The 53,890-nt window shown below is 38.9% G+C and overlaps 3 protein-coding genes across 5 annotated transcripts; 1 reads left to right on the top strand and 2 right to left on the bottom strand.

The window, feature by feature from the left end:
• Positions 1-7,481: 7,481 nt before the first annotated feature.
• Positions 7,482-29,304, bottom strand: LOC117405618 (tRNA (cytosine(34)-C(5))-methyltransferase, mitochondrial). The gene is made up of 7 exons (XM_059030319.1): positions 28,668-29,304; positions 25,480-25,555; positions 25,158-25,246; positions 24,197-24,540; positions 23,139-23,293; positions 18,052-18,173; positions 7,482-8,459 (listed from the first exon to the last, which is right to left on the bottom strand). The coding sequence occupies exons 1-7, from the start codon at positions 28,778-28,780 to the stop codon at positions 8,198-8,200; spliced, it is 1,161 nt and encodes a 386-aa protein (XP_058886302.1). The 5' UTR covers positions 28,781-29,304; the 3' UTR covers positions 7,482-8,197.
• A 793-nt stretch (positions 29,305-30,097) lies between these two features.
• LOC117406073 (ADP-ribosylation factor-like protein 13B) lies at positions 30,098-52,318 on the bottom strand. Of its 3 annotated transcripts, XM_034009811.3 has the most exons (10): positions 51,517-52,318; positions 48,591-48,661; positions 46,726-46,975; positions 39,868-39,973; positions 38,919-39,121; positions 38,051-38,165; positions 34,599-34,845; positions 33,678-33,788; positions 33,025-33,093; positions 30,098-32,058 (listed from the first exon to the last, which is right to left on the bottom strand). In XM_034009811.3, the coding sequence occupies exons 1-10, from the start codon at positions 51,573-51,575 to the stop codon at positions 31,982-31,984; spliced, it is 1,308 nt and encodes a 435-aa protein (XP_033865702.2). In that variant the 5' UTR covers positions 51,576-52,318; the 3' UTR covers positions 30,098-31,981. The 3 variants fall into 3 exon arrangements, with proteins under 3 accessions (XP_033865702.2, XP_033865704.2, XP_033865703.2); XM_034009813.3 differs by lacking the exon at positions 33,025-33,093 and having other exon boundaries at positions 33,638-33,788; XM_034009812.3 differs by lacking the exon at positions 33,025-33,093.
• On the top strand, positions 41,106-45,782 carry LOC117406074 (syntaxin-19-like). Its single transcript, XM_034009814.3, has 2 exons — positions 41,106-41,332; positions 44,021-45,782. Exon 2 carries the CDS (start codon positions 44,117-44,119, stop codon positions 44,999-45,001), a length of 885 nt encoding a protein of 294 aa, XP_033865705.1. The 5' UTR covers positions 41,106-41,332; positions 44,021-44,116; the 3' UTR covers positions 45,002-45,782.
• Positions 52,319-53,890: the final 1,572 nt, after the last annotated feature.

The raw sequence follows: 53,890 nt of genomic DNA, 5'->3' as shown, positions 1-53,890 counted from the left end.
GAGTGGAGAAAGTGCTACAATGTACAGATGTGCACTAAGAGAAAACTTGCTCACTGGCAAGTCCTGATCTTACTAACGTGTTCTCAAGGCACAGTCACAGCTGCTGTTTGTTAAGTACTAGCCTCTCCAGCCTTGGATTTAATTCCTTACTGATGCGGAAAAGCGCAGATTTATTATTGAAATAAAATACAGCCGAGCAAACGTGTGTAAAAATATGTATCAACATAATGCTGACCAACCATGCCCTTTTTGATTTAAAAATGTATAAGTGGCATGTTTACAAGCTTTGCATGTTGCTCCTGAATGCCTGCAAGACAGAAGATATTAAATAAGAAGAGACATGTCCCTGGCACTGATAACACATCTGGCAGGATTAACAATCATCAACTTCAATTGTGAGACCATGGGTTTGTTACACCCCCTTAATAAATAAATAAATTACTCTTTGAATACGTTATGATAGGTCTGTAACATCATGGTAACAGCATCACTCTGGGTGGTCCATCAAATGTAATTGACTTTACCCATGGGGCGCGGACAGCTTGTCTGGTTGAACTACAATGTGCATAGATCTATGAATAGCCAGGAGGCAGGTTTCTAGGTTTTCTATGCTGGGTTATAATCAGCAATCTTTCTTGTTTCCCTGTCACTCCAAACTCTTTCACATACAAGTCAGAAGCTTTCATATAAACAAACTTTTATAAAATAATATGTTTATCAGCAGTATGCATGCTGCAAAATCTAAGGGTCCTGGGGGGGGGGGGGGGTTCTTGCTGGGGAGATACCTTGATGATGAAAAGGGGCAGATAGGGGACTCTACTTGACAGCTGAATGGACTAACCACGTTGAAATTGATCCCTCTTGAGGGTACGACCGAATGGTGAAGTAAATCAGAAGCAGAAGAAACTGCGAGTTCTGAACGTAATAATCTACTGCGGAAGAGGACCAGCGGCCCATGGTCTTGATCAGACTGTGGTTGGTGTTGGCTCTCGCAGCGGAGGTAGCTGCACCTATACGAAATGAATGGGGAGAATACAGCTGAGGAAGGAGGCCTGCTCTAGAAAGGAGAGTGGAGAGGTTGGCTGATTAGGAGATCTTCGTCGCTGCAGGGAAGCTTGAAGCTGAGGGAACTGTGAAGTCTGAGCTTCTGAGGAAGCCGAAGGCGGCCGAGAAGCAGATGAGATACCTTGACGTTGAAAATAAGGGGCAGATAGGGGAATCTGCTTGACAGCTGAATTAACTGACGGCGCTGAAATTGATCCGTCTGGAGGTACACAACTGAATGATGGCGTAAATTAGAACTGAATTCTGAGCTCCTAAGGAGACCGAAGAGGGCTCAGATGCAGATGATCTCCATAGGTAGATCCTTGTATGGGGAGAAGCGGCGTTTCAGAAGAGTAGAATGAGCAAACTGAGAATGGTCATTGATGCGGACAGCGGGAAGGTGAGGCAGAAGGGAAGGCTCTTAAGAATCAGCTGTTAGGCAGATGGTCTCCATGAGGAGATCTTCGTAAGGGGACAGATCTTCGTAAGGGGACAAGCAAACTTTCCAAAGAGTAGAGATAAGTGGAGAATGTCTGTTGATATACGCAGGCTGGAAGGTGCAGCAGGGGGGGGGGGGGGGGGGGGAGAACTTTGAAGATTCCGGAAAGAGTCAGACAAACTACTGGTATGGAGAGAATGGTGGGAAGAAAAATCCCTAGCTGGATGATGAAAGCCATGATCTGGTTTGATTTGAAGGAATAGGATGAATCAGATTCTGGCACAGAATGTTTAAAACACTGACCAAGCTGTACAATATGAAGCTGTCGAAGGAGGGAGAGAGCTGCAGATACGAAATGCTGAGCAGATTGAAGGAGGTTACTGAGAGGATGATTCAGTCAAATGACAGCTGGTGAATCCGGGGGGGGGCGGGGGGGGGGGCACGCAGCAGACGGAACTTGAACACTAAAAGTGGAGGCCGAAGGGCAGCTGGAACTGACGAACGTGTGTAAATCGACTGCTGGGGAAGCTCAGCACGCTTTGTGCTCCATTTACTGGAATGGAGGGCAGAGATGAGATGTTGACTATCCTATGTGTCAGTGAATACGGGATCGATCTGTGGTCTGCTACTATCATGTCTGCTTGAAATGGAAAAGGTGAACTCACATTGAGAGACTGGGTTTCACAACTCCAGTTATTCTCCTAGAGTGAAACTCCTTAACTCATAAACAAGACAGATTTCCAGTCTTACCGCGTCTCTCACCATGTATTAATGCTGTAATATTTGAGAGGATGTGTGGACATATAAATAGATTGCTGAGAAAGACAAGCACCTCGTATTTTTGATTAGATGGGGATTAGCATTAGCCTTGACTGCGGAATGCTTCCACGATCTGCGTATTGGAGGAAAGCGGAAGCGTTGGAAGATCTGGAGTGGTGCAAGTCCAGATTTAGACTGAACTAAAGCAACTTGCATGCTAGAACAGTGAGTAGATCTGAAGAGGGAGCAGAGATCTGCTGCAGGGAGGAGCAATTAACAGTAGAGGATGGGATCTGCTGGACGGTGCAGAGATCTGAGGAAGTAAACAAAGAAGTGCTGTCAATAATGAGCGGTGGTCTGCTGTAGAGAGAGATCTGCTGAAGCAGTGATCTGTTATTGTGAATGGTGGACTGCCATTGGTAGAGCGTGGTGGTCTGCTGCAGAACGGTGATATCTGCTGAAGCAGGGATCTGTAATAGTGAATGGTGGATTGCCATCGGTAGTGTGATGATCTGCTGTAGAGCACAGACATCTGCTGAATGCGGTGGATATTGGACTGTGAGTTAAACTGATTTAGATGAAGCCAGAGATGGAGAATACATAGAGCTGAGGCTGCTGTAGAACCTAAGAGGATGAAAAATCCGCTGCTCTGAGGCTGTTGAAATATCTATAGATTTGGTCAGGAGCAGTCCGCCTCAAAGGGGCGGGGGGAGGGGGGTAAGAGTTGAAATTGAAGAATGTCATTTGATATAGATAGACGGAGGATGAGGCAGGAGGGGAACTCCCGAGAATCCATCCGAGAGAGAACTGCGGGAATAGATAGAAAAGCTGTAGTGTCCGAGCTTTGCAGCGAAACCAAACTGGTTTAATGTATAGAGAGAGAGCTTGTGGTATTATACTGCCATCCAGAGGTTATGATTGGAATTACATCATTGACCCGAGTGAATCAGGGTAGAATCTAAGAAGTTATTACGATTAAAATCCTTGTCTATGTAGAACAACATTTGCTTATTCCTTTAGATTTGAATAATAAATATTCTAGACATGTTTAGGACAGATAGTCATGAATAGAAATAAGTTAACGCAATATTTAGATATTATGGTTCGGCGCGTTGAATTCGTCTCTGCCAGTTGTGAAAGTGCAGCAACAGGAAGCCGGAAGATCGCAGTGCTGAGGCGCAGAGCACGCAGAGCCTGATGAAGCTGCCTGGTCACCATGACAATTTACCACTCCCCGCAGTCACTCAATAAGGGCGTTGCCGTGGTAACCATAGTCTGTGAGGCGCCGGTGGAAAAGTTACAGTACAATAGTGTCGTTGGAGAATGTTGTGACCAGTCGAGTCACGAGCCGCCACTAGTTAAAAATTGAGTTTAGAATGGGCTGGATACGTCTTTAAAATGTTGAACGTAGCTGATGGAGGTCCAGGGCAGGATCTTCTGATGAAACGGTAATTGTGCTGGCTCAGTGGGAGCGAGGGGAGGGGCGTCTGATTACAAGCGAGGAGTAAAGAAGGATTAAGCCGACAAAACTTCGTGGTAGAATTAAATAGAGCTAAGGTAAGGCAATCGCAGACAACGGGAATGAGGATGTCATGTTGAAGGAGCTTGGAAGTTTAACGGAGGACCAGACTTTCTGATAAAGTTGCAGACAAGTTGAGTATTTAAGATGCGCTTTGGACGGCTATGATGCCGAGGTGGAGACCGGATGGAACAGGAAAGAGTAACGTTGGAGCTCTTGGAGCCGAAAAGAGAAGCTGACTGAAAAGAAAGATCACCTGAGCAGTTAAGAAAATGATTGATAATATCTTGGCAGCGATGTGCAGAGAAACGACCTGCGTGAGCGAGGCAACGAAGTTTAGATATTAGAGGTGAAGCACAAAACGACGGCGTCTGAGCGTTTGCTAAAAAACGAAACACTAGACAGAAAAGGTGCAGGTGATCAGGTCTTAAATAGTAAATAGAACTAATTAACTGGAGATTAGAAAATTGAAAGATTAGAGATTAGCAGCCCCCCCAGCTTCACGCCCCCCGAACCTCGCAAGCTAACATTTAAAAAAGAATACATAAAAAATGATATGCAAGTAAAAGAAGGCGTGCGTTGTGGAGTACTTAATATGGGGATCTGGCTGGTAAAAACACATGCAGCTCTTTTCAGTAATTCTGCAAAGCTGATGAGATCCTGCTTTTATGCCTCATACAAAATGTATCACCTCTCATTGGGGATTACTGGGAATTGAACACATCTCATTGTGAACCAACCTCAAACAGCAAGTGTGTTTGTAATTATTTTCAGATTCCAGAGGGTTATTTTAACACTGTGTGTGTGTGTGTGTGTTTGGCACTACGACAACACAGTAGAAAAATTATTGTAGAGGAGAATGGAGACTGCCACCTAAACACAATTTAAAAGGATTACTTTGTAAATCTGTGGCAGTTTTATTGCCAAGAACAGTGCTTTATTTGTATGTGTACATTTCCAGAATGTCAGATGTAACTAAAGTAATGACAAACAAAACACAAGCATGCTGCCAGCCTTTTGCAGCTAGAGAGAACCTGATGGCATGAAAAGTTATTAAAAAACAGCAACAAAGGTCTGTATACCGTTAAGAGAGAGATTTAATTAAAAAAAGTTATTTCCATGTTTTTTAATGACATTCTATCCAGACGTGCCATATTACACAAATATGGACTGGGTCTGAGGCGTATAGTGGAACACCATCAACCCCGACAGGCATATAGTGTCTGACAGGGGTTTATATTTCACCAAGCCCAAGGATGAGGGCTGTATTGCCTCCTGGTTCATTTATAAAGATCCAATTTAGAATTCAGTTGAAAACTAACTGCATCGTTGTCATTTTGCTTCGATTGGTTTCACACCAGAAAAGTCTGCCTCCCCAGTGAATTAAAGCGCGCCTTTCTTTCACTACTGTAATGGCACCAGCGTTCGTTTGCTTTCACTTTTTCAAGTGAACCTGACTGTCGGGACATGTGTACGTGATCAGAATGCTGTCTGTCTGGTGATGCACAGACGACTGTTCAATACAGTGAATGTATATACTGTATAGAATAAGCATGGAAGGCTGTGGCTGTGTCTGTGTCAGGCTTGCTGTACTAGCTAGTTTGTGTGATTATGTGCAAGGAGGTGACATTTTCAAAGGCAACAATCGAGGAGGAATACTTTATTCTTTGAATTTATGTTGGCTGTTGATTTGCCACTGGCATCAGTCTGACATCCGTAAGTTGTAGTTTCAGTATGACCGTATTGTAATGATACCCCTTTGACAATGAGTTTCAGACAAAAGTGTGTCGAGAGAGAGAGAGAGAGAGAGAGAGAGAGAGAGCAAGTTTGCACAGCTGCATAGAGAGAGAGATCAACTTATACACAGTGAGAGACCAAGCCATTGATATACCTAACATGTAAAAATAATAATACAAAAATATATATGTAGAAAGACACATATATACCTTCAGACAGGTGTCGGCTCTGTGGGCATTAGAGAATCCCTAACGTTTGTTTATAGGCGCTAAACTCCCCTGGAGATGTGCATCTGTAACATATATATATACATATACATATATATATATACATATATATACAGTACTGTGCAAAAGTTTTAGGCAGGTGTGAAAAAATGCTGTAAAGTAAGAATGCTTTCAAAAATAGACATGTTAATAGTTTATATTTATCAATTAACAAAATGCAAAGTGAGTGAACAGAAGAAAAATCTACATCAAATCAATATTTGGTGTGACCACCCTTTGCTTTCAAAACAGCATCAATTCTTCTAGGTACACTTGCACACAATTTTTGAAGGAACTCGGCAGGTAGGTTGGCCCAAACATCTTGGAGAACTAACCACAGTTCTTCTGTGGATTTAGGCAGCCTCACTTGCTTCTCTCTCTTCATGTAATCCCAGACAGACTCGATGATGTTGAGATCAGGGCTCTGTTGGGGCCGTACCATCACTCCCAGGACTCCTTGTTCTTCTTTACGCTGAAGATAGTTCTTAATGACTTTCGCTGTATGTTTGGGGTTGTTGTCATGCTGCAGAATACATTTGGGGCCAATCAGATGCCTCCCTGATGGTATTGCATGATGGATAAGTATCTGCCTGTACTTCTCAGCATTGAGGAGACCATTAATTCTGACCAAATCCCCAACTCCATTTGCAGAAATGCAGCCCCAAACTTGCAAGGATCCTCCACCATGCTTCACTGTTGCCTGCAGACACTCATTCGTGTACCGCTCTCCAGCCCTTCGGCGAACAAACTGCCTTCTGCTACAGCCAAATATTTCAAATTTTGACTCATCAGTCCAGCGCACCTGCTGCCATTTTTCTGCACCCCAGTTCCTGTGTTTTCATGCATAGTTGAGTCGCTTGGCCTTGTTTCCACGTTGGAGGTATGGCTTTTTGGCCGCAAGTCTTCCATGAAGGCCACTTCTGACCAGACTTCTCCGGACAGTAGATGGGTGTACCAGGGTCCCACTGTTTTCTGCCAATTCTGAGCTGATGGCACTGCTGGACATCTTCCGATTGCGAAGGGAAGTAAGCATGATGTGTCTTTCATCTGCTGCAGTAAGTTTCCTTGGCCGACCACTGCGTCTACGGTCCTCAACGTTGCCCGTTTCTTTGTGCTTCTTCAAAAGAGCTTGGACAGCACATCTGGAAACCCCTGTCTGCCTTGAAATTTCTGCCTGGGAGAGACCTTGCTGATGCACTATGACTACCTTGTGTCTTGTTGCTGTGCTCAGTCTTGCCATGGTGTATGACTTTTGACAGTAAACTGTCTTCAGCAACCTCACCTTGTTAGCTGAGTTTGCCTGTTCCTCACCCAGTTTTATTCCTCCTACACAGCTGTTTCTGTTTCAGTTAATGATTGTGTTTCAACCTACATATTGAATTGATGATCATTAGCACCTGTTTGGTATAATTGTTTAATCATACACCTGACTAAATGCCTACAAAATCCCTGACTTTGTGCAAGTGTACCTAGAAGAATTGATGCTGTTTTGAAGGCAAAGGGTGGTCAAACCAAATATGGATTTGATTTAGATTTTTCTTCTGTTCACTCACTTTGCATTTAGTTAATTGATGAATATAATCTATTAACATGTCTATTTTTGAAAGCATTCTTACTTTACAGCATTTTTTTACACCTGCCTAAAACTTTTGCACAGTACTGTGTATATATATATATATATATATATATATATATATATATATATATACTGTATATGATTACACTATTTTCCATATCTCTGCCTCCTTTTAAATGTTAATAAGCTGTCTCTATATTCATTGCAAACTAGGTTTAAGATGTTTTAGATTTTTTTGCTTTAAAATGATGGACTTGCTATTAGTGTACATTCTGTACTGCTATTTTATGCTGAAAAGAAAATCTGTCAGGACATCTCTTAAACTAGTGGGAAGCATAACACATGCACAATGATAAACTAACACATGGAAGGCTAAATGAGGCATCTGCTAGAATGAAGTGCAAGTTAAAATATAGGATCGGGGTTCCTGAACCACTCCTTATAACGTGGTTTAGCATCTCTGAGCTGGTGGTATATATAGCATTATTACAGATCTGTCTTTCATTTAGTTTCAGGTTTAGAAGTAGACAGTCCTGGAGGACAGAAACACACAGTAGTGATGAACAGCTTTGAGCTGTCTGGATACTTCATAGACGGCCTCTGCTGCACTATGAGCACTGTGACTTGTGCCTACACAACACTGAGTCCACACACTCAACACTGTGTGCACTCCTGTCCACCACAACTACTGTCTGCCAAGCTGAAACGAAAGACAGAGAACTTCTAGAATAATGCTTTTTCATATTGTGCGCTACAAATTGGCCTGTTTATGCTTCCACCAATCCTGGAGATATTTACATCAGAGGGTTGAGTAAATAATACATCAAGCATAAAAAAAATAAAATTAAAATGGTGGTTCAGTAAAGTTTCTTTAACTTAGCAACATACATTGGTCCCCAAGTTTTCCCCCTTTCTGGGATCACTAAATGACCAAGCATATTGCCAGGGGCAAAGGTGAAGTGCTGTGACATGGAGGCCATCTGTCCTGTTAGGTCCACAAGCTCGATGTTGTCACAAGATGAGAGCACCGACACTATGACATCACTGTTTTCAGCCCGTGAAAGAGTGCATGTTGAGTAAACCACTGTTCCTCCAGGCCGCAGCGCTTCAACAGCTGACCTGCAAGGGCAAGAAAAGCAAGACGGCATCTCAGATTGTAGGGGTGGTCACAATTCTACCTGTCGTGTACAGTACTTAATTCATGGGATTTTACTTACTGGTATCTTCATCATCAGTTTACACTGCTTCTGGTGTAATTATTATTATTATTATTATTATTTTTGTTTTCTCTTAAATACAGTGCAATTACAAATCATACACAAATGTATTGTATAAAGTATATAAAGCATAAACTTAAACGTATTTAAAAAAAAACAAACATCATTGTATGTATACAAAAAAACTGTATCAAATTATTGTACGATGTTTTCTTATATTTAAAAACAACAATATATACAGTCAACCTCAGTTAACTCGACATCCCACAGGGATACCATTTAGTGTTGACTTATCCAAGGTGTTGAGTTAACCACGGGTGCACGTGAGCCATGGCATTAACATGCATATAAGTAACAGAACTCACACGTGTACAGTATGACAGTGTTTACAAGTTTGTTTTTAGTTAAATGTCTTTATGAAAATGGTTAAAAGAACTGCAGTGCATGAATCAATTACAGTACACAGTACTGTACAAACACAGTACAACTCGTATAGTTTGATTGAAATAAGAATTCATAAAATAACTACAGCTATATTTTTACGAAAACAATCCAACCACAGACTGTTGACTATGCTTTTAGGTATTGGCTTGTACTGTCTAATTTGACGACTTAAATAGCAAAAGTTAACAAATTCACACAGAAATCAAATATTGTCGATTGTTTCGCATGCAAAAACATGCGCTGTAAAATTTGTGCTGACAAGCTAGTTATCCCGAATAACCTGAGTTTTAAAGCCAATTGAACGAGAACTCATTTTTCGCTTCTCACTCATTATGATACTGTAACCAGCTGCACTTGGTAGTTGCGAATGAACGCTCTGTTTCCAGGCAGAGGTCAGTCACGTGAAACACCTGTCAAGTTATCCACTAGTCTTTAATAGTTTTTATCCCTTCGGTACCGGTAATAAGTATCGAGTTAGGAGTAAAGTGTGGTTTCGAATTAAAAAATTAAAAAAAGAGTCAGGATGCATATATTTTATATGGAGAAATTCCGGGATCAAGACTGTCGAATTAAGCGAAGGTGTCGAGTTATCCAGCAGTCGACTGTGTGTGTGTGTGTGCGTGCGTGCGTGCTTATATATATATATATATATATATATATATATATATATATATATATTATATATATATATATATATATACAGTGCCTTGCAAAAGTATTCAGACCCCTGACCAATTCTCTCATATTACTGAATTACAAATGATACATTGAAATTTCATTCTGTTTGATATTTTATTTTAAAACACTGAAACTCAAAATCAATTATTGTAAGGTGACATTGGTTTTATGTTGGGAAATATTTTTAAGAAAAATAAAAAACTGAAATATCAGAAATATCAAATATCTTGCTTGCATAAGTATTCAACCCCCACACATTAATATTTGGTAGAGCCACCTTTTGCTGCAATAACAGCTTTAAGTCTTTTGGGGTAAGTATGTACCAGCTTTGCACACAGTGTCGGAGTGATTTTGGCCCATTCTTCTTGGCAGATTTGCTCCAGGTTTTTCAGGTTGGTTGGACGACGCTTGTGGACCCCAATTTTCAAATAGTGCCACAGATTCTCAATGGGATTGAGATCAGGACTTTGACTGGGCCACTGTAGGACATTTACCTTTTTGTTCTTGAGCCACTCCAATGTTGCTTTGGCCTTGTGCTTGGAATCACTGTCCTGCTGAAAGGTGAATTTCCTCCCAAGCTTCAGTTTTTTAGCAGACTGAAGCAGGTTCTCTTGCAGTATTTCCCTGTATTTTGCTCCATCCATTCTTCCTTCAATTTTAACAAGATGCCCAGTCCCTGCTGACGAGAAGCATCCCCACAGCATGATGCTGCCACCACCATACTTCACTGTAGGGATGGTGTGTCTTGAGGCATGGGCAGTGTTAGGTTTGCGCCACACATAGCGCTTTGAGTTTTGGCCAAAAAGTTCTATCTTGGTCTCATCTGACCACAAAACCTTTTCCCACATCGCAGCTGGGTCACTCTCATGCTTTCTGGCAAACTCCAGACGTGCTTTCAGATGGTACTTTTTGAGTAACGGCTTCTTTCTTGCCACCCTCCCATACAGGCCAGTGCTATGCAGAGCTCTTGATATGGTTGACTGGTGCACCATTACTCCACTCCCAGCCACTGAACTCTGTAGCTCCTACAAAGTGATTGTTGGCCTCTCTGTGGCTTCTCTCACAAGTCTCCTTCTTGTTTAAGCCCTGAGTTTTGAGGGACGGCCTTTTCTTGGTTGGATTATTGATCCAACTGTGCTCACTGGGATATCCAAACACTTGGATATTATTTTGTACCCTTTCCTTAATCTATGCATTTGTATTACTTTATCTCTAAGTTCTGTAGAATGCTCTTTGGTCTTCATTTTCCTTCAGATTCACAGCCTGACCAATGATCCTTCAACAATGGGGTTTGTATCCAGAAAATGTGACAGCAACTTTAATGGTTCACAGGTGGAGGCCAATGGTAAGGTAATTGTGTCCTCGTTAGGGCAATTTCTTTCATCGGTGTAAACTGGGAGTTTCCACAGCACAGGGGTTGAATACTTATGCAAGCAAGATATTTCAGTTTTTTATTTTTCTTAAAAATATTTCCCAACATAAAACCAATGTCACCTTACAATAATTGATTTTGAGTTTCAGTGTTTTAAAATAAAATATCAAACAGAACGAAACTTCAATGTACCATTTGTAATTCAGTAATATGAGAGAATTGGTCAGGGGTCTGAATACTTTTGCAAGGCACTGTACATTATATATATATATATATATATATATATATATATATATATATATATATATACACACACACACACATCTTTTTACATATTTTTGCATAACTTGACATATTATGGTATTGTTTTCCACTGATGTAGTTGAATGGTTCAAAATTACATTTTTTTCATTGATTGCAAGGGCTTTTGTATATTATTAGTGGCCAAGTATTGTGTGTTTCCTTTTCTTAAATGGTAAAATCTTCCTTTAAAAAAAAATTGTAACACTTTAGGGTTAGGTATCTGTTATAAGTGAATAGAACCAATAGCAAAAAAAAATGTGGCAAAAGTGTATAATAACTGTATTGCAAACGCAAAGCTGCCCATAACATTGATGAGACAGGCATACAAAGACTATCAGACATAGAAAGATTAACAGACCTGAAAAGACTAGATCTGTTCAAGTGATTATGAACAAGAGCAACAAAAAAATACAGTGTAGAATAGTCCTATTATTTCTAATCATATTCTAGAATTGTTAATAGCATATTTATAGATGTTTATAATCACATAACAGATACATAAAGTGTTGCCATATATATAGAACCAGGGACAGAAAAGGATCTTGTTTCTAACTTATAAGAATGAAGCCCACAAAGAACTTTATCATGTGATGCACCCACTCACAGCACAGCTAACCTTCACTGACGGAGACGGTAAATGATGCGTTTCATCGAGACTGGGAATCTTACTCAGGGGTCAGAAAGGGGTGAATTTATTGCTATTTCCAGTTAATATCTGTTCATCATGTTACTTGTAAAATGCATTACAAATCATCTATTAGATTATAGGAATATAAATATATTGATGGGCAATTAATACCTTGTCCACAGCATCCGAGGAGGGTTTCATTATCTGCCTAATGGGTGCCATTACTGTAACCAATATACCCTGTCCGGTATAGCAATGGCATGCTTTTGCATTTACACTGTAATATGAGAACACAGCTTTGTAGAAAACCTTGCTTTAACAAAAAGTGAATCCTGTGCGATCTACAAATACCTTGATTAAAATGTACTGTGCATTTTCCTCCCCTCACAAACTGATCCCAATACAAATGAATAAAACAAATAGATACAACAGGGAAGATTTACTAAGCTTGCTGCAGCAGAAAAACTGGTAGCACGGAAAACCAAACTCTTAATGTTACTTAATTTGTAAGAAACAACTTCCTTTAAGTGTAATTATGAGCCCAATATTCTAACTGAGGTACTCACTTCACAATACAGCACCAATCCTGTTGCCTTGAACATATTCTGAAATATATATCAATCATGTTTTTTTAGGTATATCTTCAAATGCCCGATTTGCAAGCTAAGCTAGGCCATTTGGACAGCTCAGTGAGTAACCTGTTCCTGTGTTCACTTAGGCATGATAGTTGATGTGACCAATGCCACACCCTGCTGCCTTCAGATTGCACCCATTCACAGCTGTGCCTACTGTGTGTTAGCATTCATTATGAGATCAAACACCAGGTTTCTTATACTGTTCCCTGCAAAAATTAGAAAATGAAGGAAAGAGAAAAGGAGGGGTCATGCAGCTGGCTAATTCGCTAGCCCTCCTAGCTCGACACAATGAAATACAATTTCCAGGCTTATCTCAAGTGAAATGAGTTTGTGCATAGACCATTTGACAGTCTTGCTTGAGAGGCCCAGGACAGAATATAAAAAAGCAAATGCATACAGAAGAATGCAGTTGGAAAACTATACAAATCAGATTATGTTTTATTCATGTCGAACCAAGATAAAAAAAATATGTTGTACTTAGAAATGATGACATTTGGATAATATAGGATGAATTTCACATGTGTAAAATACATGGCACACATTAAACACGTCGTTAAACATTCATGTTAAAATAGTTCTTCATTTAAACACACATACAGAAATTGAAATATGCTATGAATGCCACCATAGAAAATACAGGGACTACAGCACACTCTTTACTTATTTGATTTAATCCACCCCTACGCTAAATATGCCAATATGCTAAATATTGCATTACTTGCAAGACATTTCCCAGTACCTTTGAGTTCACATCCCTTCATGTTTCAAACAAAGCTTTAGCCCTCTCTTTTGTCCATGATTTTGATAAATCATCCTTGATAAAAAAAAAAAACATGACACTTTGACAACCATAGAACTTCAGTTTTTCAGGGGACTAAATGATCCCCCAGGATAAGTCAGCTAGATTTTTTGAGCATTTTACAGAACTGGGAAATCACCCAGTATTGTGCCTACCATGGGGATTTCCCTGGTGTTGTAAAATAACCTTATAAACAGCTATGACTCATCACAGCAGAATATAGGTTGATCCAATCTAAAGTCTAGACAAACATCTTGGCCAGTGGCTTCATCAGAAGTGTTATCACTCTGATTCTTAGAATTTTCAAAAAGTCTTTTTGAAGTTACAGATACATTTCATCTGTTGGATTGATTTGAGAATGTGTATACACATTCCACTAAAACACCCACCCACTGGGCTATTGGTAGATCAACAAGAATAATTGTTTTGCCATTTCAGGCAATCCAACTAGTTGTAAAACATTTCAACAAGCTCATTATAAAACACAAGAATGTAAGCAGGATGAGTGGATTTTCTATCCTGCAAAATTCCAGAAGAGCAAGCATGGTAGTGTTCTGTAAGCATCTTATTATTGTCATTGCTCTAATATTCACCAACACTACCTGTACTAGGTTAACATCTTTCAAGCCACTTCCCCTTCAGGCTGCATCTGCACTCACTGACACTAAGAGTGACAAACCCACATGCCAGCACAATCCAGTCTTGTGAACCTGCCTCAGTCTTTTCACAGGCATGGTCTCCTGTCGAGACACATTTCCTGTACAAGATGACACCCAGGACAAGCACACAGCAGGAGAAGAATCCTCTACCTGTTGAGTGCACACGGAGGCCAGACAAAAAAAAATACAGATCAACAGTAACATAAAACCTCAACTCCGCAATGATCAGGGGAAAACAGTGCTAATGAAATGCAGCAGAGTAGATATTTTTTTTTTTTTTCACTTTGACACATTTAAAGACATTTCAAATACAGTATCCATGCCTCCTCAAAGAGCTTCTGATGAATTGAAATAGAAATATGCACAACAAGACACAATTCCATTAACGGTAATAAAATAACTACTTGTCAAGGAGCATCAGAACGTGAAGGTGATTTCTACACACATGGTGCAGCAAAAAATGTTCAAATACATGAATACACAGTATTGGTTACAGAAGCACAGTATTTATAAATTAGTGGAAACCCCATCCTACTGCATGACCCATTAAAGTGCAACCTTGTTCTCCCATACATTGCTACTAAATTGAGTCTGCCTTGGATATACTCTCCAGGGGGACATTTACTACAGTGGCAACATTTGGGAGAGCAAGGTCATGCTTTGATAGGTCATTCAATGTACCGCTGTAGGATGGGGTGAACTTGAAAATAAAATGCAGTGTTATGGAAAACAATTTGATACTCATGTGATGAAAGTTTATCTACGTTATTGAGTGTATCAGAATATTGAGGTACATGGAGAAGATATGTCTGCCCTGTCAGTCCATCTGTCTTAATTGATTTAATCGTGGTGGGTGATGCAAGTCACTGGAGTAACAGGGTGGAGGCTGGGTGTGAACCAGCGACCCTGCACACCGCAAGGAGCATCTCAACCACAATGCAAAAGAGCCGCGCTCCTCTGCATTCGTGGCAATAGAGCTTTTAACCTCATGTCATCTCACCGAAGGGTGATTATATATATATATATATATATATATATATATATATATATATACCACATTTACAGTGTCATTTTTTATTTGTGGTCTCTTAGCCATGCATTAGTTCTCCCAAAATTGAAATACAAACCTCTGACCTTGTGACAACTGCATATGATGTGACATATAGATAGATAGACAGATAGATCACTTCTCTACATATCTCCAAATCTCCGAATACAAATTGCCAGATTAGCGTGACTCTGGGCAAAGGTATGATATATATGCCCAATAGTAAGTTGCAGGCAGTTGGGTGAAACAGCTTGGAATGATTGTTTTGGACTCAGCAATTTATGCATAGCGAGCGTTTTTAGATATATTGCAAGAAAAGCAATGACCTTGAAAAATGGAAACACTATTCTCATGTCCAAATAAGTAACAAGAAATAGATCAATGGGGTAAGGAGAGGTGGGTTTGGGTTGCTAGTGGCGGGGTATATTTCTTACCTGGAATTTCAGGCATTCTAATTGCCTAAAATGTAATGTTACTTTTTTGTTTTTAAATCCTGCTATAGCATCTATAACTCATTACGTTTTTACTTCAATTTGAATACCCGTGGGCAATGCGAGCAAAAAACAACAGCTGTCTTGACAGCTATTATTCAACAAAGTCACTGACCTGGTCAACCTGCGGGAAGCTTTAAACTGAATGCAGCAGAACTGGGTAACAAGCAACTCAAAGCACTGTCGCGCTCTGCAATTACACCAATAAACAGTACCTGACAATCCAGAGCATACTTTAAAGACCAAACCAACTGTTTTCATAACAGTGTGCTACCAAATACGAACTAAAGAGCACTATTTGTGTCAAATCCATTGCTAGCAATCCCTTTTTTGGGGAAATAGAAATGTATGTAACAGGCAAAATGTATTCTGCATTTATTAATGCATCATTGATACTTTATTCCATCATAAATAGTAAATATAGCTTCACCTTCATTCCATTTATCGCACTGACATTTCCACGTTTTTATTTTCTCCACCAGGTACTGAGCTGGATTCTTAGTGTAATTCCCATTTTGTTTGTTTTACTCCTGAGAAAGTAGCCCTCGAAAACAGATTCAATAGCTAAGCGACAACACAGAGCTTCTTTACTACTGAACCCTTTCTGACCACGACAAGTACGAACAAATCAGCTGCTTGCATGACCTGCATTCAGTAAAAAGTAATTTACAATCATTTCCCAACCTTCCCTGAACCACCATCTGTGACCCCCTCACTCGGCAGTCAGCCTTTGGCTCTGCGTGACTGAGGATGCGGACACATTTTTCAACACTTTGCAAAGGTTGTTTGTGATTAATCCTGCACAATATGTGTGTATTACATGGATGACTGGTGTATTTAGATAGGTTTGAAGCCTCCAGGAGAAGACATTTAAATTTGACCCCACCTCAACACATCCACATATTGCTGCTCAAAATAACCAGTTGAACATGTAAGGTAAAAGCTGAACTGGAATAATGTTCAAACACTCAATGCCCAAGAGTATTTCACAAGATAAAAACGGCCATCAGCCATTTTGTAACAACTGTATGTCGCCCTCGACCAAGAAATAAATAAATAAATAAATAAATAAATAATAACCAGTGGGTGTGAAAACTCCACGTACTGTATTAAACCTTTAAGGTACAAGGGACATGTGTGTCCCACAAATACAATGATGCTACCTTTCTTATTTTTACAATGAGGTGCACCAAACAGGGCTTAAAAATGTACTGACAGGTTGGATTTAAATGGTCAGTTTGCTTGTGCTAGTTGAGTTACTCTCAATTGTAGTTTAAGAAGAAACCGTCTGAACAGCCGCTCAGTTCCTTGTTTACCTTACGGGGTTAAGCTACAGGCACTGCTACACAACTGTAAGGAAGGTCTGTGAAACCGCTTAGGCAAAATAATCGGCTTCATACTTCTTTCTGGTGACATGCTATGCATTTTCCTGTTAACTTTGGAGCGAAGAGAAAAACTCAAGCTCTGGTTCTTGAGTGTATAGTAACATTAAAGGAACAAAAGAGGTACAGGAATACTAGCAGTGAGGTGCCATGTTTAGGAGTACCTTTAGAATAATGGCCTATTCAAAAAGACCACCTCAAATAGGTGAATACACTGATTAGTGTGACAGACTGACTGGCACATACAGGAACACAGATCACACATGTCTCAGAACTGAAAAATGACTGGAATAAATATATGCCCATTTGTTCAGTACAGGACACTGAAAGTTTTTAATTAGTTATCCTAGGATTGTCTTTCTGCAGAGTTACGCAGAGCAGAAAGAGATACATACCCTGTTTTACTTAAACATCTGATTTCATGTTGGTTTTCTTGTCTTTTGACTTTTTAAGACACTCTAAGAGGCTGTAGAGTATGCTGTTCAATGTGCTGTAGTTTATTCATCTGCTTTAAGCCCCTGAGCAGTGCAATAAAAGGTTGATTTAATTAAATCAGTAATAACATTTATATAAAAAAAACCCACAGGAATGATGCATGCTGCCTTTCAACAAGTTCTCAAATTGGATTTTACATGCTAGATACTGAATTGAGATCACTTGTGTTTTATATATTATTGATTTCTTCAGAGGAGGAAATAGGGGACATGATACATGACTGTAATAAGACAAAGACTTCTAATATAAATTTTTCTCTTCTCTTCTAGTGATGTGTAAATATGAAATGTATACCCCTTCTGTTCTCCCCCGAATTCTTAATACTTGTCTCTTGATGTTACAAACAGCATACAGTACAGCTACTAATAATTCAAATAATTCTATTATTATAGATTCTCATTTGATGGTTGATTTTCAAATATACAAAGTCAGTTTTCCAGAATACAGCCGTACACTATTTAAGAATGCCCTTCTCTCCAATTGTAAAACAAAAAAACAGTAGGTGCCTAGCATAGAATTGTTTGAAGATTAGCCCTCCTCTCCTCGTACATGCAGTTCACCTGAGCAGTTGTTTCTGTAAAGCAGGTAACTTATCTCTTTGTTCGATCCTAGTTCCAGCCTGCACATCATCTGAAGAGAACAGCCAGCTCCGATCATTGGAGCACGGTGCATCCACTAGCACCTTAGTACAAAAAAAGAAAAAAACAACAGTACTTTAGTGCTCGCCACACACTTATCTGAATTAACAGTCCACCTTACATTCTGAGGCTCAACTCTGAGACGTTACGTATCAAAGTCGTGGATGTATTAGCGCCCTTTTCTTGGGCTGGGATTCAAAGAGAAAGGGTGTAATTACTCCAGGGAATCTGGAATGGAGGAGAAGCTGATTTCAAAGCATCGAAGCAAGTTGCACTTCACGTAGTACAGCTCCTTTGCCTAATGGAAGTTTCTAATAAATTAGTGCCAATCTCAATGATTCAATCCAGCTTTGTCCTCCAAATTATGTTAAACGTGTATTTGATCTGTAATGGTATTTTTTTTTCCCCATTGCATTTCTAAACAATAAGATTGGCAAACATATCTTGCACTATATTCCATGCTCTACATCCCATTGAAGGGATGCATCCTGCACAAGTGAGTTGCTTCTGGAAGTAGGAGTCCTTGTAGGAGAAATAAGCATACAGTAATCTGTCCTGTATCCACCAGTTACATATCTGCCCAAACCGTTTATCCGTCATGATCAAGCTCTTCAGCAACATTACCCATGTGTACAGAGCCAATGCAAACTGGCTACAGGAAAGTAAACACAAGTTGTGCTTACAATTGAAAAAAGTTGGAAATATTTTTCTGGAAAAGGGAATTACCAGGGATAAAATAGCACACGATTTTGGAACTGGAAAGAGCACTGTGACAGATATTAAAAGGTCTGCCTGAGATGGGATCAAGCTGTGTTTGCTTGGTTTGTTCAAGCACGGAATAAGGGAATTCCAATTTCAGGACCCATTTTGTGTGAGAGAGTCCAGTTTTGATAGTAATGGCAGCTAAAAAGCAAACCTTCAAACAAATCCGCATTCAAGACTGTTTTGCTCCAACATAGTAAAGTAAGAACTACACATTTAATTTGTATTGTAACTTCAGTTACTTTGCCTACTTTATATTGTATGATCAAATGGACACTACTTGCATTTTTTTCCCTGTAAACCTATGCATTTATAAGTGTATACAGCACTAACACCCTGCATCTTTCTAAACAAGGGATTTAGGGGAGCTCCCGAATAAAAATAACTCAAACTCCCAGAGCTAGATGCGTCGACTCACATTGGACTCTCACATTCACACTCACATACTAATCACTGCTTTTCCTAGGACTGATGTGTTTTCAATGGCAGCTTATAATTCCTTCATGCGACTTCATGCTGACCGGAAGTGCAGCACTGAAGTATTTACAATGAGCGTTCAATAAATATTCTGCAGCAGTTTCAATAAATTAGCAGTAAGAAATGGAATTCACCTTTACCATAGTGCAGTAGTTTTCAAACTTTTTAGGCCCCGTACCCCTTTCCAAATAATATAGTCTACCTGTGTACCCCCGTTTGAGATAGGGTCATAACTGGGGTGTCATTTGCTACAGGGCAGTTGCCCCTCCCAGACCTTGGTTTGCTCCCCCCCCCCAGACGATCTACATGACATTATGTCTTCCACTTTTTGACCCCCTCCCCGCCCCCCACCCCAACAAGGAGGGATTCACTTGCAGAAGAAACTACTAATATATTGCTTATGTCCAGGTACAATTAATTATACATGCTTTAAACTTTGAAAAAGGTACCATAGATTTGAAAACAAATTTAGGCTCATGTGTAGGGCTGTGCTGTGCGTGTTCGGGCTTGCATAGCTGCTCTATAAACTTATCGTTGTCTTTTTCACAGTGGATCTGCAAAAAATAACATTTAAGGTTGTACACTACAGTACTAGATACACTCTGGTAGGCAATGTTACACGTGAAAATGAATGCAATACATTTCTTTACAGCGAGTGATTTGACGCAGGCCAGCTGCCTGCTCAACTCAACAATACTGTTATTTAAAAACTAAGATAAAACACTCAACTGATTATACTACTAACACAGAACATTTAAACTCCTGAAAGTAAACTTTCCTTGTAAATACTGCACGTTTTTAAAAGAAGCAACATCAACGTCGTTGGGTTATTTTCTTTTTTTTTTTTAGCCCATGACTGCAGTAACCAACCAATTAGCCATGTGCGCGGTCAACACTCACTCACTGTCAGCAGCCAGCTGGGTTTTTATAGAGTTAACCTCACTCAACAGAAAGGAAACGTACACCAGTATGGCTGTGGTTTTATTTGAAAGGAGATTCAAGATTGTTGATTCGATTGTTACGTCGCAAAGTACTACACCCTGGTAAAATGCGTTGTCTGCCATTACAGGATTTTTCTCGTGTACCCATGATGAGAGCTCGCGTACCCCAGTTTGAAAACCACAGCCATAGTGCATTTTTCACATAGGTCTGATATCAATGAAATGGTAGCAATAGAGTGCCTAGCATCCCTATACAATCTTCAAACCAAAACTAAAAGGCTCTATCTGTTCTCTTTCAAGCACAGTGATACCTGTATGGACCCATTAAATGAGATGCTTGCATATCAATGAACCAGCACCAGTATTTTAACGTGTTATATAATAAATATATGCATAAGCTCATTGAAACTCTGAATGAAAGCTGATACTGAGCTCTTATCCCACAGCGAGGTATTGCATTAGACAGAACAGATACACAGAGGTGTTCATTAGCCGGTGCTCTCCAATGGTAATTGGATGTATTCATTAGAATATACACTTGTACATCAGCCACGGTCGTGTGATCGCTTACCACAAATCAGAGGGCTCCCCCCCAGAAGTCATTTTATAAGCTTGCAGTTATGTGGGCTGTTTGTGTTTATTTACCACAGCCTCCACTCAAATGCCCAACAGGCAGTGAATATGTCACATACTTTACATATACGTGGCAGGTTTATATGAAGCAGAAATCAAACATAGAGAAATAATGCAAGCAGAGTGTCTGGATAATATCAAGCTATTGTACCCTGGAGGCAAGGGCCCACCGCAGAGGCAAGAGCCCACCCTGGGAATCACCGCCTGAACTCATGGGGTGAACTAAACCCAGACGGTTTTTCTTTTTTCTTCAGTGCTTCATGTGGGTCTCTAATAAAGACCAGCAAATCAGCATGAGCAGGATTCGAACCAGAAAGCTCCTGATTGTATGATTGTATACCCTGCACGCCCGCACCTTTACCTGATGAGGCACTGAGCTTTCCGCTGTGTCAGCATGCCAGGAGTAACTCAGTGTCTAGCTACACCCGTGAGAAATGCTTATATATATAGTTGTTAATATATAAAAAGACTACCAGAACATGAGCTTCACAATACTTACAGTGGATGAATAGTTTCTCATTTACAAAGAAAGTACTCCAGAAACAGGGATTGAGCTTATGTATAAGTTAGTGGATAAATACAAAACAAATCGAACAAAATGTTTTTGGGGTCCCTGCATTTATTTGTACGTGCTAATTATGTTGCAGTTCCGCTGTAAAGTATCTATTTGTATTTGTGTGGTGGTGTTGTTGAAACACCCAGGCGCCAATGCCACGATGGACACATTTCTGCGTTTTCTTTTGATGAATCGCCAGCTATTGGGATTCAGCCATAGAGCTGACTTAAGAGAGCGCAGCATACTGAAGTATGATGTGTCAGACTTATATCCATCCTTTTTCTTTTATGATGTCCCATAGGCTGTATCTTTGGACCTTCATTATTTTCTGTTGATTGTTACTCAGGCTCCCTAGCTGGTTTAGTGCATGGTATTATACTTGACACTGATGATAATGTCACATCACTCACAGATGCTTTATTGTCTGCCCTAAGAGAAAAGGCAGTTTTCCGATTTAATAAATCTTATCCACTGGGGGAAAACTAAACAAAAAACTGCCTCCAATTAAATACAAATATATATATCAAACCCCTAAGCCCCTGATGCGCGGAGTGTTTATTCATCAAAACTCTGATATAATTGTTTTCGTACTTTCCAGTGAATACAAGGTTTAGTTTTGCTTTTATTTTATTATACTCTCCAGAAGAAGTGGTCGTGGGAGGAGGTGTAATCCAGCTACTTATCTGCAGCTCTTCCTGTTCGAACTTGGCAGGTTTCATTAAATGGTGTATCCAAGCAATCGAAGTGTAAAGCTTTCCTTTGGACAGATTTGTAGATGTCATCTCCCAATAGATGACTCAACTGCTCAGTGAGACGGTGGGCCCTATTCCAAGTTTGAACTCATTAGTTTGCTTTAAACAATGTATTTTTAAATGAATAAAATCCAGTTTTCTGATCACAACTGGGCTGGCTCCTCAGTATGTACAAGTATGTTTAAAGTGTGACTTGTATGTTTGACCACCTATTGTATGACCAGCTATTTATCTAAAGACAGTGGACATAATAACGCAAAACTGCTTATTGAAACAAAAACCTGATCATAACAAGAGTGTTCCTAGCATCAGTACTACTGCATTCTACTGATGCAATTATTATGCAACAGCTCCCCCCACTGGAGAAAGTTGCAGCATAAAGCTGCAGTCTCCCACACTGTGCAATTAGATACTACGTGTACTTAATTAGGAGTCTATTAACACAGCTGTGCACATTTTTAGCTTTCTGTGCTAGCTTGGTTGACAGGTTAACTTTAACAGTAAGGGCACAGATGTTATCCTCCCTTGAAACCTTGTATTTCATCTTGTGAGCCAAACCGACATGCTCACGCTAGCAGTAATATGCTAGAAACGTCACTGCCAAGCTCTGGTACAGTAAGTTTTCATGCACAAACGGATATGTGAATGCAATGAGGAGATTTAGTCTGTACTTATCAACTCTGAAGCAGTTGGGTTCTCTTTTTGAAGATTATTCTTCCACAGAAAAGAAAGCATTAGAAACTCACTGTCCCAGCTGTATAAATCCATCCAATTTACAGAGACACTAGTTACGCAGGATAATCCTGTATCTTACATAGATGAAGCAGGGCAGGGTTAACCTTTATTTAAGTTATTTTTGAAAAAGTAAAGATGACTTGTTAATCGTACCTTGTCATACATTCCTGGTTCACTTTCTCCAATGTGTCTTCCATCTAGATTAGATACCATGACTGCACTATACAGGTCTGTGGGTAAAAACGATTCCAGGGTCTGCTTCAGCCACTTCCACCTCAGGATGTCCCATTCATTGCAATGCAGGATACCTGAATACATATTAACCATCTTCAATGACAATTACCTGAACTCTTTTGTTTTCAGTTTGAGCCTTACATTCACATTCCACCTGCTGCACATAGGAAACTAAGTGGGGTTCCTATTAACTGTAACACAGGAAGTGAATGGATGAGAAGCGGACATGAAGGACTATGTCACTCTGAAAGTCAAACAGCCAAGCTCATGCTTATACCTAACATTTTTAACAAGATAATTGCAGGGAAACAAATATGTAAAAACTATTACTAAAACCAAATTGGGGACTGCACCTTTAAAAAAAAATCTATGTGTTTAAAAAGTCCTTACCTGAAGCAGCTACACTTGGTTTTGAACATGTTTGCACAATACAGTCTGCATCAGTTTTATAAGGATAAATGTATGCATGCAGCTTAAATCTGCACACTGGTCTAACTAAAACACTTAGGAAATACACAGATTAAACTGGATTTGTTAGAGTATTTTACAGCATTAGGGAAGCCCCCTGGATTGAATTAACAAGATAGTTATCCCTGCATTACCCCTAAAATTTAAGTAGTTGATTAAAAAACAACAAAGGGATTTCCTTGTGCTGCATATACAAAAAATACATAGTTTAAGTGCCTAATACTGAAAAAGCTAAATAAGTTGGACCAAGATATAGGCTAAATATTTGTATAGTCTGTAAGATTACTGGTCTGCTGTTCTGAGTGGATATAATTTCTATACAACCAGATGAGTTTACAGATTGAGAGTAGTTATACAGTTCTACAGTGTTGAAAGTGTTTAAATGATGCATCTCTACACATTTTATTTCACAGTATTTCCAATGGTGCTAGACTAATTGTGTTACGACAACACAATGACAATTAAAATATGACTCGTTCAGAAGCCTTCTCTGTAAAATGACGGGTTACCTGGAGTAACTGTCTGCAATATTGCAATGGATTTGCCTCCAGGGGCAGAACACAAGTCCAATATTGTGTCTCCATCCCTCGCCTCCAAGGCCAGAACTGGGAGAAGAGAGGCTGCATTGAGGAGGTAGTACTGCTTGAGCTTTCCGGGCCGGTGCTGCTGGGATGGGAGTCTGGACTGAGTCTTGCTGACAAAGCACTGCAAGGAGCTGTGTGAGGAGCCTGGGGCATCCTTCAGGAGACTGGAGTATCCCTGACACTTGAGACTCTGCATCATTTCAACAGAGAGGCTGAACCTGTTCATCATCACAGCGTACTGCCAGCCTGAAGGACATAGTAGTGCCTCCCTGAAAGAGTGCAGCAGACCCACAACTTCAAAGATATTCATTTCACAAGTTTAACCAGGACAGGACTCACTGAGGCAACGGCAATGCAAAAAACAAACAAACAAAAAACTGCTATATCTCCACTGTAGTGAATTATGTTTGTATTCATTTCATAGACATCACAATAACTATATATATATATATATATATATATATATATATATATATATATATATATATAAATACATTAAACTAATTATAATAACATTTAAATATTAGATCCAGTTCAATTCATATTGGTGAAACTTTTACTTGTCATTATACTTCATAACAATAAAGAGTTTTAACTACTCTCTGCCCCTCCAAATGTACTGCATATATGCATGCACATAATGTAGGCTGTCTAAACTTTGATGCATTTTTTTGTACTTATTACATATGTCATACAGTACTGTGTTATATAATATATAAACATGCCTACACCCAAACACATCAGTCCAGTTCCACATTTCCAAAAACGGACTGTCCTAACTATGACTGCTAGAACTACAGATTGGGGCGTGTGGTAGTGCAGCCTGTGTACAAACGCAGTCCCTCGTATTACAGATATTCTTTATAAACTGCATTCCATTAGTTACCTGGCTGTGCTCCATGCTTCTCCAAGTTCATCATAGTACTGCTGATCAAAGTGCTGTAGAACAACTTGGCAAATCTGCTTCTGCGGGGTCTATTACAAGACAGGATCTACTTTAACTGTTGCAGATCGGTATGAACAACAATAAGTGAATAACATCAATAATAATAATAATAATAATAATAATAATAATAATAATTATTATTATTATTATTATTATTATTATTATTATTATTATTATTATTATTATTAATGACATGCTGGTTTAAAAAAAATCCAGTTTTACTTCTCTTCATATTTATTCAATGTATTCATTTTTTTCTTACCCTCTTACAGCTTTTGTCACCTGTCGAGTTTCCTCGTGTTCCATTCTTATTTAAATAAGTATTGCAATCGTATTTTGAGGTATGACACAGGCCCGGTTTTTGGGATGGAACCGCATAACAGTCTCGCGTTTTGATTGGTCCATGTCTGTCACATGAATATGTCGTCACACGAGTGGAAAAGCATGCAGGCATTTTTAACATTGTGATCAGAGAGAGAGAGAGAGTGATCTGCTTTCCACAACCTTACCATTAAAATATAATGTGGTATTACGCTGTACTGATATAACAAACTATGGGTGATTACTTTATATGAATTATCATGTTATGCACGAATGTAAGAATTGGCTTTCTGTGGTGTTGTACTTTTTTCTTTCAAGTAGCATATATCAGTAATCGTTTTTGCGATATATTTTAATATAAAATGTATACTATTGCAGTTTTGTTAGAGGATACATTAGTTTATCTCTAATGTAATCACAGTTTTACATATAGACTGCCCCTGTTTCCATTCATGTCGCAAATTCTGGACCGCTTTGCTTTTCAGATAATGTCCCAAATTCTGTGCCGATTTGGTTTGCAGATAACGTCCCGCATTCTGGGCTGCTTTGCATTTTCGAATTCAGCCCAGTTTTGAGGACTCAGCTGACAGCCGAGCTTCTAAGTCATCCATGCACAGTTTACCATAAACTGGATCGTGAATTCATTTGAGAGTAACCCTTAGTAATCTTTTTTTTTTTTTTTATGAAAAAACAAATAAAATGTAAATGTTAAAAAAACGTATTTCTTATTACATGAAGAAACTACATTGCACTGAAATAGATACATGAAAATTAATTAAAGCAGTCGTTTTCCTTTATTAAAGACTAATATTAAAACACATCCGAAAAAAGGACATTCATTTTCTTATGTAACGTCCATCAATATATTGTAGTGTTTCATGTTCTTTTTGGACAGAAATGAGACTGCAACTGTGAGTAGATGAAGGCCGTTTATTTTGACAATAATTAAATAATCACAAAATAAAATCATAAAGTGAGGGTAAGGAGACTGGGAGTCGACAGTGAAAATAAATGATTGTAGTAATTTTTCTTTTACCCTACCCTTCCCAGTCTTTTCCCCGCCCCTCTTTTGCGCAAAACCTGCACTCTAATTCCCCTCCACACACGTGTACCACCATGCAACCCCGGCACGCACACACCATCATGCAACCCCTGCACCCATACACCCACCATGCAACCCCTGCACGCACACACCACCATGCAACCCCTACATGCATACACCAATATGCAACCCCTGCATGCACACCACCATGCAACCCCTGCACGCACACACCACCATGCAACCCCTGCATGCATACACCCACCTTAGCAATTTTTTGCAAAATATATTTTCGGGTATTCAGCCTCATTCATGTCTATGGCAGGGTTGAAAAACACATTTCAGGCATATCTCTCGAACCTGAGCACGTAGAACCACCATTCAAAGTGATATAGACTCAGGGGAGCACCCCAAACCACCCCCTAAGACGGTGTGGTGGTTCACCCAAAAACTCATGTCATGACAAAAAAATTCATTTTTCCAAGCCGTCCTGGTATCTGAACCATGAAAATGGTGACTCCTTGTGCGGGGCTCCATGGAGCCCCGCCACAAAAAAAAAATCAAGTTCCTAACCCCCACAGAACCCGAGATACGCCCTGTCAAAAATATCCAAAAACTCCCCTTTTCGGGGTCATATCTCCATGACCCTGGGGCCTTGAAACTGGGTTGAACTTCCTAGGGTCATGTCTGGGGGCCCTCTTTCACAGGGAGCCACCCATTTTCAAATGCTACATTTTCAACAAATTTACACATTTTCAGCATGATGGCATGTCAAGGTTGCATTTCCAATAGCTTTTGAGCTCCAGGTTGGCAAAAAAAAGTCTAAAATGGTGTCCTTTCTAGCTGGGGACACGTCGCTTGGAGGGATCAACAGGGGCCCCGAGGTGGACCTCCGTACCGATTTTCAAGTCTCGGGGACCCCCGGAACCTGAGATATAGCACCCTGAAAAATGTCTATGGGAAATTCCATTATAAAACCCCTTTGGGGCAACGCCCACCATCTGGCGGTGGGGTGGCGTATGAACCCGTGGCTAATACAATACAATAGGATTTATTTGAAGTTGTTGAAGGGCACTGGTCTCTTAAACCCAGAAGCTCTGATAAACCCCTACGCCTCACTATATATTGATGGACATTACATAAGCAAATGAGATGTTCTTTTTTTTTTTTTTTTGGTATACCATGTTCCTAAATGTTTTCTGGGGAGAGTAAAAAATACATTAACTTTGATTCATGTACTAAGGGTTAGTCTTAAATGAATTAACGGTCCAGTTTATGGTAAACTGTGCATGCAGAAATTGGGATGTTATCAGAGCGGCCCAGAATTTGGGACGTTATCTGCAAACCAAAGCGGCCCAGAATTTGGGACGTTATCTGCAAACCAAATCGGCCTAGAATTTGGGACGTTATCTGCAAACCAAAGCGGCCCAGAATTTGGGATGTTATCTGCAAACCAAATCGGCCAGAATTTGGGACGTTATCTGCAAACCAAAGCGGCCCAGAATTTGGGACGTTATCTGCAAACCAAATCGGCCAGAATTTGGGACGTTATCTGCAAACCAAAGCGGCCCAGAATTTGGGACGTTATCTGCAAACCAAATCGGCACAGAATTTGGGACATTATCTGAAAAGCAAAGCGGCCCAGAATTTGCGACGTAAATGAAAACAGGGGCAGTCTATATGTAAAACTGTGATTACATTAGAGATAAACTTCCTCTAACAAAACTGCAATAGTGTATACATTTTATATTAAAATATATCGCAAAAACGATTATTGATATATGCTACTTTAATGAAAAAAGTACTCCACCACAGAAAGCCAATTCTTACATTCGTGCATAACATGATAATTCATATAAAGTAATCACCCATAGTTTGTTATATCAGTACAGCGTAATACCACATTATATTTTAATGGTAAGGTTATGGAAAGCAGATCACTCTCTCTCTGATCACAATGTTAAAAATGCCTGCATGCTTTTCCAGTCGTGTGACGACATATTCATGTGACAGACATGGACCAATCAAAACGCGAGACTGTTATGCGGTTCCATCCCAAAAACCGGGCCTGTGTCATACCTCCGTATTTTCTTTCAACTGTATCTGCGGCAATGCTGGTGTATCTACACATCCAACTCACACTGTAAACGTCTCGAACAAAAACAGCAAAGCATTTTTGTAAACTTGCATGCAGGCGTTGCATTTTAACTGCGTTTCCATTTATGTTGTCCTTTTTCAACACAACATTTTTCTTTTTCTTTTTTTTTTTTTAGACCAAAAATTGTTTTCCACAAAGCGGAACACTTTCTCGACTGGAACAAGTTCATCTGATAAATACTTCCCCTTCTTCCATTTATCACTCAGGTTCCGCTTCCAGTATTCTTACACTAGCGATTCGGTTACTTATGATCTTGTTGATAAATACTTCTTGTCAATAAGCTTGTCTAATTTGAATTACCAAGTTTCTTTTCTAGTTTTGCATTATACAGGAGAGTGTTGGTTCAAAATAAAACCCATTTGTTTTACTGTGGTTTTCTGGATACATTTAACCTCCACTGAGTTTCAGAAAGGCTTTTGAAATTGTATCCCGCCGATCAAGAACAGTGCTTCCACAACTGAGTGCTGTTCCCTGCGAGACTCATCTGCAGATGAGAAGATGCTGTTTTCTGTGCTGCCACTCAGATTGCGAGGGCCCTTGCTCAGTGATGAGAAGTTAAGGTGCAATTGAGAGGAGTCTCGAGTTCAGTGAATCAAAACAGCCATGAATTGTGCAATGCACAGAAGAGTGCCTCCCACAATAGGGGAGTGAATTTGAAATACGTGACAATAATAATAATAAACTCCAATTTTTATTTTTTTTCAACTCACCAAGAAACTTATATCACGGATCATTGCACCTTTACGACACTACATTATGACAGTATTAATATAATTATGTGTTTTTGTATTTTTATTTGGTGGGATGATGACTAAAATACATTAGAACCTTACTTTGGTCCTAGATATGTTGTGTAAATACATTTTTAACTGGTATCTGCAATACACCATACTAAAATTAGCACTTGTAAGTGAAGGAAAGGTATGGATTTTAAAATGATCTTTCACAATCTTACACCCATTAACCCAAACTAAAACAATGGCATGTTATTTTATTGTTCATGCCATTTACTGGCCTAAACTATGTTAATTATACACTGTATTTATGAGACTGAAAATTAATTCTAAAAACATAATGCAAGAGAAGAAATTGTATTATTTGTTATATAATAAAAATATCATTTTTTTGGAATAAAATGTATTTTAATGCACAAAGTTTGCTTGTTTTGCTATAATTATTAAACATGTTTGTTTTTTACCCAAAAGGTGAAATTGAATACTGGTTGCAGTATTTTTGTTATTAAAAATGTACACTAATGTGAACTGATGTAAAAGCGAGAATTGCACTTTTTACTTTTTTCCAAGCTTTTCAAATATTGTTTAATTTAAAAGAATTCAAACCCAAAATAGACAACACACACCGTTAAATAAGCAAAGATTCTTGTTTTAAAATCAGGTACTATCATATCAAGCATACAAAAAAAGTGAAGAATATATTATGCACACTGGTATACAGCATATGGGTTACAATCAAACAAAATTGTTCTTTATGTAAGTTAACAAATGCATGTAGCATATAAGGTAGTTAAAAAACATCCATGCAATGTCTCTAAAAAAAAAAAAAAAAGTGAGACAAAAATGCAGTGTTGAAATACAGAATATTACCTGTTTACCACTTCTTTTAAAACACGTTAAGCCTTTTGGACATATAAGATATAACGTTATGGAACTAAGAGGATACAATAAGAAAAGGAGTTGCACAAGCAACTAGTTTCTGGTAGGTACAGTTTATTTTTTTTCTTAATTAAAATAGCTTCACTAGTGTATGGTACTTTCATATTCAGTTTTTGAATTAGCACAGTAATATTAGAGTTGATTGTAAACGTTAGAGATTCACGTCATATTTTAAATGCACACCCTTGTGTAAACCATCGAAGGATTACTTTTCACTCCATTTTTAAACAACAAACCAACAGTTAAATAATACATATTTTAAAGTTTCTGTGGTATAACACATTGGGCTCATAAGACAAACATACTGTTTAGCCCAGTACTCTAAAATGCTTCACCAGTTCCCACAGACATCATTCAATTCACTACCTGCTGTATTGTTGTTCCTTTCTCTGGCGATATGATATTAGAAAACTGTTGTTTTCTGGCAGATGATTAAATCCAGAGATAATACTATAGAGCTATTTGTAAATGTGGACAAACTTAAAATAATGCTATTTCTATTAAGACAATGGGTAAAATTTGTTGAAAAAAGCTTTTCCAAGAGACTGTCACAGCACAGTGGTACATGTCGGTTCTGGAGATGGATTCATTCCTGTTAATGACACCTGCTGGTGCTCCTATGCATTTTGCAATCCACACTTTTCAGTAGCTGGATAGCAACCTTTCACAACACTCATCCCATCCTACTTGAATTTGTATTTTTCATTTTTCATGGGGTCCATCTCAAATCAACACTGTTTAACAACATACAAAGGACAATTAAAAGCCACTGCACATACAGAAATTGCCAATAGTAATGTGGGCACGCTGCAAATACCTTGAGCAATTCTACTAAACCCAGACCAGAAAATTCAATATTTCAAGACTTGTACAAACTGCCATACTGTAGTGAGATGGACACTTTTACTGTACTGAGATGTATGAAATAAGATAAATGTAGCATTATGGTAAGTTTGTACACATTCTGAATAACCCTGTTCATTTGAACCACACTGGATGTAACCCACTAAGGCATTGTAAATAAACCATTGTATGCATGCTTTTAAAAATTTACAAAAGACAGCAACCACAAAATCTTTACAAATGCTGTACAAATACTTATTTTAAGTAGGAAAAAAGGATATAAATCATAAAATGATGGTCCCAAGGTTGTTGCCTGCACGCTTCTTGCCACTCAGAGGATATGAATGACAATTCGTCTATACTGACTAAAAAACACACAAACCATTCCAGATACTACAGTATGAACTGTAGGAGTCTCTTTTCCACATTTTCCTGAAATGTATGACGGTCAAATTTGAGTGCAAGTTCACGATTGTACTGTAACCATACAGTCAAATAGGATACTGGCTCTATCCTCCGAAATATTGCTCCTCCTCTTTCAAAATCAACAGCAGCAGCGGCAGGTCTGTAGTGGTAACGGTGTGCATTGAACTGACTTGGTGATGTAGCGTATCTCATTGTAGCACTGCTTAAATAAGTGTGTGTGTCTGTGTATAAGCAGCCAATACTTTTCTCTAACTTAAAAGAAAGTTCTCTGTGAGCGCACATAAACTCCTTGCTGGGATAGCGGTTAAGAAATGACATCATGAGCGTCACTGTTAGGTCTCTGCCTGACTGACACGGGAGGGAGAGGCTTGCCATAAAAATCTATTGGAAGAAGAAAGACAAAAGAAAAAACACATCAGCATTTACACTAAGACCACATTTCTTTGACTTTTCACTGCATTTATCCTATGCACTAGGATGCACCAAATGCTGACAATTACAGATTACAGACTCCACTGTGAGGTAATTGTTCAATCATTGTGTTTCTGGTATATGTCACTGATCACATGCCATGATTGTTATTTCTTTTTTTTATCTTTTTGCATTATACAATAAAGTATCTAATGTAGATGGTTATTTCAATATTTAATATGTACCTGAACCTTATATTGGGTTGAAACTTACAGTGTAGCCCCATTTTATGGCAGAAGACAGTCTTCTAACCACAGACTGATTGATTGATTGATTGATTGATTAATACATACATACATACATACATACATACATACATACATACATACACAAGTAGCTTTTGAGTTAAGGTGAGAGAAAGCAGTAACTATAGAATTATGGGTAATCATGATATGCAAATGTAAGCATTACAAGAGCCAATCAAGTCAAGTGAAAGTCGCAAAAACGCTTCTACATTCAAGTAACTGCAAACATGTTTTGCCCTGTTTGGGGCTCATCAGTGCAGTGTAACTGTACTTCAACTAGTGAAAAGCTCAGGAGAGTAAGTAATTACAAGTAGCTTTCGAGACACATACACTCAAAAACACACAACATTATTATTAGAAGGATGCGAAAACCAGAAGAAAGCAATATTAAAAGTTAGGGGTATAGAATAGTATGTAGAATTGTTAAGAGTATATGGCACAACAGTGTTAAAGTCATTGACAAATGTTGTTAGATGCACAGAACAGCAAGGAAACACACTATGACAATAGACAATGAAAATGTTGGCGCATACACATCAAGCTGAAAAGCAGTTGTCAGTATTGATTACAATGAAGAATGCCTGGCTGAATGGAACTGAAAGCCATGCCAAGCAACATCAAATACAGTTACCAGAACGTCTTGTATCCCCCAGTGGTTCAAGTTTAGGAAGTCTAGTAACTTTGGGAGTACCCCAGCCAACTAAAAAAATATAAAAATACAATAATATGAACCTTTTTTTTTGTTTTTTTTTTGTTAATGCCAACAGGCTGATTAAATGGTTAGAATTACATTTTAACTGGTTTCTGTATCATGTCTGTAAAATATGCTTTCATATATTTATCTTAAGAATTGCACTTTGTGTTGGGATGGGGTGGTTTATTAACAGTGTCAGACCTCTCCATTAACATAACAGCTTTCTCCCTCATTATTTTGCTGCATAGTTTTCTACTCTTTATTTTCACCCTGACGGCAGAATATTTTCACTTCCTGTTAAGTGAGTATTAGGACCCTTCTTGACCCTGCACTCTTGTTTTATGCTGCATATAAGATTGTGTCCAAATCTCTGCTGCATAGGAAGTTGATCTGTAAGGTAGTGGCAAGATCAATGGGCTTCAAAAGGAGTCAAAGTGACAATAAAGCCTAACAAACTAACAAACAATCTAAGAAAGAAAGTTAAGGATAATGAGAGGCAAGTGCTTCACGAAGCACGGGACTGTTTTAAAGGTTATAAAATGTTCCTGACCTGGCTTTTCTTCAGCTTTCTCTTCACTGCCGTTACTCACCGGGGGGCGGGGGTGGTGTTGGGCTCTCAGGGACAGCATCGTCCGTGCTGGCTGGTTCAACCCTGTGCTTCCTCTTCAACCTCAGCTTTGACTTGTTGGACTTCTTTTTGGCTTGGTCAAGAAAGTTGAGAAAACATTCCATTTTAATGATGCAATGTTTTTATACTGTATCCCAAGGCTGCACAAATCCGGCCCTCAAGGTCAGGGGTCAGACAGGTTTTAGTGGCATTGTTTAATAATAAGCTGATTAAGGCCTGGAAGCAGGTTAAATTGGTTTGAATATGTAATTTAAGGTACAAGTTGAACAAAGACCAGGAGGGCTCCGGACCTCAAGGACTGGAATTGTGGTGAACATCGGGGCAATTAAACCTGCATGTAGGTAAATATTTCATTAAACCTATTAAACCTCATGTAGAATGGCCCTCCTGAACCGGAGTGGCCGACCCTTGACATACAGGATCCTCTGAGACTCGCACAGTACAGCATTTAAAGATTATTTTAACACTGCCTGCACTCTGCTGTGCGCTCAGCCTAAATAACATAACAGACAGTACACAATTTTAGACGAGAGGGAATTGCATGGAAACGGAATACAAGTTCAGAATGGAAGAATTTTAAGCAGTGAATGTTTATTGTCTATGTTTAAAGCTCCTTCATGTAGAACAGCTTATAACACTGTATTTATTGATGGTAGAGATAAAGGTTGCACAGGTGCAAATGGTATGCTAGCGATTGATGAGCCTCCATGGGCTGGACTACCTCTTCCGATACCCAACAGTTGCGATGTTTGTACATTTTATATTTTGTAAGACAAAAGACATTTAGTTCAAGGAATTTAATCTGGCATTGTCACCAACCAATCTTTGAAAACAATCCTAAAAGCACACAACTGAAAGCCTTACAGAGATTGTTCTCTCTCACCCGAGTCTATGCTGTCTGGGGTCTGGCGCTCACTCTCCTCCCCCTCCTCTTCCTGCTCCTGCTGTAGCTGCTGGTTGAGAGCGGTGGTGTAGTTGTGGACCATCCCACTATTGCTCAGCTCACTGCCAGGGTTGCTCCCAGTCTCCACATCCTCAGCATCCCGAGTGGGCTGCAGTGGTATTGCTCCAGACTTGCTTTCAGACTGCAATTTCTTCTTTTCCTTTTCCCCTTTCATTTTTTCTTCATTCTAAAGCCAGAAAAAGAATCAAGCCTTGGCCCTGCAATGCAAGCTTGCTTAACAAAAGGGATACTAAAGTAGTTAACATCCCATTTCTTCAGGTCATGGCACTTCCAAAATCAGAACAGGGCCACCATGGGTAAGTTTGATAGATGTTTAAATTGCTCTGGAGGAATACATGACCCCAGCGATTACCACTTGGGGGTGACACTGCAGCAAAGTCTGTTTTCCAGAACTACATCACTTTTGAGACTGCTCACTGTCAATTATCAGTGCATGGGCAGACTTTGATAAGAAGGCTCCTGTCAGACCTGTGATTGACCTTGATCATGATTAAATTTTACATGCAACAAGGTGATACAGCTTTTATAAAATTACAAAATCCATGTCAGGTCAATTATATACATATGCAAATAAGACACATGTCATTTGCACAAAAGTGTGCACTACATATCAAGGTTTATTCTGGAGCTTTGATAGGTATATCTCACTGTGTACCTTGATTAAGATGGTCATTATGACTCACATTCATAGAATGTGGCATACTGTAATGAAATAAGGCATTTACATTCCATGCTCAAACTAGCTCAAGGTAAAAAAAAATAAAGAACACTAGATAGTTAAGAAAATTGTAAAGTATGTTTAAATACAACATTGCACTTGCTTTGCATAATGGAATGAAATGTTATCTGTACTGTATTTGTCCCTTAGGATTGTGCAAGTTGTTTTAAAGGAACAGCTTTTAAAGGCTCAACATATATGAAATATGTTTGAAACATAGGGCCTCATTTACTAAAGGTTCTTATGCAATAACATGTGTGCTATCCAAGGATAAGACGCGTGCTAGATAATCCCTTATTCATCAACCACTATAAAGCACGACTTAAAGCATAAGACGTGAGTTAGCATGTATGCCTTAAAAATAACATGATGGGTACATTAGCATCTGCTGAATATGCAAAAGGCATGGATGGTGATGTATTCAAATGAAATGGCATGAGAGCACTAATGAGGCTAATGATATTCAGACGATATTTACTAAACTGTGCTAACCATGAAGCACACCTTAAATCACGTGCTAGATAGCACTGATGGAAAGCAGGTATTACGAACCTAGATCTGTCTTAAAGCTGTCTGTGAGCACAAGGTACAGGTATATGTCCAGTGGTTAAAAGAAAGGGGCTTGTAACCAGGAGGTCCCCGGTTCAAATCCCACCTCAGCCACTGACTCATTGTGCGACCCTGAGCAAGTCACTTAACCTCCTTGTGCTCCGTCTTTCGGGTGAGATGTAATTTTAAGTGACTTTGCTGCTGATGCACAGTTCACACACCCTAGTCTCTGTAAGTCGCCTTGGATAAAGGTGTCTGCTAAATAAGCTAATAATAATAATAATAATAATAATAATAATAATAATAATAATAATAATAATGTACGATACTACACATCCGAAACTCTAAATAAGTAAGATTTTAAAATAAATGCGTTTATATACTAAAACGCACATATACCAGCCGACTGCATAAAATAAATAAATAAAAACAACTTTTGAACAGAAATGCATCTATATGCAGGTATATTATGATTAAACAAAACTGTACAAACAAAATTAAGTAACAGGACATTGAAAATATGTAGCCTATAGACATAAAAAGCATGCAAAAAAAATGGTGATAACTGCGTTCATACAGACATCATTGAAACACGGTAATATAAATAAAGGAAATTGGGTTTACAATCTCAACAGCACATAATATCAAAGAAGGAAGTGTTCTCCTAAATCACATACCTGCAGAGAGTGCACTTTTTTTTTTCTCCACACGATTAAGGCACAGCTATACCATTGCATGTGTCGGCTGGCACTGGGGTCGATGCCTTCTGCATACCTGCTATTACTTCTGTACAAATAATTCTGTACCTTCACAGTGTAACCGATTTGCACTTTCCTGTACAAAATGATTCTTTGTCTAGCTACAATAGATTATACAGTAGGCTATGCACAGTATAGTTATTTCTAGTTATTATTACCTGTGCATTTCTTGCAATTGGTGTCTGCGAGATCCACGTTGTAAAATGGCATTTCAATGTGAATAGAAATGAGTTGATCGCTGAAATATGCCATCTGGTCTAAATGCCAACTCCATACTTCATTGTATTCACAGTTTCATTAATGTAGCCTAAGGGCTACAGACTATTCTAATCAAATGGTGGATTTAAAAAAAAAAGAATAGGCTACTATATAAGCGAAATGCTTTTTATATATACTGTACAGCCATGACAGTGTCTAGGTAGGATTGTTTATAACTTTATTTATTTTTGCGATCCTGCCTTTGAAACGCCAGTATTTAATACATATATTTAGTAAAAGTCAAGAACTGACAAGTGTATATCTGAATCTCTGCTCATTCCTTTATAGTCAGTGGTCCCTATGTCGTCATTTCGTTAAGATGCGCCTTATCTTCTGTGATAAGGCACATCTTAATATGCTAATGATTTCCATAGTACGTGTCTTAATAAGCGGCATTCACATTAGTAAATACCAACTTATTTATAGTTTTAAGACGCGTGTTACGGGATTGTGTTAACATGGGTCTTATGGCTACTTTTAAGAACCTTTATTGTCTCCAAGAGCCTGTTAAAAAAAAGTGAGACTGAAATATGTATATATGCTTGATATTGCCTACATTTTGATACCTTTAAGAATATGTGCTAAGGAATGTCCATACCAAGTTTAAAACAACTGGTTCTGATGATGTGAATGTTGAACTAAACAATAACATGGAGGGGCAACTAAAGGGCTACTGTTAAAGCAAACAGAGTATGTTATCTACATAGAGTAAGTTAAATAAAGAAAAAAAAATTGAAACCTCAATTGAATATAAAGAATATTTTAAAACACCAATATCTGACTGTAATCTATTCAAAATCACAATGGTGATGCTATTAAGCAGTGGGGACAATGACCAATTTAATGAAGAAATGTATGAGCCAAGGTATGTAAGAGGGCATGAAAAACAAAACAAAACAAAACAAACCTATAAACACAGTGCCCTATTTATAAAGCTTTAGGAATGTTTTAAGTAATGGTTTGCTGACAGTTTTGAAATAACTTTTTAAAGTAAGGCGGTTTAAAAAACATTCCTTAAAAGTTTATTTTATGGGTCCCACAGTATCCTGTCTAGCAGATTAAGTAGATTTCCTTTTGAAAGCACGCACCTGTGTAATCACATTGCTTATGGGCTGAAAAGGGTTAACCATGGTACCAGCCTCAGGATCCTCTTTCTGGATGGACCGCCCCTCTCTCTCAGCCTCTTCTTGCTCTCCCTGCTCTCTGACAAAACAAACAGGCCAAATATGTAAACAACTCTCACTCCCAGATCTCAGCTGCCTCCTGCTGAACTCTCACATCTCCAAATAAGGAAGCATCCCAAGTCCTGGAGAAAGCATTCTCAAGTGAAAGAACAGGATCCCTTTTCCAGCCTTTATTTAAGACTTCTGAAGGCATAAGAAACGTGCAAGTAACCCAGCTGTTTATGTTTTTCTGCAGGGGAATGTAAATACTATTGCACATTGGTGTATTTATTACATACCCAAGGTGATTTACTGGAAATCACATCTGTATGCCAAACTACTATAAAAGCTCAGGAATTTATTTTAAAAAATGGAAAAAAAGAGAAAATACATGTGCCTTTTTCCATAGCCACTCATACTAGTACACACAGCCTTGCTCTTTTACACTGGAACCCCCCTGTTCTGTACAGTGTTACCCCACTCACCTTTCCTCTCGCGATCCTGTTCTGTACAGTGTTACCCCACTCACCTTTCCTCTCACGATCCTGTTCTATACAGTGTTACCCCACTCACCTTTCCTCTCGCGATCCTGTTCTGTACAGTGTTACCCCACTCACCTTTCCTCTCGCGATCCTGTTCTGTACAGTGTTACCCCACTCACCTTTCCTCTCGCGATCCTGTTCTGTACAGTGTTACCCCACTCACCTTTCCTCTCGCGATCCTGTTCTGTACAGTGTTACCCCACTCACCTTTCCTCTCACGATCCTGTTCTGTACAGTGTTACCCCACTCACCTTTCTTCTCGAGCCTGTCGCACTCGCTCGGCTCTCTCCCTTTTCTCCTGGTCCTCCTGTGCTTTCTGCTCTGCCGTGTCTTTCTGCACCCGCTCGCTTAAAGCCTCGAAATCATTTGCCACGTTGTTCAACAGCCAGCTGAGACCTTTTCTTATGGATTTATCAAACTTTTTTCTATATCCAAGAACTGCTGAACATGGTTCCTGGAAGTATAAACGTACAGTTAGCCTGTGTTAACTACTGCCTGTATTGAAGGTAATGAGCCCATTTGTATTTATAGTTTATGTTAAATTACCTGTAAAACCAAAAAAATGGGTCTAATTGAATGATCTAAACAGTAGTAGATCTTGATGCAGCCATCCCAAAACTTGTGAATCTTTCCTAACTCAGACCATTGTATTGAATTGTATTCAACTGTGCTATTAAGTGGGTCATTAATTCATCCCAAGGCAAAAACATAAGCAAAATGAATACAGACTTAAATGGAAACAGTACATTACTCCAAGGACATTACTCCAACAGACCAGGATTTTGGGTTTAGGGTTTAGTCTGCAAGGACAATCAAACTCAAAGCACCTATTCTGTGCAGCAATACGGAGAATTATCACCACACTTAAAACATTCCCTTTGCTGCACATGGGACTTAAAGTGGTGCCAGGGAGGGTCATAAAGTGATACCTGCTGCACCAGTGAATCTATAGTGAAGTGGCTGGATAAATGGGTTGAATGGTGTTTTTAGGTGAGCTTTGCTCACCAGATATTTTATGAAAAAGGACAATCCTGCAGCTATCTGTTGTTTTCATGTTTGCATTTATTATTTTAAAACGAGTACCCAAAGAGGCTGACAGAGTCTAAAGTCCCATCGCCTACAGTAAAACAAACCCAAAGCATCCAAAGTGCAGACACGCCCGAAACACAAATACAGCTCTTTTGTATACAGTATACTTACAATTTGACACAAGCACTTGTTTTCATTAACAAGCTTTTCCAGGGCCAGGTATTCAATGATGTCTGCTTCAGCTAGTGCCCCATCTCTGTCCTGTTTATTGGCCAGCCTAAAAAACAAACAAACATATACCGGCAAGTATAGTGTTACTGCTGTACCATATATTATACTGTAAAATGCAGTTAGTTTAATAGGGACTGAAAACACAATTCAGGTTGAGAACTTTGTTTTGATCTAATCTTTACTTAGCATTTTATGAACCTTAGTCATCTGTTGACTAAAGTGTATGGCTTAAGGGTTTTAATCAAATCGCATCACCTTAATGTTAATAAGATATTAGCAGTTGGTGAACAATACGAAAGACCCATTGCAGCCCAGAGATACTCCACCCCATTCTATTAATAAAACAAAACTGGTTTCAATCTCAGTTTCTACGTCAGTACAGAAACTAGAAATTGAGCCAATCATTCAGAATAGCTGGAGGGCGCTAAATAAACAAGACACAGTTTACAGCAGCATGGGAAGGTAGACTGCACTGTTCCTCATGTTCTCATCGCAGTGTAATGTGGCTGGACTGCTCTTTGCATTGGGGATATTTTATATTTTAAAATATTTCCAAATGCCATGGACCATTTCTTTTGATGGAAAACAATTTACTGAAAAAGTTTTGGTTGATCTGTTTAACATTTTTTATTTGTACCTCAGAAGACTAGTTCAAATTGCTGATACTGTATTTCCTCTCTGACAGAAACCACTACAAATATTGCCTTACAAGAGCTGTATCATTAATTCAGTTATTTGCCTTTTAATCTTGTTCTATACAAAGATCAGTATTACTATTAATATATCTATTTTTTAATATTTAAGTATTTTTATAAACTTTCAACTTGCTATTTATTTTATTCCAAATATACTTTGCGAATGCAGTTTAACCACTATAATTTGCATGACATACCTGTAAAAAACACTTAACTTGTGTTTTGACCTTTACATGGACAAATACAATTGAAAGCATTCAACATTAAATGAATAGCCCCTGAATACAATGCATTCAACACAATGGCAAGTGCATGTGGTTCACAGTACTCTGTGTGAGTTTCCTGTAGTATTCTTAAAGCCTGGCATACCAACATTGGTAGATAGTCTAATAATCCACAGTAAGCTTCATCCTATTGGTCAAACAGAAAACACTCCTGTGGCAATCTAGGGGTGGGCCTCAAAACAGGCAGAGCCTGATTTTCCAGGAGCGCAGGATGAGACATCATGGCAGCTGCAGCACATGTTTCCTTCTCCGCACATTGTTCCTTATTGTGATGCTGTCAGAACAATAAAGTCACAGCTTCAACAGACCTCTCAGGATCTCTAGCACAGGGGCGTTTCCTTCTCCTTGCTCTGCTGTTAGAAACTGAAGCAGCTGGATTGTTGAAGACTGCTGACAGAAATGCTCCCATTTCATGCTTCCCACAAGGTAACTATGTTGGTTTACTTTATTTTAACACTGGGATACATTTATTAAACTTTTGATCCAGTGCAAAGTTTGATCCACCTGTTTCAAAGTCAAATAAATAAAAAATTTAAATAAAAAAAAATAAATCTATTTCTCGTTTCAAAACATTGATAGCTTTTTATTCTAATTACATTGGCGCAAAAGCTTAGCAAGTTTGTTCTTGCTCAAATGATTAATGTTATAGAGAAGTCAATAGACCTAAATCTTGGGAATAAAAAGTTACACCTGATCTCAAAATAACCCTCAGCTGCACTTGCTTATGCCAGGAAAGGGGTGCAGGCGGTCTACACATGTATGACCAAGCTTTTCCTTCATAATGAATTATTTACTGAATGTACTGCATATTTATACTCACGATATAGCAGTGCTATGCACAAGTCCGGTAATGTACTGGTGTATAATATAGCATTTCAACTGTACTACAGTGTACAGTTAAAATCAAATGATAAATAACAACTGCAGGAACTACAAATGGACAAAAATGCATATTAAAAAGTAGCTTTATGGATAAACAAAAGTTTAGAAAAAAAAGAGACAAAAAAAAAACACCAACTGAAGCATTTTCACAAACAGTTTCTTGTTTGTTTTCTTTTCCTGTTAGGCAGAGTTTTAATCAGATAACAAGAATATTTTATCTCCTGACCTGCTTCTCCTAAGAAAAGCAGCATTCTGTACTGCACAGCTCTGCTGAATGTCAGCTCATCTGGAAAAAGAATGTGCTTGTCCTGCTGACTTTAAGCTTAGTTTGTTGACTCAAACATGTTTGCTGAATCAAAAAGTATGTGCGACAACATTTTAAATATTTTGTTTCCATGCATTAATAAAATATATCTGTACAAATCTGCAAACCTTATTTGTGTGTATATGTGTGTGTGTGTGTGCGTGTGCAGTACGGGTCTCAAATACTCTTAAAGCATGTGTTCTTTTGTAACTAAGAGAGCTGGTATGTATACAGATCTACAGTTTGGAAGGTTGTGTAACTCCTTCATTAAAGTTTTGTTTGGATTGGATTAGACTGTAGCACTGAGCACTGTGTTAATTAAAGCCCAGCGTCTCTGAAACCCCTGCATTGTACAGAACAAAGCAGCCTGTTATATTAATAAGCCTTCAATCATAAGAAGATGATCAGCACTGAAATACTGTGTGTAGCCTGTGTGCATTATTTACAGCTTTAAATCTCAACAGGGGGTTCAACTGAAACATTTTAAAATCAGCTGCCTCAGATACTAAGCGGTTAACATCAGCTGCCTCAGATACTAAGCATTTGACAAATAGGTCACCTTGTATAAATTATGTTTCATCCCCCCCTCTCCAAAGGTTACATTCACATGCTCCGAACTAAACTTTCTTCGACTGCATGAGGTCCATATTTTGGCAGAAAGCTATATATTTTTTTTTTTTTACTCTTACCCAGATGAGAAAGCCAAGCACCTCACTGAAAACATGCATGTACTGCAGTGGCATGGGGAACTTAAGTTAGGGCCTGAGAGTAATGAACACAAGCAGTCTTACAGACTTCTTAAGTACTTAAGATCACTCGTGACTTTGTGTTATGCAAATACACATACAATACAGATTGCATGTATACAGCACTTCCTTACCGAATGTCAAAATATGAATAGAACACAGTTAAAAGTTTACTGTTACTGCTTCCTGATCCAATTTAATGAGATCCTGTTTGAGCAGGTCTACTCCTGTAGCTGTTTGCAGTTTCTCTTTTGCAGATGTTTTCACTGCCATCACAAGGAAGCATCTCGCCAATGTGGTGAGACAATTAAAAAGGCAAACAGATTTTTAGGCTACATTGCAAAAAGCGTGGAATACAAGTCTAGAGAGGTTATGCTAAGATTATACAATGCCCTAGTTAGACCCCACCTAGAATACTGTGTGCAGGTTTGATCACCATGGTACTAAAAATACATCATTGCACTCAAGAAGGTACTGAGAAGGGCAACTAGGCTGATCCAAGGACATAATGACATGAGCTATGAGGAAAGGTTAAAATAATGAAATCTCTTCAGCCTAGAAAAAAAAGAAGGGAAAGAGGGGACTTGATTGAAGTCTGTAAAATCATTAATAGTTTAGATAAGGTTAACCCAAGACACTACTTCAAATTCAGCACAGAAAGTGGAACAAGAGGGCATAAATGGAAGCTGAGTAAAAGTAAAAGTAAGCACTTTTTTATAGAAATGCATAGAATAGCCAACCAGGTGACGTAGTAGCATCTAAAACGCTAGGAACAAAAACGACTACATTCTGTCCTTTTAAATTAGATCCTCCTAGTAGGGATGAATATTGTGGTAACAAGGGACAAGCCTTGATGGGATGAATGGCGATTACTCATTCACAAACTTTTCTTATGTTCTTATTTTAAATGAGCTTGTACAGAAATTAATGGAACTATTCTTGAATAAAAAAAAATGTTTTGTATTCAAAAATGTTCAACCCATAAACATTACTTATCTTGAAGATCTGTTTTGCCAACAGAAATAATTAAGCAGTGTAAACAGAGGACAGGGAAATGGACAATAAAACAATAAGGCGAATCCACAGGGGAAATGCAGCTAAATTACTTCCCACCTGCATAAAATACTGTAGCAATTTGAAGTTTCTGTCTACATTGTTGCTAATTTATCTTTTTTTTTTCAGCAATACAGTGGTGTAATGGATTTACAAGCAGGTCCTAGGCTGCACTGTATAACAAGCTAATAAAGTCACACAAAATACCAATCGAAAAAAAAGAAAATGAGGGACCGTCTGCTGGAATTACAACAACGTGTGAAGGAAGCTGAACTCTCCAAAGAGGAGAATGGCCATGTTGAGCCTTCAAGTCAGGGGGAAGAGGTGGCCATCAAGCAACAAGCCGTGATTTTCGAAAAGGAGCCCATTGTGGAGTCCATCCTGAATGACGTGCAGCGGATCCAGGATGAAATCAACGAACTGGAAGAAGACATCACGAAGTTCAGCCAGCAGCAGAAAACCCTGGTGTCCACCATGCGCCGCTTCAGCGTTATCAAAAAGGAGAACAACATTACACGGGACATCAAGATCCGAGCCGAGCACATTCACAAGAGACTGGAGGCCATGTCTAAAGAGGTCAAGCAGACTGGGGCGGACAACGGGCTGACCTCTACAGTCACAAGGATCCAGCACACCCAGCACATCATGCTCTTCAAGCAGTTCCAGAAGGCCATGTCCCAGTACAACGGCACTCTGGTGGGCAAGCAGGAGAAGTGCAAGCAGTTCATCATCCGGCAGTTGGAGGTGGCGGGGAAGGAGGTGCGGGAGGAGGAGGTGGATGAGATGATGGTGCAAGGCAAGTGGGAAGTGTTCAATGAGAACATCATTAACGAAGTGAAGATCACCAAGTCACAGCTCTCCGAGATTGAGCAGCGCCACAAGGAGCTGATGAACCTGGAGAGCCAGATGAGGGACCTGCGGGAGCTGTTTCTTGAGATCTACATGCAGGTTGAGCTGCAAGGAGACCAGGTGAACAACATCGAAGCCAACGTGATCCACACTCAGGATTATATTCAGCAGTCGAATGAGAAATTCAAGCTGGCGGTGAGATACAAGAAGAAGCACCCTTGTAAGGTGATGTGCTGCTGTTGTTTCCCTTGCTGTAAATGACAACACCTCAATACAGCTGCATGTACAGTACTGTACAAAACAGAGGTGGTCTACGGTTACTATTCATCAAGAAGGAGTCTCTTAAGAAGCAGTTGGTTATGGGAGGATGACAGTTCCGTACATATTATTCCATCCTTCGAGGGACATGTGGACAGCCATTACTTGAAAATAGGAGAACAAACTGTCACAAACTTTAGTAGTTCTACATGTAACAGAATTGAACAAAAGCAATATAGTATAAGCAAGCTTTGAGATATTTGAGGGACCTTTTTTCTGTCTGCTATATATTTGCCCAGTTTATCAGCATATATATTTGTATTTTATTAGCCAACTGTTTTAATATATAATATAATATCTATCAGAAGGGAACATTCCTGAACTGTAGCCGTTATGACAAATGGTATTGGATGGGTCAGGCAGTCTGGCTCGGGTCACATGTTAGAGGCTGGTAATCTCAATTTAGTCCTCAGTGGACACTACTTTAGAAAATCACCACGTTATTTGGAACAACAGGAAGCTGCCTGAGAAAGGACTGAGATTTTTTTTTTTTATTTTTTTTATGATAGCTTTAATATATAACAAGATATTGTATATATTATTTCAAAATGTGATACTAAACTCCATGCGAACATTAATGATGGCTTTTTGTAATACCCAATTGATTAGAGAACAGAAACACACTAACTGCTGTATTATCACATTTTATAATCTCCCTCTTTTATATGCAATATATTGTGCACATCTGCAAAAATGTAATAAACACAACATGACACTGATCAAACTACAGTCGTTTATAATATATATATTAAAAAAAACACCTAAAATCTTATAAAGAGCTCAATGAAAGAACTATCTTGTTACAAGAAATATTGTTATCTTGTTATTTTTAATGTGGGAGCAAATGTTTATATTGCAGTCAAACAAAGCTAAATGACCAGACTACTGATTTCCTCCTCCTCCTCCTGTTCAGTCCTATAATATCCTTGACTTTGTGTTTCACTTGAATATAAGTATTAACAGTTTGCTTACAGTGCAATCCCATTAGCCCCTTTATTTGCTAAGGCACGCCACTTGGGATGAACACTGGAACAAACACAGTAAAGTAGCATCACTTGCATCATGGGTTAAGGCTCCTTACACACAGACCATGAGTGTAAAAGTGGGACACGGCATAAATAAAAGGCAGGATGCCAGCATGTTCAAAAAAAAAAAAAAAAGAAAAGAAAAGAAAAGCACTATACCAAGCAGACTAGATATAACTCCAAGATTCCTCCCCAGGGTCTTATTTGACACCTCTACTGTAATGCTATTTCTAACACTAGTATTTAGTAATACAACCTGATTTTTTCAAAACGTTTGGAACATTCTGTAGTGTACCGTACATGTTCACACAAGTCCTGACAGATTGTTTTAGTTTATCATTGAGCCATGTGGCCCCGAGAACGTGCTTTTTGTGTATCTGTCACAATCACGACACTATCTAATATTTAGTAACAACACTTGAGTGTTAATTCTAACTCAATTGTGAGGTCACACCAAAGACTTTTACACAACTGTCTGCCTAAACAATTAGGCTAACACCTAGTTAATAGTGACAGACACACTTCCTACAAGAACCCCATTGTATGAAAGAGGTGCAGAAACAAACACTGATCATCATTTCGTTGCTAGACTCAAAGACTGAGTAGCACTGATGGTTTAAACAGCAAAGCTTTCTCACTTACACTAGGACTGGCTTTCCTGATATGCGGGGGTGCCTCAGGACCTCGGACATCGTCTCTTTGGTCTCCTCGATTCGCTCCACGTCACTGGAGTCCACGACGAAGATTACCCCGTAAGATTCAGAGTAGTAATTCTTCCAGATGCCTCGGATTCTCTTCCCACCGCCCAGGTCGAAAATGGTCACTTCAAACTTTCCCTGTGTCAGGTCGATTTTAGAAAACCCAACAGTCGGAGCGACATCTTCAGGATTTTCTGAAAAAAAAAAAAAAAAGTCATTTTCCAGTGATTTCTGCAATCTACTCCCTTCAAAATTAAAAGTACACCCCTTTCTTAATAACAAACTTAGCAGTTGCCTGTGTAATGAGCAGTTGTGCTTTGACACTTGCATCTGTCATTATTTCTTAGTAACACACAGCATGGCATAGTTCCGTGTGTATTATACGTAGTGCTGTGGATCCCACTGCTTTGTAAATGCACACACAACAGCTACGATGCAGCACTAGTGCGTTAACTGGTCCATCAAACTTCATAGTGCAGATGGGAACATGATCTCCTTTGATAACACTTGATAACACAGATATTCTTGATATCCCTTGTAGAGACCTTGTCACTGCTCTTTTTTAATTGTAAAGGTTTATTGGATGTAAAAAGTGAAAGGGGTTGGACTCTACACCACCTTGTTTTTTGGGGGGGGTTGCTTACAACAGTATCATTGAAAACAGGAATAACATGTAATAAAGTTAAAAGGAATAATTTAGAGTTAAGTTAAACTTAAACACGTGCATCTTAGACAAAGAGAAGAAAAAAATGGTTGATAATGACACTTGTCTAAAGCAAGCCTCTCCTGGATCACAGACATACATTACAGGTGGCTGTACACTAGAGGCTTCAAGCAGCCCCTGTGTTTGACAGCTCAAAGCGCCATGCTGGATAGAAAAAAAGAAAGAAATAGATGCATCTGCCTCAGTGCAGCCAGGATGGCAATGATCCGATATAACCAGTCTGCGACATGACCATTACTCAAGATGTGGGCTGAAATCTGCAAACAAATCTCTTCTCCATATTGGCCAAGTTATGTGTTTTACACACTGTTCCTTGTAAATCAATGGTTATCTGTGTTGCGTTGGATACAGAAGCACCTACCAACTGAGCTTCAATTATCAGCTAAGTTTGGTAGATTTAAGGGCAACTACCTTTTTGTTTGTTTTATAGACTGTGTATATGCAGGTATGGCAAACATCAGGGACATTATGAAGTTACAGTTACGCAGTTCAGTCTGCAGAAATCAATACCTTTGATGGCTTTTGTTACAAACCTATACCTGTTAAAACAAACAGCACATGTGTTAAAAATGTTGTTGCGAAGAGCCAGGCAAGAAGAAAGATTTTGTATGATAAACAACAGGAAGAGCATTTCCATTTCACCCACCTGGTCTTGCAGTTACCAGCAGACTGGTGAATTACCTTTGTCAACTTGAGATTATTCAGAATTCTAACTGTTTAAGCGCTTTGGTTTATGGTTTGCAAGAAGTGTGCTGCCCATCTAGGCCTACTCCACAGGTATGGAATATTTCTTATCTAACAACTTTTACATCTTGAATTGATCTTACTTTACAGCTAGGTAGGGGAGTGAACACTACGATTCATTTAAAAACCTATGATCACAGACTCGTAATGCTTAATGTTTTAATCACCAGGCTACTTAATTGTCCTGCTGTTAATCAGCTATGAATATTATTAGTAGTACTATTATTATGTATTTATTAGGCAGATGCCTGCATACTCTTTCTTATTCTTTTATCACATTTCCTGGGAGGTAAAGGATTATGCTGGGATTTTCAGTGAGTAAGTTGGTAGGTGTTGCTCACCTCCCTGAATGCCTCTTACAGTTGCAGTTTTGCCAGCATTGTCCAGTCCAACCATCACCAATGTCACTTTCCTGCAAAACAAAACAGATATTTGAAAGTCAACAGTGGGAGGTGATAGGATCTTAAAGCATACCCACACGAACAGGTCAATTCAAACACAGAACCCGATACTAACTTTGTAATGGTTTTCATTTTGACAGTGTGTCACGTTTCATACGGAAAACTTATGATTCTTTGATCTGTATTTTTGTTCACATTTTCTGTGATTATTATTATTATTTATTTCTTAGCAGACGCCCTTATCCAGGGCGACTTATAATTGTTACAAGATATCACATTATTTTTTAAATACAATTATATTATTTTTTACATACAATTACCCATTTATACAGTTGTTTTTTTTGTTTGTTTGTTTTTTTTACTGGAGCAATCTAGGTAAAGTACCTTGCTCAAGGGTACAGCAGCAGTGTCCCCCACCTGGGACTGAACCCACGACCCTCCGGTCAAGAGTCCAGAGCCCTAATCACTACTCTGCACTGCTGCCCTGGTTGTTTGATATCTATGTTTAAACATTTGATTAGACCTGAGTGTTTCGTTTCTTTTGTGCATCAGTATATATATATATTTTTTTTTCTTAATTATAAAATAAAATAAAAACGTATGCATGGATCTTCTAATTATCCATCTGTCCCACTCTAGACCAACATGATTAACACAATAACTGAATTTTCCTTTTATCAAACACTCCAATCCTCCAATAGACTTTCCGAATTACAATTGGGTAGAACTGTAGATTTTATTTATATGAAGATTACTTTGAGATTAATTAGTACATCTCTGAGCAGATATGGTGTACTGCAGTGAGGCTTTGCACACTGCCCAGAACTCTCTTACTTAAAGTAATTAAGTGTGTTACATCATGCAGTTCTAAGACTCAAGTTGAATAACATGAGTAAATGTGCAGTAACTCAATGGTAATCTTTACAGTATTTACAAGCACAGTACATTAGAAACAGTGCTAAACTAAATTCACAAATAGTAGGACAATAAAGTACTACAGGCCTATTTGTTTTCTTTCTAGGTGTGGGGATGCAACACAAGTTGCTAGGAGAGGGCGAGTTTGTTCGTAACACAAGACAAGGTTGCAATGCCCAGCCAGTTGTGTATGTTCTGAGGGCAATGGTGGAAAACATGTTTTGCTGCTCATAATGAAATAACCCTATCTCAGAACCAGATTAAAAAGCCTGCAGTATTTGGTACTAGTCTATTTTTACCTGTATATCTATTTAACTGGAAGTACATTGTACCTTTACAGTTTAAGTTTACATCCATTTGGGACTTCACACATCTGATTTAAAATAAAAAAATATTAACCACCCACAGGAAAGCAGGCACTAGATCTGCTGGCAAGTCAGAACATGCTGTTTGAAGCAGGAGCATTCAGGGAACAGCTGTGTCTGACCTCAGATCCACTGCACTCCAGTTCAGACTCAGAGAGACTGGCCTGAGTGGAGTTTGAGGGGCATTCTCAGGCACTTCCTTATTGAATATGGACACAGAGACTAAATGCTTCATTTGAGAAAATTTATTAAAAAAAAAAAAAGACGATCATGTAAAACTATTTGTAATCTAAAAGTTCAAGCAAACTAATAATATTACTTATATTGTTTGCACAATCACATTCATTGGTAAATTCCAGATATAAGAGCCCAGACAAAAAACAACTCCAGTGGTCCGAGTATTCCCAAAGATTTTCTTGGTAATATTTGATAAATGAAAAATAATATTTCAAAAGGTGCTACTCATAAAGCTATTTTATGTGGTGAAGAACAATGTAACAACAGAGTCCAATAAACACACTTATTATATTAGGAGGCTGTGTGGTCCAGTGGTTAAAGAAAAGGACTTGTAACCAGGAGGTCCCTGGTTCAAATCCCACCTCAGCCACTGACTCATTGTGTGACCCTGAGCAAGTCACTCAACCTCCTTGTGCGCCGTCTTTCTGGTGAGACATAATTGTAAGTGACTCTGCAGCTGATGCATAGTTCACACACCCTAGTCTCTGTAAGACGCCTTGGATAAAGGCGTCTGCTAAATAAACAAATAATAATAATTGTGGTTGTTGCTTACCTTGCCTAACTTCAGTAAGATACTGTATCTGTTTAAAAAGTACATTCATTTAGCAACAATCCACTTGCAGCAACAGGAGCAAGCTTAGACCGTTTAATCACTACATTCTCGATTTACTACACTGTTCACAAATACATTTCTGTGTATTTGTGAACAAAAAAAAAAACAACTCTGCAGAGTATTCCCTGATTTGTATAGAACATCAAAATTTAAAAAAATCGTACTGACACACCCACCACGTGTTTGTGAGGAACATTATAAACGCCAAGCATGACACTGTAATCCTTACCTGTAATTCCACATCTTATTCAGACTACAAACATTTCTGTACTGTATCAGTTTCAATCCTGGCTGGAACATGGGAAGGAAAGGGGAAGTGAAGGGACCCTGTGCCACTAAATAAGTCAGGTCTGGACAAGACTTACAGTCAAGTTTCTGGGGATGAATCCCGGTCTCCCAGCTTCAAATGTACACCAACTACTATTTCTATACAGTAATGTAACCTCAATAAGCCATTATTCAAGAAGCTTACTGTCTCAGGACATACTTTTGAAATTACTACAGCAGAATCTTAAACCCCTAACAACGGCGAGTCATTTTCCAATGACAGAATGAACCCAGTTGCACTGTGGTCATGCATTTCAGATTTAAGGGAATGCTGCTACCTCGTACAACAGTAGAATGTCGTAACTCTAGCATCATACAGTCGACACCATTAATGATATAGCACTCAATGAATATTACTATTATTACTATTATTACTATTATTACAACAGATTCCATTGCAAGTCCTCACCTGGCAGGCTCCCGCCACCGTTTCAACCAGCTGCAGCAGTTCGCCATCAGACTGAACATTGCCCTCCAGACCCGCTGATTTTAAAAAATAAATCACACCACTCTGTTGTGGTTAATCATGACGACTATCTGCAACAGACAGGGGTGGGCATCATAACCCCAGCTGCCAGTAACGAAAAGAACGACTCGGAGTACTTCAACTACACAATCAAAAATTTAAAAAAAAAAAAAACTAATAAACTCCGTTGTTAGTTCAGATATGATGTGATACGGTGATAAGGCCAACGGTACAGACAAGTCCAATCAAAACGATCCTGTTGTTGTGTCCAGATGCAGGCTACCCTCTGTAGTTTTACAACTGCGGCACATTGCCGATGTAAATCTCAAAATAATAAATCAGATGATATTTCTTCTAAAAAATAAAGTTACATGTGCAGACTGTTTATTCACGCGTGGCTTTCTGTTTTACTCTACTTTATATTTTATCGTGAAATCAAATCCCCTTATATCCCACGCGATCTCAGATGTGAAGCTGGTAATTAAATATCTATCTATATATATATAGCTATGCGCCTTGAATAACAATTTAAAACATCATTGAAAAAACCCAACGAAACCGGTCGCGAACAGATGTCTTGTTATTTAGCCTGTCTTGGGTGCTGATGTTGTCGGCCCCTTTGGTTTGTTTACACCGCCGCTCCATTCGCTGCTATGGCTGCAGAGTTCACCACGTAGAACGTCATGACGAAACAGTAAGAAGAAAGCCGAGCGCGGCGCGCCTTCACCCGAATTATTATCCACATTTTACCAGTCCATTGTTAGGAAGGCTGTGGATGATTTAGTGACATCTAGTGGAAGTAATGCACGCAGGCAATAAAAATGTGCATTATAAATGTCATATGGGAGATACTGAAATTGAAGGAATCTATGAAAAAGACCTAGGAGTTTATGTTGACTCAGAAATGTCTTCCTCTAGACAATGTGGGGAAGCTATAAAAAAGGCCAACAAGATGCTCGGATATATTGTGAGAAGTGTTGAATTTAAATCAAGGGAAGTAATGTTAAAACTTTACAATGCATTAGTAAAACCTCACCTAGAATATTGTGTTCAGTTCTGGTCACCTCGTTACAAAAAGGATATTGCTGCTCTAGAAAGAGTGAAAAAAGAGCAACCAGAACTATCCCGGGTTTAAAAGGCATGTCGTATGCAGACAGGCTAAAATAATTGAATCTATTCAGTCTTGAACAAAGAAGACTACGCAGTGATCTGATTTAAGCACTCAAAATCCTAAAAGGTATAGACAGTGTCGACCCAGGGGAGTTTTTTGACCTGAAAAAAGAAACAAGGACCAGGGGTCACAAATGGAGATTAGATAAAGGGGCATTCAGAACAGAAAATAGGAGGCACTTTTTTACACAGAGAATTGTGAGGGTCTGGAACCAACTCCCCAGTAATGTTGGTGAAGCTGACATCCTGGAATCCTTCAAGAAGCTGCTTGATGAGATTCTGGGATCAATAAGCTACTAACAACCAAACGAGCAAGATGGGCCAAATGGCTTCCTCTCGTTTGTAAACTTTCTTATGTTCTTAAATAATGAGAGGGTCTTGCTGCTTGGAAGGTAGTGTTCAAGCTGTATCCACGTATTCATAGAGAGCGGCAAGTTTCCCTTTGCAAATTCCAGCTACCCCCATCGACATGAATTGACTTCATATGGAGAATGTGACGGGTTTTGTGAGTATAATGCATTCTTGTATTATCCTGATAAACCTTAGATATAAATTACACTGTTTTATGCATATTACAACAGAAGAAAATACGAAAATGGATCTTGTTCTGTATCAGTGAACTAATCAATTGAAAACTGCAGAATCAAACGAGACGTGTTACAAGTTGGGTAGCCCCTGCTCAATGGACGCTCCTTGCCTCCTACATCAGAGCTGGTTGGAGAGGCTGGTTGATCTAATGCTTACTGGGGATGAGAGGCTCAATGATTACAGTTCAATCTCTGTCTGCTATAGAGGGAAATGCACAGGACTGATTTCAAAGTGCATTTGCAGATGGAAACTTGGTATACTTCTCTATATTTTCCATATGTATCATGGCTGATTTAGAACACTTAACAAACTGATCAATGAAGTCTAAAGCAAATGACAGAAATATAAATCTCTTTAAACGACATACTAGTAATGATTTCTGTTATGTTAATTTCCAGTTGCTGTAAGGACAGCTGTACATTTGTTTTCCATCTTATTGGCAACTCCCTGAGCAAAGTTGACACATTTATGTGCAGCTCTGTGTTTGGAGTGCCGGTCTGACTGTGGGGGTGTGTTATGTATGGTGGTCTGGCTCTGGGGTTGTGATATTTATATAGCA

Source organism: Acipenser ruthenus, chromosome 9, assembly GCF_902713425.1.
Source record: "Acipenser ruthenus chromosome 9, fAciRut3.2 maternal haplotype, whole genome shotgun sequence".
In the NCBI taxonomy this organism is placed as follows: domain Eukaryota; kingdom Metazoa; phylum Chordata; class Actinopteri; order Acipenseriformes; family Acipenseridae; genus Acipenser; species Acipenser ruthenus.
The sequence above is the reverse complement of the archived record's forward strand: the minus strand, read 5'-3'. Positions and strand labels throughout refer to the sequence as shown.

Coding starts and splice junctions, on each gene's coding strand:
- LOC117406073 (XM_034009811.3), bottom strand. CDS start 51,575: ATGTTCAGTCTGATGGCGAACTGCTGCAGCTGGTTGAAACGGTGGCGG. Junction 48,662..51,516: donor CGGTGGCGGGAGCCTGCCAG/GTGAGGACTTGC, acceptor TTTGTTTTGCAG/GAAAGTGACATTGGTGATGG. Junction 33,094..33,677: donor AACACCACCCCCGCCCCCCG/GTGAGTAACGGC, acceptor ATATTTTTTTAG/TTGGCTGGGGTACTCCCAAA.
- LOC117406074 (XM_034009814.3), top strand. CDS start 44,117: ATGAGGGACCGTCTGCTGGAATTACAACAACGTGTGAAGGAAGCTGAA.
- LOC117405618 (XM_059030319.1), bottom strand. CDS start 28,780: ATGCAACGCCTGCATGCAAGTTTACAAAAATGCTTTGCTGTTTTTGTT. Junction 25,556..28,667: donor GCCGCAGATACAGTTGAAAG/AAAATACGGAGG, acceptor GTGTCATACCTC/AAAATACGATTGCAATACTT. Junction 18,174..23,138: donor AACCAGGAATGTATGACAAG/GTACGATTAACA, acceptor TTTTGTACTAAG/GTGCTAGTGGATGCACCGTG.